At 41.1% G+C, this 72,089-nt stretch overlaps 3 protein-coding genes across 14 annotated transcripts in view; 2 read left to right on the forward strand and 1 right to left on the reverse strand.

The window, feature by feature from the left end:
- Window positions 1–20,820: 20,820 nt before the first annotated feature.
- Window positions 20,821–54,149, reverse strand: ENOPH1 (enolase-phosphatase 1). Its single transcript, XM_063425359.1, has 6 exons — window positions 53,839–54,149; window positions 50,401–50,502; window positions 46,924–47,123; window positions 24,339–24,471; window positions 21,561–21,684; window positions 20,821–21,260 (listed from the first exon to the last, which is right to left on the reverse strand). Exons 1-6 carry the CDS (start codon window positions 53,920–53,922, stop codon window positions 21,121–21,123), a joined length of 783 nt encoding a protein of 260 aa, XP_063281429.1. The 5' UTR covers window positions 53,923–54,149; the 3' UTR covers window positions 20,821–21,120.
- A 681-nt stretch (window positions 54,150–54,830) lies between these two features.
- On the forward strand, window positions 54,831–58,375 carry HNRNPDL (heterogeneous nuclear ribonucleoprotein D like). Of its 3 annotated transcripts, none has more exons than XM_063458794.1 (8): window positions 54,831–54,946; window positions 55,386–55,554; window positions 55,670–55,831; window positions 55,933–56,064; window positions 56,175–56,292; window positions 56,553–56,726; window positions 57,028–57,118; window positions 57,463–58,375. In XM_063458794.1, exons 1-7 carry the CDS (start codon window positions 54,870–54,872, stop codon window positions 57,093–57,095), a joined length of 900 nt encoding a protein of 299 aa, XP_063314864.1. In that variant the 5' UTR covers window positions 54,831–54,869; the 3' UTR covers window positions 57,096–57,118; window positions 57,463–58,375. The 3 variants fall into 3 exon arrangements, with proteins under 3 accessions (XP_063314864.1, XP_063314865.1, XP_063314863.1); XM_063458795.1 differs by having other exon boundaries at window positions 58,144–58,375; XM_063458793.1 differs by having other exon boundaries at window positions 57,028–58,375.
- A 3,594-nt stretch (window positions 58,376–61,969) lies between these two features.
- The window catches only part of LOC134614712 (heterogeneous nuclear ribonucleoprotein D0-like), a 27,309-nt gene continuing 17,189 nt past the window's right edge, over window positions 61,970–72,089 (forward strand). For all 10 annotated transcript variants that reach the window (XR_010091268.1, XR_010091266.1, XR_010091267.1 and 7 more), the window contains exon 1: window positions 61,970–62,212. Coding sequence is in view for 7 of the 10 variants with exons in the window: in XM_063458796.1 (XP_063314866.1) it covers window positions 62,091–62,212 (122 nt within the window). In the remaining 3 variants the exon portion in view is untranslated. The remainder of the gene's footprint in view (window positions 62,213–72,089) is intronic.

Genomic DNA, 72,089 nt, shown 5'->3' on the forward strand with positions numbered 1-72,089 from the left:
ATCTACGTGAGGAGTAAAAGCTAATGATAGGCTATTAACATTAATATGATTAAAAAACTCTTGCAATAAAATAGGTGGCCCTTTCCATATAATTAAAATGTCATCTATATACCTCCGCCATAGTACCAAATTCGCGCCAAAGGGGTTGTTGTTCCAAATATTGGAAGTTTCCCAACAATCCATAAAAATATTAGCGTAACTTGGCGCGAATTTGGTACCCATCGCTGTACCTTTAGTCTGTAAATAAAAATTCCCATTAAAACCAAAAAAATTATGTGTCAAAAAACCAAAGCGATGGGTACCAAATTCGCGCCAAGTTACGCTAATATTTTTATGGATTGTTGGGAAACTTCCAATATTTGGAACAACAACCCCTTTGGCGCGAATTTGGTACTATGGCGGAGGTATATAGATGACATTTTAATTATATGGAAAGGGCCACCTATTTTATTGCAAGAGTTTTTTAATCATATTAATGTTAATAGCCTATCATTAGCTTTTACTCCTCACGTAGATTCCCTGAGCATCAACTTTTTAGATCTTACCCTATACATAGAAGATTTGACTATTAAAACAAAAACCTTTTTTAAACCCACTGACTCAAATTCTTTTATAAACACTAAAAGTGCACATCACCCAAATTGGCTCAGAGGAGTCCCAAGGAGCCAATTCACTAGAATCAAAAGAAACTGTACAGAAGAAAGGTGTTTTTTAAATCAATCCAAATTACTAAAAAAGAAATTTATGGAAAAAGGATATTCCTCTAAATTTTTGGATGAAGAAATATTGAGATGCAAAAATACAGTCAGAAATGATCTTCTAATAGATAAAGTTAAAAATAAGGATTCTAATAATGATTTTACTTTGTCATTTGTCACTCAATATAATGCCCAAGCTTTTAAAATTAAAAAGATTTTACAGAGACACTGGCCTCTCCTTTTAGAAGATGATCTCCTAAAGAAACAAATTCCACCAATACCCAAAATAATTTTTAAAAAAGGAAAAAATTTCAAAAACACACTAGCACCTAGCACTTTTAGAGCCAAAGAAATTGATAAAATAATCTCTAAAGGCTTCTATAAATGCGGGAGATGTAAAGGGTGTAAATTTCTCCCCCAAAAAACATTATCTTTTAATAGTCATATAACAGGAGAATCTTTTCAAATAAAAGGACATATTGATTGTAATACCACAAATGTAATTTATCTTTTAACATGTGGATGTGGTATGCAATATGTAGGAAGAACAAGCAGGGCCCTGAAGGTTAGATTCATGGAACATTGTAACAATATTAAGAAAAAATTGATCACCCACTCAGTACCGGTCCACTGTAACAATTGTCCTGATTTTAAATTAGAAACTTTTTTATGCACGGGTTTGGAAAAGGTGATTTTGGATGACAGGGGAGGAGATTTAATTAAGAAATTAAGGCAAAGGGAAGGCTATTGGATTTTTAACTTAAAGACCCTCAGCCCGAAAGGATTGAATGTCGATTTTGACATGATATGCTTTTTATGAATACATATTTCACCTATTTATTTATTTATTTATTTAAATGTACATTAATAGATATAAATACCCCCTTATGTCATCCAACCTTGTCCCCTTTTCTACTATGTACCATCTATGAATTACATATATGTACTTTACTGTTAATTATTTATAATGGATTCTTAATATATGTTTGGAATGTTAATAAGGCGAATCTGCACTTTATTTTTGTGATTGATCACTTTTAATGAATTTTATATTTGAAAAAAACTATTTTCTATTAAGAACTTACTGCCTCTTTTCTTATTTTACTTTATTCCTTTGCTCCGTTTACAATTTTTGGACACTTCCTGGTTTTTCGATCGTGGAACGCATTTTTGCGTTCCACGCAATACCGGAAATGCTTGCATACATAACGGACATGAGAAAGAGGCTTGAAACTCATAAATGGAACGCAAATGACATGACGCAACGTGATTGGAGGTGATTGGCTACCCAGAAAGCGGGAACTACAAAATTTGGTTTAAAAGACGGACGAAGAACACTGCAACTATAGACCTTCATTTTTTGCCCCTGAGGAAGTTCGGTTTCGGACGAAACGCGTAGGGCGGAGGGACCACAACAGCACTTTATTGAACTTTATTGTTTATCTTTTATTTCATGTAATTTTATTGTTTTTATGGTTTTTTATCCGGCTCTCGTTTTACATCATACTTTGGGAAGAAGGATGTCGACACTGTGACTCCCTAAGTGACTGATATGCTGGATTTCAACCGATTTTGTGTGAGTGCAATCTAATAAAACCACTTAACTTTATATTTGACTGGTGCACTATGGTTTGTGTGTCTCTCCTTTTCTAATAAGGTCCAAAAGAAGTTTGCAGTTATCCGTCAAGCCTGAGAGATTACTTATACGCCCATATTTCATTTTAATCCTGTGAGTGCAATCTTATCAAGCGCATTTATGGTGTTTTAATTTTACTACACTATATTTTTCTATATTCCTTCCTGTAGATTGTATTTTGTATATTTGTATTAAGAAGATTGAAGGTTCTTCTTACAATCTAACATTTGGTAATTTTATTTTATATATTTTTTACCTACTGGGGAGCACGTGTGTTGTGTGTATACATATATTTCTGTTTATCAATTTTTTCCCTCTGCTTCTCCTCTGCCCCATGCTCTCCCTGCACCTCCTCTGCCCCAGGCTCTCCCTGCTTCTCACTGTGCAGATACAGACACGTACACTGATACAGATACAGACACGTACACTGATACAGATAGACACACAAACACGCAAAGGCACTGATACACCGACACAAATCCAAGATATGACACACTCACAGAGATACAGATACACACACTGACACACATGCAAATACATATACAAAAAATCACACAAAGACACAGATACAAACAATTATACTGATGGACAGATACATAGATACACACTGACACACATGCAGATGCACAGACACACTGATACACATACTGACAAACATGCAGGTACACAGGTACAAACACTGATACACACACTGACATATGTGCAGATACAAATACAAACACTGCCACACATATAGTTGCACAGTCACACTGATACATATCCTGACACACATACAGATACAGACACAAACGTTAACACATATGCATATAATTTCCATTTTACAAACATACACATACACACACTGACTCACATGACACATGTAGAGATATACACACACATGCAACTACAGATACACATACTGACACATGCAGATGTACCGACACAGATACACACACAATCTCACACTATGACAGACGTACACTCACACTGACAGACATATTTTCCCACATTATTGCTTGATTTAGTACCTGGAGTCCAGTGGGTGGCATGCTGGGGGATCGTGGATGATGGCGGCATGCTGAGTGGGCATGGTCGCGCGTATTGTTGCTGGCAGCGAGGGAGCTGTGATGTCCCTGCTCTGACGTCATATTCCTGCCCTGGTCTCATTAAGCGGCCCCAAGGGGAGCAGAGCAGGGACATCACAGCTCCCTTGTTGCCCTCCTTCTATTCGCGCAGCTAGCCGCCCACCTCCACGACCACTCAGCATGCCGCCCGCCTCCACGACCACTCTGCATGCCGCCGGCCGTCTGCCCGCCTCGGAGGTAAGTAGCTCGCATATACCAGGAGCCAAGGAAAAAATCATAGGCGCCATGACGACCTGGGATTTGTTGAGCCCTGAGATACACACACACACACATGCACACAGACATACAAGTCACAATTCTAGCCACCCTCCAGTTACTTACCTTGTAGGTGCTGGAGTTTGGCTTCCATGGCTGGGGCTGATGGGTGTGAGGGTCTTGCTGCTCCTCCCTCTGATGGCTCACGGCTCCAGCACGGCAGGTTCTCTTTGAGCTGGGAGGACGTTACCGCATCACTCACTTCCTCCCAGCTCTCGAGACAGGTTAGAAGGGGCCCAATGGACCTGTACCTTTGCGGTTCCTAACCCATGCGGCGGCCTGCACCGCCGCCATTGCCTTTTTTTTTCTTTTTTCATACCCTCATGGTCACTGGATCGTACCCCTTGGGGTACACGGACCACGGGTTAGGAACCCCTGCCATATACCATATAGACACCACAGTGAATAAATAGAAAGAAGGAAAAAGTAAAGCAATCCCCTTGCAATATAAACCAGACTAAAGGAATGTGGATACACTCAGCACTGCAGGATTCAATATACTTGGTGTACATGTTCACTATTATGGCTGCTCCCTAATCATCCCTAATTGCAGAGAAAGGAAAAACTGCATATCCCTACTGATTTGTCTGCTTTATAGCACAAGATAGTTGGTGTTCCAAAATGTAGAGACATATAAACAATTAAATCAGACCGGGATAATTGACAGTCAACCTCAGTCGAAGTAAAAGTATATAAATAAATAAAGTAAATCAATCCTCTTAAAATTTTAACTAGACTAAAGGAATGTGGATACATTCAGTAATCTTGTATGCCAGCTATATTGCGTCCTGGAGTGCTATTATAGCTATTACCTAATCCTCTCTAAATGCAAAGAAAGGAAAAAACTCCATGTCCCTACCTATTTGCCAGTCACTAGATAGTGGGTGTACCAAAATGTGGAAAAATATAAATAATTAAATCAAACAGGGGAAATGGCTACCAAGTAATAAAAAAATAAAAATAAAAAAAAAATTTTAAAGGAAAGAAAAATCATAGCACTTGACTCTCATTTCACTCACTATGCCAGGATCGTTAGAAGTACCAAAGAAAGTGCCTTTGCACTGATTTTTTTTTTCTACTTTATTATGTGTCCATGCTGTGTGTCAAGGGGCATGTCTGTTATGAGAAATCTTAGGTGACTTACTAATAAGAAATTATGCAACTCAGGGCCATCTTAAAAATATTGATTTGACTCTGGGCAAACTTTTGCTTAGGACTCCTGGACCCCGCCCTCCCACTCCCTAGCATGCAATCACATCATCCACCTCAACACACACAAAAAAAAACATATACACATGGCACACAAAACCTCTTCCCAGAATTCCAAGTGTGCCCCATCACACTTGCCAAAAGATCACATTGAAGCAGACTCCATTCCCTTGTTTTCAGTTGTCCGTACTCCCTTGTTCGTCCTGAATGACTGGTGTGTGGTCTCCCATGTTATGCCGACCTTTGTTATGCAAATGCCGACCTCCCCTGGCTGTTAACCACAAATGAACAACTTGACACATTAGCAGGAGTGCTTTCCCTGGGTGGCCATTCGTATAACCGAACGCATGTGGTCCAGTGCATGGTGGTCATTTTGTCTCCCAAACATAGGCAGTGGTACATGGTCATTGAACGCCTTGAACTATTTTTGGTCACGTGACTCCGCGAACCCGGGCGGAGTTTGTACCGCTACCCGTTCAACTTCCCGACCATCTATACGAACGATGTTCGGGAAATATGATCTACCGACTAGGGGGAGCGTTTGTCAGTATTCGCACAGGAACCCCTGAAAGCTGACAAACCATCCTGCCCAATTCTCTGGAACTGTTTTGGGCTATCACCTCGTGGCCGGTCGGTCAAAACTTTTTTCGAACAGCAATTTCGTTCTACCGAACCGATCTGAGCACTTTTTGGATGTGTTGTGCGCTCAGATCAGGGATATTCGGGGATATGATTTTTGTGGGGTTCCTGTATTGTTTTCTTGTATTTTTGGGTTATTTAAAATATGTATGTATGTTTCTGTAATTGAGAGGTAATTGAGTTATCCTAATTTGAGCTCAATTATCTCTCAAACACAAAGGCTCTTGGGAAGAAACCCCCCGTGTTCTTGATGTGAAACCCCCATGCTATGGGCCAGTGCATAAAAGCAGTGTGTGGCAGAATAAGGTCAGTTGTATTTCCAGAACTGTGTGTCGTCCATTAACTGGGGAGGAGGTGGGTGATTCACTTGGCAGTATCTTGTTTCTGATTTCTACTCTTGGTGATCCAGAAGGGTAAAATTCTGGTCAGGACTTGGGCTCCACTACACACACTGCCCCTACAGCACTTGCAAAAGGGTCAGACTGCACCACAGTACTTGCCATTGTGTCACATTAACTTATGTCAATTTCCACATTGCTCCAGAGCACTTGGCACAGTTGGCAATTTAACAATACATAAAACGTGCCTGTTGCCAGTGTAACTTTGCTCACAGAACATGTCACAGCCAGTTTTCTCATAAAATTATACCACATATGCAAAGCCAGGTGTCACTGTCGGTGTGCCCACTGATAAATTCAGACACACACTGACAAATGCAGACATGCAGTCACAATGTGTTTTGGGCTGCGTGTACTTGAGTATGTCTGGCATTGTCTACCTGAGTAGGTGCTTGAGTGTGTGTCTGTTAGTTAGTATCTCGTGTTTGAATGTACATCTCTGTGATCGTGTGTGTGTATGTTTGTGTCTGGGGCCGTATGTGTGTGGGGTAACTGCTTGCAATCTGTTGTGTGCATGCTGGAGCTGCCTGTGGACTTTGTGCATTGTGTTTATTGTGAAGCTATGTTCATAACTGTGTATGAATGATAACTGTCTTCAGGGGGTGAGTGTGACATGGTTGAAAAAGGGAGTGTGACATGACTGGAGGCGTTAATGTGAGTGTGGCAGGGTGAAGGGGGTGACAGTTTATGAGTGCCAGGGTTACAGATACAGACACACAGTTGCACACACTACAACACAGATACAAATACACACAAGGACATACATGCAAATACACAGACACACAGATAAACAGACCCACAGATACATATACACATATACTTTCACACATACAGATAAGTACAGATACACCTATACACATGCAGACATACACATACAGAAAAACAGATATATACAGACACGCATGCAAAATGTACATTGTTTAGCCACTCTACTGTTTCCTACCTTTTGGGTGCAGGAGGGTGACTTCCCTGGCGTCCAGTGGCTGGCTGAGGCTCATATGAATCAGAGCTTCCTACACTCCCACTCTGCCCGCTCCTCTCCTCCTCCTGCTCGATGTTTTGGCTAGTTTGACCTTACTGTTCTCTGGTTCCCTGAACTTCTCTTGTATTGTGGTTCAACTAGTAAGATAGAACCTGGTGGGAGGCCGAGCTAGCAGTCGAACGTATTGGACGTGTTACAAAGGTGCTCCGAGACAGTGCTTGTTTTAGCTTACTATTTCTCACAATATTGGGGAAGAATGGTTACTTACAAGAATGGAGAAGAAGTCCAGATGCCAAGGACCCATAAAGCTATCAGTTGCCCAGGTTTTAGATCTTTTGCTCCGACCTACCAAAGCCCCTGGAGCCTCCGCGCCAAAAGAAAATGGTGATCAAATTTAAATACCCTTTCTGTTCATTTAGCACCTCAAATCACTAATCCCGAGCCTCATAGGGAAGAAGGACAATTAGGGGTTACATGCTTCAATGATGCTGGAAATCCACATTAAAGGCAAGAGGGACTATGTATGTACAGTGGCAAAAAGGGTTACCTGGTAAAAACTTGACCTATAAGGCTGAAAAACACCAGCACCTAAATATTATTAGGGGACGTACTCTTGGTGTGACTTATGTCCCCAAATAAAATCCAGTTTTAATGTGCCAATCACCTAGGTTTGGCCTTCTGGTACAGAACCCCAAGTCTTATTAATTTTTGGACTGCTAGTGATTTTGTGGATAGTCTTTGTCAACCAACATAAAATAGCCACATGTCTTAAAGATCATCCTTTGGGTATTGTGGCCAGATGGTCGGCCTCTCATATTAGCTATCATGAGCACCGAAACGAATGAGTTAGAATTGTCGGTGTGAAGTCTCCACCAAGAGGAAATTCTATTGTAAATCACCTCTTTTCCTTCTTGTCCAGTAGTGCTAGGGTATCCTTGGTTAAACATTCATAAACTTGTAATTGATTGGAATTCTGCACAAATAAAGGCTTAATGTCCATTGTGTTCCTTCATATATCACCTGTCCTCCATTTCCTTTATTCCCAGTACTATGCTACCAATGTAGAGTTTATCCCTTCTCCTGAAACTGCAGCTATTGAGGAGTATATTGAAGTAAATTTGAGAAAAGGTATAAGAAGATCCACTTCCCAAATTGGAGTTGGATTTTTATTTGTGCAGAAAAAAGGTAATTTAAGATGGCCAGAAACTCATCAGTCTATTCTCATTCTGAGAAATAAAGGCTATTCCATGAGAGTAATTGCCAAGAAACTAAAGATCTGATATAACAGTGTACTACACCCTTCACTGAACAGCACAAAGTTGCTCTAAACAGAATAGAAAGAGGAGTGGTAGCCTCAGGTGCACAATTGTACATCAGAGAGTCTAGTCTGAGAATCAGATGCCTCACAGATCCTCAAATGGCAGTTTCATTAAATAGTACCCGCAAAACACAACCGTAAAGAGGCGACTCTAGGGCGGGGGTGGGGGGCTAGCTGGGAAATTAAACAGACATGCTATTGTGGAGCTCCTTGTACCCACACAGATTCAACTGCTAAAAAGCCATGATTCTGCTACACTTGGCGTCATCAGCAGCAGTCTACCTACTCCTGAACTGCCAACAGAGAGATGGGGAGAAGAAATTGGAAAATAACCCATCTGGAAGACTCCAAACTGCTTGATATCCAGCAATAATTTGACAGGCAGCACCAGCCAACACAGAGTAAGATGGCACCTGTCAGGCCACAGAGTTCTAGTGACTCGGAGGCATCAAGAGACCTACGGTTTCCAGAACCACTGATAAGGTGTACCGGAGGATGGAGTCCGACTCTGACGACTCCCTGTCCACCAAGGGGGACATTAAAAGATTATTGCTTGACCGACGGGAGGTCTGGAAAACTGATCAGGATGACGTGCGATGTGACATGAATGACCTTGTGGTACGTGTCAGTGCAGTGGAAGATCGAGAGGGAAATAAAGAGTCTACACTTACAGAAACCTGCTTCCAAGTAGAGTCGATATCCCAGTGGCTTTAACAACTTACCCTTATGGTGGCCTCACTGGAGGCAAAACACTGTAAGAGGAATATATGCATCCGCGGTGCACCCAAAGATGTGGGTCCTGAGGCCTTGCTAGAGTTCTCTAATAAAGTGGCAATGGTGCTGGGAGCCAAGTTAACCGGAGAAGTGCTGCCTAATATAAGGGTGTTTCGCATCAGGAAGGCCCCAACTGCTCCTGTGGACGCACCCAGAGACATTATCGCTGTCACCCAGAAAGCTTCTGTAAAAGCGGCCATCCTGGCCCGTTCAAGAAATATGCCTACCACCACAGTGGACAACTCCCAAATCAAAGTCTATAACGACCAACCCTTTTTTGTGCTACTTGAGAGGAGAAAATTCCTAATGGTCACCAGGCAACTGCAGGATCACAGCATTTAATAACATTGGGGGATGTCGGGCACTCCTGGTTGTGTCACATGGAGACAAGGTACACTCGTTGTCAGCGTCCAAAGAACCCTCAAAGTTCCTGCAAACCCTTTAACCATCTCAGAGGGAGAGCATAACACCAACCAATGCAAATACCAGCCGGTGGTGGGTGAAGAGCTCTAACACAGACGCAGGGGAGAGGAAGCCGCACCTGCGGAACTGCTCACCCATGATAAAGTTGAACACTTGCTCTGGGCCCACTATTGATCCTGAATAACTTTTGTTTTGCTTTTTTCTTTGTTTTTCTCTGTGTTCTTTCACGGTTTTATATTATGTTTCACAATATGCTTACTTTAACCTAACTTGAGCATTCACCGACAGTGACCCACCTCCTGGCCCATGGGAGACTAGTCCCCTGCAATACAGGGATAGGAATGACCTAGCAGCAACATCTGAAATGAGGGGTGTGAAGAAAAGGGACTTTATCCAACCTTTTCTTCTATTTTTATGTATTTCGTTTCATTTTTCCTGCCTACAATGGATTGTTAGTTCGGCAGTTTGCAACTACCGAACCCCGACCTCCCTCCTGGCTTGTGTTCAAAAGCACCGTCAATTATGTGTTCCCTGGGTTGCCGCTGTTCGTATAGCCGAACGCCACGTGAAAAAGAAAACGGCGGCCATCTTGTTCGCACGAGGAGAGTCAGCGGGACTTGGTCGTTGAGTGTCTGGAATTAAAATCGGACACTCGACCGCACGAACCACCGCTGAAAACTACCGAACTCCCGCTTCTCCTACTTACCGAACAGCCAGAAGAACGGCATTCGGTAGTTATGTTCGTACAGACCAGGGGAACAATCGCTACTATGAGCCAGGAGGGTATATTCGGTATTTTGGCCGCTTTTCGCCTTTTTCCCCATTGACCGACCACACACGCTGAATTCGTGGAACTATTTTGGGCAGGAGCCTTGTGTGTGGTCGGTAACACAGGACTTCCACACTTTTCAAGAACCCCTGAACCGATCTGGGTGAAATTTGGATATGTCTGCCTCCCAGATCGGGGCTATCAGGGGATATGTATTTGTGGGGATACCTTGTGGGGAAAGGGGTGTTCTAACTTTTGGGGAAAATGTGTGCCCTTTGCCTGGAGATATTTGATTTACTCCTTAACTTATCTCAATATCTCCCAGGCAGAGGGAGGGCGTGTATTAGTAAAATACTGTACAGTGATTGGTGAATGTATTTGTTTGTTCTGGGACGTCCTCTTGCATGAGGATCCCCCATAAAAGCCAGCCTGTTTCAATAAAGCTTTAGTTCTGTTACACCCTTCATGAAGTCTTGGCTCATGTTTGGGGAAGGAATATTCTATCTACTGGGAAGGATTGTCTGGGAAGCTGTATTCCTCTCTACCCCCTGCTGGAGCTATGATCACTAATACTCAGCAGCTGGGGAAGGAACAGGAGACCGCAGCACCATCACCACTGCAGGTCTTAACAACTGGTGGCAAGCGACGGGATTGAATGGAACACGGAGAGACAACTGGTGAATGGCCCAGCAGTACGAGAAACTAAAAGGGACCACGCTAAAAGATCTACTGGAAGCCCGAGGTCAGGTGGCAAGCAACAAAAAGAAAGCTACCCTCATAGCAGAACTGATGGAGGGCGACCAAGCCAGCAGCATGGCGAATGTCAGCCGGGAGGAAGCAGAATTCCAACAGAAGGTGATGTGGAGGCTAAATTTATATGGGCCAAATCCCCCACCTGAGGCGATAACGCAAGTCCTGGCACAAGTGAACGCAGAACACAGTGCCCTGCAGGCAAGCTTGAACCAAGTAGACAACGCTTCCCTAACAGGATCTATAAATGGAGGGCAGTGGAGAAAAATTAACTATGCTGCATTTAAAAGCTTTGCAGACGGAGAAATGGAAATTGACGCATATTTACAGGATTTTGAACGTCAATGCGCTTTCGAGGGTCTGGAATCGGAGCAGTGGGCAGCGATTTTAAGCAGCAAGCTCACAGGCCGAGCAGCCGAGGCCTACAGAGCAGTTCCTGACACAGCCATACATGACTATGCCAAGGTAAAGGAAATTCTGCTGGCCAGGTATGCCGTGACCCCAGAGACTTACAGAAATAAATTTCGGGCATTGCGGAAAGGGGGCCGAGACTCCTACACGGAATGGGCCTTTAGGCTGTATAGGGCAGCCCAGAACTGGATACAAGGCTGCCTAGCCACCACACTGGAAGAGGTACTACAACTCTTCTTACTCGAACATTTTTTTGAGCACACCCCGGTAGACACCAGGGATTGGGTCGGAGACAGAAAGCCGGCTACAATCGAAGCCGCAGCCAAGCTGGCAGATGAGCATCATGAGGGCCGAAAAGGGGAAGCTAGTGGGAACCGTCCTCTGGTAAGGTCCAGTGCTCCACCACCAGGACCTGTGACCAACCCCAGACCACCCACGGTGCCCCCCACAGCCCAGCCTGGTTTTAGCCGGAGACCCCCACTGGTATGTCACTAGTGCAATCAGCCCGGGCATTACAAAATCCATTGCCCTCAGCGGAGCAGAACCAGCTGGGAGCGGCCACCACAAACCCCGAGGGCCGCCGCTCACCACTATCAGCATACCGCTGTGGACGAGCCCACTCCCGACTCAGAACAGTGGGCCGTGCTACATGAGGTGGATCTAGCCCAAGCCGAAGTCGACAACCGGGTCCACCACCGACAGTTGGTCTCCATAGACGGTAAAGAAGCAGAGGCGCTACGAGACACTGGCGCTACCCTTACATTGGTACAGCCCCACACCGTAGCTGCCAAGGCCCGCACCAACAGGACTGTAGCAGTACGAGTGGCCAGGGGTGCCATTCACAAGATACCCACAGCCCGGGTACAGTTAAATTGGGGCAGTGGCGCAAAGCCGATGGAAGTGGGCATTATGGCTGGACTAGCGGCGGAAGTTTTGTTGGGGAATGGTTTGGGGTGCCTGACTTCACAGCTGGTGCAAGCCTGCTGGAGCCTGCGCAGTGACTACCAGGGCGCAAGCTCGCCGAGCTGGACCGACACACTCCGAGGAACCACAGGTAGGAACTGAAAACCCCGTAACCAACCCTAACCCTATCCCCTTCTGGGGCACCCCCCAAGACTTTGGCCAAACCCAGCAAGCAGACCCAACCTTAGCAGGCTACAGGAAGGCAGTAGAGACCCCTAGGGAAGGTAAGGCCCACAAGGAATTCCAATGGGACAAGGGGTTGCTGTACAGGGTCACAGGGGGAGTGGGGAATGGGGCAGCGCAAGTTATAAAGAGGCAGCTGGTAGTACCCCGGAAATACAGGGCAGAGCTTCTAAGGCTCAGCCATGATATCCCGCTAGCCGGACATCTGGGTATCAAGAAAACTAAGGACCGCCTAACCCAGACGTTCTTCTGGCAAGGGATATCCAAAGATTTGCAGTCCTACTGCAGGACCTGTGACACCTGTCAAAGGATAGGGAAAAGGGGGGGATCACCCTAGGGCCAAGTTACGATCCCTACCTATAATAGAGGAGCCATTCTACAGGGTGGCAGTAGATCTGGTAGGGCCTCTCAGCAAGCCCAGCTCCTCCGGGAAGCGCTACATCCTCAGCTGTGGCGCTCTCCAACATTGAGGCGGACACGGTAGCAGAGGCTCTGGTTAAGATCTTTTCCCGAGTAGGGTTTCCCAGGGAAATACTTTCCGACCAAGGGACCCAGTTCACGGCAACTGTAACTCAACAGTTGTGGCAGAGCTGCAGGGTCAAACCATTGTTTAGCTCCCCCTACCACCCCCAGACTAACGGTCTCTGTGAACGATTTAACGGCACGCTTAAACAAATGCTCACAGCGTTCACAGAGTCCTACGGTCAATGGGAGAAGTTTCTACCGCATCTCCTGTTTGCTTACCGGGAAGTGCCTCAGGCGTCCACTGGGTTCTCCCCCTTCGAACTCCTTACGGGAGAAACTCCTTTACTGGACCTCATACGGGAGCACTGGGAGGGCAACACAGGGGAGGAGGGAATCCCAGTTCTGCCATACGTACTGGAGTTTCGGGACCACTTGCAGGCCCTAACCGAGTCAGTCCGGGAGAACCTGCAAGCAGCCCAGAAGCGCCAGAAGCAATGGTATGACCGAGGGGCAAGAGATAGGAACCTGGAAGTAGGGCAGAAGGTACTAGCCCTCAGACCTTCCAAAAAGGACAAGCTCCAGGCAGCGGCTATTCAAAGTGGTAGAAAAGATTAGCGACACCACTTATATCGTGGCCAAATGTTCAGATGAAAGGATCCGACGAGCCTTTCATGTGAACATGTTGAAGCCATATCACGAGCGCTCTGAGGACGTGGCTGCCATATGCGCCCCATCCACAGATGATAGTGAGGGACTCACCTTACCCGACCTGCTAGCAGCTAACCCCGGGACCTTGGAACAGGTCAGGTTGGGGGAAAAACTAGATCCTACTCAGCAGGCAGACGCTAAGCACCTGCTGCAGGAATACGGTGGGCTATTCTCAGCTCTACCCGGATACACCTCCGCCGCAGTGCACCGGGTAGAGACACAGGGGGAGACCCCCTTGAGGCAGCAGCCATATCGTATACCGGCAGCAGTACGAACTAGCATGTGGAAGGAACTCCAAGAAATGTTAGATTTGGGGGTTATTGAGGGTTCCCAAAGTCCCTGGGCGTCCTCGGTGGCGCTAGTACCGAAGCGAGACGGTACGACTCGCTTCTGTATTGACTACCGGAAACTGAACGACCGGACCATTACGGATGCCTACCCTATGCCAAGGATCGACAAATTGCTCGATCGCATGGCCAGCGGGCACTTCCTGACTACCCTGGACTTGTGTAAAGGTTATTGGCAAATTCCACTAGACCCGGCCGCCATCCCTAAGTCGGCATTCGTCACCCCATTCGGGCTATACCAATTTAGGGTTATGCCGTTTGGGATGAAGAATGCCCCGGCTACGTTTCAAAGGATGGCGGACTGACTTCTGGAAGGGATGCAGGACTTCGCATGTGCCTACTTGGATGACATCGCCATCTACAGCGGCACATGGGAAACCCACCTGGTACACTTGGCTTTGGTATTTAGCAAGTTACAGGAAGCCGGCCTCACCCTGAAACCCGATAAATGCCATGTGGGTATGGCAGAGGTCCAGTACTTAGGGCATAGGGTAGGGTCTGGTAAGCAGCACCCCGAACCCGCCAAAGTAGAGGCCATAGCGAATTGGCCCCAGCCCCGCACTAAGACCCAGGTATTAGCCTTTTTAGGCACAGCAGGGTATTACCGCAAGTTTGTCCCTGAGTATAGCACCCTAGCAAAACCCCTCACCGACCTAACCAAAAAAGCCCTACCCAAGCAGGTAATGTGGTGCCCGGAGTGTGCAACAGCGTTCCAGAGCCTTAAGATGGCTTTAAGCGAAGCTCCAGTATTGGCGGCCCCAGACCCTAATAAGACCTTTCTCGTTCACACAGATGCCTCTATGTTTGGGCAGGGAGCCGTGCTGAGCCAAGTGGGGGAAGATGGCATGGAACACCCGGTGGCATACCTCAGCCGTAAGTTACTACCTCGGGAGGTCAGCTATGCCACCGTGGAAAAAGAATGTCTGGCACTAGTATGGGCCTTAAAGAAACTCCAACCGTACCTCTATGGCCGTGCTTTTACCCTACTTACTGACCACAACCCCCTTATTTGGCTCAACAGAGTCTCTGGAGACAACCCCCGGTTGCTACGCTGGAGCGTCCGGGCAAACAGAACGGTAATGCTGATGGGCTTTCCCGTCAGACAGACTTGGACACTTAATGATACCACCCGGACATCTCCTAGCCAACCCGGCAGGGTCTAGGCGGGTATGCCGACCCATGGAACTAAGGGGGAGTAATGTGAAGAAAAGGGACTTTATCCGACCTTTTCTTCTATTTTTATGTATTTTGTTTCATTTTTCCTGCTTACAATGGATTGTTCGTTCGTCAGTTTGCAACTACCGAACCCCGACCTCCCTCCTGGCTTGTTATATTCAAAAGCACCGTCAATTAAGTGTTCCCTGGGTGGCCGCTGTTCGTATAGCCGAACGCCACGTGGAAAAGAAAACGGCGGCCATCTTGTTTGCACGAGGAGAGTCAGCGGGACTTGGTCGTCGAGTGTCTGGAACTAAAATCGGACACTCGACCGCACAAACCACCGCTGAAAACTACCGAACTCCCGCTTCTCCTACTTACCGAACAGCCAGAAGAACAGCATTCGGTAGTTATGTTCGTACAGACCAGGGGAACAATCGCTACTATGAGCCAGGAGGGTATATTCGGTATTTTGGCCGATTTTCGCCTTTTTCCCCATTGACCGACCACACACGCTGAATTCGTGGAACTATTTTGGGCAGGAGCCTTGTGTGTGGTCGGTAAAACAGGACTTCCACACTTTTCAAGAACCCCTGAACCGATCTGGGTGAAATTTGGATATGTTTGCCTCCCAGATTGGGGCTGTCAGGGGATATGTATTTTGTGGGGATACCTTGTGGGGAAAGGGGTGTTCTAACTTTTGGGGAAAATGTGTGCCCTTTGCCTGGAGATAATTGATTTACTCCTTAACTTATCTCAATATCTCCCAGGCAGAGGGAGGGCGTGTATTAGTAAAATACTGTACAGTGATTGGTGAATGTATTTGTTTGTTCTTGGACGTCCTCTTGCATGAGGATCCCCCATAAAAGCCAGCCTGTTTCAATAAAGCTTTAGTTCTGTTACACCCTTCATGAAGTCTTGGCTCATGTTTGGGGAAGGAATATTCTATCTACTGGGAAGGATTGTCTGGGAAGCTGTATTCCTCTCTACCCTCTGCTGGAGCTATAATCACTAATACTCAGCAGCTGGGGAAGGAACAGGAGACCGCAGCACCATCACCACTGCAGGTCTTAACAAGGGGTATAAATAGGAAGACAAGGAAAAGTTAGTAGTAGTATAAGTGAATGATACGGGCGACACACCCAGGTACAGACCCCTTATTGACCAGGGTCCTTCCATATGTTTGAGGTAAATGCAGCAACACCCATACCTAATACTGTAATATATAGTATGGGATTATGTTATAGGCTATACCCCAATGAATGAAGAGAGTTGCCTGGCAAACAGAGGTGGGACAGTAAGCGACCCAGAGTTAATGAGATCTAGCACAAGATAGTGGTAAAGGGGTGTGTGACAAAAGCACCTTCGTCACTGGGATTTGGAGAGGCCTGCTTGCCAGCCTCTTGCCCCAAGACTAGTGGCCCTGCAAAAAGACAGGCTAAAAATGACTTCCATGGGAAAATGTGCCTCTTCCCCTCCCCCTTTTTCCTGTCCTATTGTTTCTCCAGCAGGGCGTTGTCTCAGGGACACTGCCAGACCAGTTTAAACTGGCTGCTTTGTCCCTCCTCAATCTCCCATCAGCCCTTGCTATTGTTTAACCCCATGGCGATCCAACTGTATTTGTGAGATCTGAGCGCTTTTTGGACATATTGAGCACTCAGATCCAAACTATCTGGGGATATGTTGGATATATAGGTTAAACATTGTATTATAAGAGTTATGTATTTTTATGTGGTTTTTGTAACAGTTTTTGACTTAGCGATATTACCTGTACCTGAAGATAATTACGTTACCACAGCCACTTAAGCCAATAATCTCCAGGATAGAGGAGAAGATAGACCGGCCGCACAGCCTAAATCTGTGAAACTATTTATGGGGATATGTTGTTGTTTTGGTGTGTTTCTGGACTTTGGGTAAAAATGGATATTTTCTGCCTGTGGTAATTGAGTTAGTCCATTGTGTTTGGTAATTGTACACAGGCAGAGGGGAGGGTTTGTGTACATTAGCTGGGAGTGTCAAACTGTACAATACTGTGTTGATTGGTTTGTGTCCTGTGCTCCACAAGGTCCACGTGGGTGGCAACCTTGTGGAGAAAATGTGTATAAAAGAAATGCCTTTGTGCTCATTAAACAGACTTGTTCTACCCTTCATGAAGTTTCGGCTGTTTGGGGGATTGGAGAACTACCTACACTCTGGGGATTGCTATAATCACTATACTCCCCAGAGTAAGCTCTTGTAAGAGCTTGTTCCTGTTCTCTGGATTTAGGAGTGGTCTGCCTACTGGAAGCTGGTCCCTGGTCTTGGGCCCAGAGTAGGATGAAGACGGCAAGACCCCAACCAAGCTGCGGCGGTTCGTGGGATCTGCGGTGGTTATGGCGTCTAGTGGAGTGCTTGGAGCCCTCGGGAAGCACTAGGAGCATCCGTCAATGGAAGGTACCCAGTCGGGGTGCCAGGCGTTCCGTCACAGGGTGGATCAGCACAAGCTAGGAAAGGAATCAGACAAAGGAAAAGAGTGTCTCCTCACAGAGTCTTAGTCTGAAAAGCTATTCTGTGTGTTCTATATTCCTTTGTTATATATATATATATATATATATATATATATATATATATATATATATATATATATATATATAGAAAAAGAAAAGATAATATTATATATATATATATATATATATATATATATATATATAAAAACAAAGGAATATAGAACACACAGAATAGCTTATAAATATATCTTATCGATGGAAAATGTGACATTGTCTTTAACTAACTACGTGGTTAAACCACCACATCAAAATTAAAGAATAAAAAAAAAAAAGCGCCATCTCAGATTGTCCTATAAAAAGAAAAGATTAACAGGGTTATTCACTAATGTGAGAATTGCTCAGCCATTTCTGTATTCAGTTTGGGTATTTTTACCTTCAATTTTGAAATTCACTTTGATTTCACTATCCGTTACCACCAATTCTCACTTTAGTGAAAAACACTGTAAGATGTCAAAAGAACACAGACATGGGATAGAGGAAGTTTAGAAAAAAAAAGTGTTATGGGCTGACATATTAAGTTTGAGGTGTTTGGATCACAAAGAAGAACATTCGTGAAATGCACACCAGTGCCATCTCTTAAAGGACCACTATAGTGCCAGGAAAACATACTCTTTTTCCTGGCACTATAGGGTCTCAAGGTCCCCCCCACCCTCTGGGCACCCCTCCTGCCGGGCTCTAGCGGGTGGAAGGGGTTACATTTTACCTGTTTTCCCCCGCCGGGCTCCCTTGGTGCGAGGAACTCTCCTTCTTTTCGCCGTCATTGGCTGAATGCGCATGCGCGGCAAAAACCGCATGCGCATTCAGCCAGTCTATAGAAAAGTATTCTCAATGCTTTCCTATGGACGCTGGCGTCTTCTCACTGTGAAAATCACAGTGAGAAGCGCCTCTAGTGGCTGTCAATGAGACAGCCACTAGAGGCTGGATTAACCCATTTGTAAACATAGCAGTTTCTCTAAAACTGCTATGTTTACAGTAAAAAGGGTTAAACCTAGATGGACCTGGCACCCAGACCACTTCATTAAGCTGAAGTGGTCTGGGTGCCTATAGTGGTCCTTTAAGCATGGTGGAAGCAACGTGATGTTCTGTGGGTACTTTGGTGGTGGTATTTTTTGTGGATTTATGCCAGAAAAAGGGGACTGTGAAAAAGTAAGGCTATCACTCCATTTTGCATCATCATGCCATACCCTGTGGACGGTGCTTAATTAGAGCCAATTTCCTCTTACAACTGAACAATGGCCCAAAGCACAGCTCCAAACTATGCAAGAACTATTTAGGGAAGAAGAAGTCAGCTGGTATTCTGTCTTTAACAGAGTCACCAGATCTCAAACCTATAGAACTGTTATGGGAGCAGCTTGACTGTATGGTATGTGAGAAGTGTCCATTAAGCTAATCCAAAATGTGGAAGATGGGGTAAACATTTTTTTATCATAACTTCTACACATCTAGTGCATCTAAAGAAAACAAAAATAGAATCACTTAGTTCAAATTGTGAAAATACCTTTATGTCTAGGATTTCAATTAATTTTTGGAAACTATGGGACCAATATGGTAAGCATTTTGTAAAACTAAATCTTACCCAAACCGGGCATGCTGACAATTTAACTTTAATAGCAGACACAGAATCCAAAATCACTACTTAAAAAGTATATGTATGTAGAAAGTAAACCCATCAGGGTATTTGTCTATAAGTATTTTTACAGTTTTCAATGCATTATTTTATCACAAACCCAAACAATATGCTGAATACATTTATTACTTTGTCCTTTTCCTAGTTAAATTCATAGAGCACATATGCCCCACTACTATAAAGACCCCTGATTTCCATTTTGTTACAGCTGCCAAGTATAGCAATTCCCCACATGTATGTATGTATGTATGTATGTATATAGCCAGTGCCTGGTTTGGGGGCAATATATAGCATCACATTAGAGATGTGCCCTAATTTTGACATGCCTCTTTACTTTCTTCCCAGATACACTATTTTGTATTTGCACTGTCAGCATACTAATCAGTATGACTTTGACACTATTTATAACCCTCCCTTAAGGGACTCTCCAGTGCCAGGAAAACAAACCAGTTTCCCTGCACTGCAGGATTCTGCAGTGCCTCTCACCCCCATCCCATGTTGCTGAATGGGGTTAGAACCCCTTCAGTGACTTACCTGAATTCAGCGCCAATGTCCCTCAGCGCTGGATCAGGCTCCACCCACACTCCTCCCCCGCCGACATCAGTGAAGACCTAATGCCCATGCGTGGCAATGGCCGCGTGCGCGCATTAGACCTCCCCATAGGAAAGCATTTTTCAATGCTTTCCTATGGGGATTCTGGTGACGCTGGAGGTCCTCATCCAGAGCGTGAGGATGTCTAGCGTTGTTTATGCGACCAAAAGGTCGCTTAAGAACCTGGAAGTCCCTCTAGTGGCTGTCTGAAAAACTAAAATAATTACACTTGCAGGGTTAAGGGTGATGGGAGTTGGCACCCAGACCGCTCCAATGGGCAGAAGTGGTCTGGGTGCCTGTAGTGTATCTTTAACCCAATAGTAACTCTATCCCTAATTGACAGTTAAGGCAAGTAATTAATTTGACTAGATCCCAGGGTGACTGGACAGCCTGGGGGCCAATCAGGGCCTACTGCTGGACTGTCTTATTTGTGAGGAAGTTCAGAAGTAGACAATTGACAGCTGATTGCAGCATGCACTGCAGCACCCGAGGATCAGTCAATCGTGCCATAGGACTGGTGTGAAAGGCTGTCACAGCGGTCTTATGGTTGTGATTTCCAGTAGCACTATGTACACACCTCAGTCACTGAGATTGCATTGTGTAAAACCCTGCAATGGAGGTCTCGTGGCTGTCTAAGAATGATTGTCATGGCAGTCTCCATATAGTTATTTCTGTGTTGCCTCACCAGTGAAGCTTCCAGAAATAGCAATATTACTGCAATAGTAGTCATTTATCTCCTTGACACATCTCTCGTGAGGCATCAGTGCACATTTTACTGATGACATGTGAGATATCAAGTCACCAAGGGGTTAATATGAGATTTCAACAAATCCAAATACAGATGCCTCCAGTGGATTGCACACTGCATGTTTTAATTGCAGAATAAACTGTAAAAATGTTTTTCAATTTGGCATTCAAATTCTTTGCCATATCATTTCTATTGGAAACCAATAAATCAAACCTTTTCTTTTATTAAAGCTTTGCTACTGTATACATGCTGGTACCCGTGAGCCAATGAAAATGTATTAGTTTATATTTTATTTTTCTATGTTATGAAGCATACTGAACTATTGATTTGTCTCATACAACTTTTTCAATGCAAATCTCTTTTTTTAATATATTTCTTTAGTTGTGATGGGCTTCCAGGTGTTATTGTGTGGTGGGAAGGGCAATCTCACTGAACGACGCAATAATGTGGTATTTAGATTTTTCCTCATCCGTTAATGCAGCATTGCCAGGCCTAGTCACTACTGCCACATGCGCTCCTGCCTCCTCTGCAGCTTTTGCCTCTGTAAAAATGAAAGTAAAAAACTATTACACATACTCAAAACTGCAAAAGTATCTCCCCCCCCATTACCTAATTGTAATGCATTATAGAGTTTAATGAATTAAGAAAAAAGGGAAAAAATAGAACTATAAATGCCTATGTTTTTAGCAATTACACAAGTACTCTTTAACCAAAGAAATACTACACCTGTTTTACTTGAGCCACAAAAATCGGTTAATATTATTTTGCACTTGTCCCTTAAAGAAAAGATTGCATGCAGCTTCAGAAATTTAGGAACACAAGCAGGAAGAATGTTACCTACCTTTGATAATGTCAGTCAGAAAAAGAATGTTCTCTGGTGAGCACTTGATACATTTTGCAATATTTCTGTAACTTTCACTCTCTACTTTATGTCCAATAGTAGTATCAAAATGTCCATCAAACAACTGAAAAGCCGAGTGGAGATAATTACTATAAACCAAATAAATTTTAAAATTGAACACACATGAAAATAACAGCAAATGTAAGTGTGTTTATCTATATTACAGGTTAAATGAGTAAATATTCGGATTAAGAGGAACTCAAACTGAGATGATGCACTGAAAGACTATCTATGCTATAAACATTTATTGTTACAAAACCCATTAAAAGGAACAATCTATGAACCATAAGAACTACAGCCAACTGTAGCAGTTATGGTACCAGGGGTGACCTGATGCATTTACACTGTAAGTAGCCAAACCATATAAAGTGGCTCTGCCACCAATGCAGTACGGTGGTCACGGGGTGCAGGGAAAGGTGCGTTTTACTTATCTGATTGCCCCTCACAGCCGCTATCTTCTTCCTCTGGCTCCTCTTCAGCTCCTAGAAGCCAACTATAGCCTTGCATGAGAATACAACACTGATGTCTATGGTGGTTCCAGTGAGACCACAGGAGCCTCCACAAACCCTTTTCCATTTAGCCGTCACAAAGTTTGATAGCAGTTATTATTGGCTATCATTGCACAGTGTAAGCAGAAAACCTCCTTATACCCCACCTCCTATAGACTGTAAGCTCGTTTGAGCAGGGTCCTCTTCAACCTATTGTTCCTGTAAGTTTTTGTAATTCTCATTTATTGTTAAATCTCCCCCTCTGATTATATTGCTGGCGCTATATAAATACCAGTAATAATAATAATAATATACAAGCAGATGTAGTGATTATGGCATTTAAAGTGTAAAACTGATATTTTCTCTACCTGCCTGTTTTATATATTGTTGTAATACCAATACAGGCAGATGTATTGGGTTGCATCGTAGCCGATATCCATTTTTTGGATACATTCACTCAAACAGAAACTACCTTTCTCAACAACGTTTAGTGTGTTCAATATAAAATTGGACACTGACCCCCTAGTGGCTATACTTAAAGGGACACTCCAGGCACCCAGACCACTTCTGCTTATTGGAGTGGTCTGGGTGGCAACTCCCACTACTCCTAACCCTGCAAGTGTAATTATTGCAGTTTTTTATAAACTGCAATAATTACATTGCAGGGTTAACTCCACCTCTAGTGGCTGTCTACTAGACAGCCACTAGAGGTCACTTCCTGATTTCTAGCAAGGATTTTCCTTGCTAGAGCGTCGCTGGACGTCCTCACGCTGTGTGAGGACCTCCAGCGTCGCTCATTTCCCCATAGGAAAGCATTGAAATTAGTTTTCAATTCTTTCCTATGGGGAGCGCTAAGGTCTCCTCGGCCGGTCTCCTCGGCCGGTGGGCGGGATCAGTCCCGCCCGCCGGCCGACGGAGTCAGAGGGAGGAGCGGCGCGGAGGAGGAGACAGCGACGAGGGACATCGTCGCTGCCTCAGGTAAGTGACTGAAGGTTTTTTACCCCTTCAGTAACTGGATTTGTTTTCCTGGCACTGGAGTTTCCCTTTAAAAGAAAAATGTATTCGTACATAATAATTTTCTGGACACAGGCCATGGCAACACAACTATAGGTTCCCCAAACAGACAGACACAAAATTAAGAGATTACAAATAACCCTTCCTGTCACTTTACTCTCCGTAACCAAGTAGCACTCTTGCATCATCTCTAAAGGAATTTTAGTAGCCACTGCCCAAGAGGAGAAGATTGATATTTCAGAATGAGCTCACAGATCTTGGGAGACAGGAACATGCATATTACACAGATAGTTGAATTATGGCTGCCACACTCAAGCAACAATAGAGTTAGAAGCAACATGAACTCTTTTGGCCCATTTTAGAGTATAGATATATAGCATATAAAACTCTAACAAGGTCAAGCTTACCTTCCTCTATTTGGGAATGAATCTAAATAATTTCCTCAATGTGAAATTAAAATGGAACATTTGGGGATGACAAGGACTTTAAGCATGTATCAACTGGTACATTTAAACTATAGGTTTAGGTACACAAACATGATTCCTAATCCTATAGTATTACTTACCTGTAAAACAAAACTTGCTGTAAAACAATGGGGATATTCTACTTGTTTTTGACCATAATTCAGAAGCGGATTTTGGAATGCATCCAAAAGAATTTAAGGACAGACTACCTGTGCACTGAGAATTCAGTAGGCATCTTGGAGTACAAGTTCAACGGGTAATTTGAACAGTACACATAATACAAATTAAACCTGCTATCCAGAAGTTTTGCATATGACAAGTCCTGTGTATAAATATATTACATGGTATAAATAGGTTCTTATTAAAATGGTGGTAAAATAATACTGTTGGGGTTGAACAATCACATTAGAAAACATAACCACATCCATTTCTATTTCTGTAAACAGAATATTATCCAACTTCTAGAAATGTACTCAATAGCAGAATTGATTTGCATAGCAAGATATTGCCCTGATCCAATTGTAAGGAATTTAGATAAATATAAAAAGAAATATAAAACGTGTAATCTAAATTATATAAAATTAGCTTTTCTTGTTGTGATAGCAGAATTGGATGCTGTAGAAAAACCTAGCCAATCTATATTTTTCTTCTTAGCCAAATAAGCTAATGACAGGCACAAATAATAATCTGCTCGATGACTGTTTGTTCTCTGTTTTCACACAAAATAGGCTTTGTGACTATAATACATTTACCTTAAGCAGATCACCTTCAATTGAGTATCCAAATAAAAGTTTCTGTGCCTCTATACTTCCCGAAGAATAAATATAGACTTTCATTCCAGCTTCTCTCCATTTCCTAATTGCTGGTACTACATCTTCATAGACCCTAAAGGAAAATAGAGCATGTTATTACACACTACTGCATAATCTTCAATAGTTCTCAGAACCAGTTATTTTGAGACACATTAATTAACAAGTTTATTTTCTATTCCTTACATGCTGCTAATATGAGCAGTTACATGTATTGTATTGATCCAAAATTACACATATTGGTTTTATTTTAAGGGTGGTCCATAACTGAAGCAATTTGGTATATTTCTCACATGAATGGGGAAGTTAATTTTTTTTTTTTTCCTAAACAGAAATTGTATTTCTTACTTTGCAAACCCTTTGGATCAGATTCTGTAGGCTTTCACCATACAGTGTTGTTAATAATTTGTGGCTGTATATAACACTGATGAATTAACATTCAGAATTCTATTGGTCTCTGAAATCAAATCAGGCATTCGGCCCAGTTATGAATATAATTAGGCAGTAGATCAGTACGACATTGACAAACCGACCAAGTAAGAAAGAAAGAAACAAAAAAACAAAAAACAGATACAGTCTCCCTTCTGGTACATGTATGTTAGTATACTGAACAAAGAAGAGGTATAGAGATATTACGTAATTTTGAAAAATGGCCAAATAGCCTTATCAGAATAATAGCTGAGCTGGAAATTAAGTTTGCAATTGACCACAGTAATAGAACATTTCCTTAAGCTCCTTGAGAAATCTCCTAATCTGCATCATCCCAAGGAATCTGCAGCCGATCCAGCTCCAAACACCATCTAGCTTGTATACACAACCCGAGCTGCATCAATGGATGCCATTCTTTATTGCCCCAAAACAGCCTAAGAGGCGGAGCAAATCTACCTCACAATGAAGTTCCCAGGCCTCGAGAAGTTCCTCGGCGGACCTGCGGTGGAAAGAGCCGGTGTAGCTTTACCTCCAACGCAAGACCCAAGGCTGAACATGGGGCGCAGATTGCAAAAACTCATTTCCATGACAGATGGCAGAGACATAGGGGCCATTTTGCAGAGGCCGGCCCAGCACAAACCAGCTCCAGCGGAAGACCCTCCAGGGACTGATCACAGCGGCACGTGAGGAGCAAAATACATTACCAAAGTATTGGGACCCACACATCCCACCTGCCGAACCCTCGGATGATTCAGCTCCAACCACCAAACGAGATCTGAGAATTCTACTAGCGGACATCCATAAGCTCTTAGCGGTGGATTCCACCTTTCTTAAAAACAAAATGCATGCCGTCATGGAACGGGTGAGGGCCTCAAAAGAGGATATTGGAGACATTCATAATAACCTGACCATGCTTTGTGACTCAGTAAACCAACTTCAGACCCAACAAAGGGCACGGTTGGCCAAAGTCACGGACACGGCGGAGAAACTGCCACACTACATCACACACCTTATGGCCACCATCTCGCCCCATGCTGAAAGCTAGGAAACTACCTATCGACGGAGTGTACCGAGTCTCCAGCGCTAACTACTCAAAGTCAAACATGATCAGAGATGTCATACTCCATTTTATCACAGTACAGGATAAAATACATGTAATGTAATGAAAGGCAAGAAACCTCATTCATTTGAGGACTCTACACTCAACTTTTTCAAGGATTTCACCAGGGCCTCTCTGTTATGGCGCAAATCCTATGCTCCTGTCACAACTCAACTGTGATCAGCTAGATTGGGCTATAGATGGGTAACTGACAGGTTTTTGGTCGTAACTCACTCAGGGACTATACACAAACACACACACACACTCGATTCAATGGAAGAGGCATCAACCTTCCTCAAGAAATTGGGACTGACCCTCCCGAATGCACCCACGACCGAACCACGTATGGGAGCTTCTTGGGACCCTGTCAATATCACCCCCTTTTCCCTCAGAGCCAGAGGATCACAAGCACCGGTACTTTGAACTGTACTGTAGTCTGCCCATATGGTCCCTAACTAACAGACCTATGTAATCCAAAATTGTGCATGTTTTAGTTTGGTTTGTTTGAGTTAACATGTTATTTTACATTGTTTTGCTTCACCTGATACATACCACACACTTACAGATCCTTCCGAGGAGCACACAGTCTAGTTCAGTTCTAATACATGGTGTAACACCTCCCTTCATTAGGGGTCACTAACCTGAATGCACGCTCTCATTCTCACCATCACTTGGTGGAGAACTTCTTGCATATAAACACCCAGCAATGGCCCTGTAGACAACCCACCCATTTTACTTGCACGCATACAGCATCCTAGGTAATTAACTTGACACGGCATGACCCTGCATTTATAAATACACTATTAAGCATTTCATTCACTTAAGTACAATTCAGGGATTAGAACCACGGCTTATATACCTTCCCTCAACAGGGGATCATCAGTACATGATAACCCACTTAAACTACCTACCGACTATCACAAGCTGATATCCTTGATGTACATAGTCACATAGTTACATAGCTACATAGCTGAAAAGAGACTTCCGTCCATCAAGTTCCGCCTTCCTCACATATGTTTTTGCTGTTGATCCAAAAGAAGGCAAAAAACCCAGTCTGAAACACTTCCAATTTTGCAACAAACAAGGAAAAAATTCCTTCTTGACCCCAAAATAGCAGTCAGATGTCTCCTTGGATCAAGCAGCTATTACTCCACTAATTAGAAATTATATCCCTGTATGTTATGTTTTTGCAAGTATTTATCCAATTGCAGTTTAAACATCTGTATAGACTCTGACAAAACCACCTCTTCAGGCAAAGAATTCCATATCCTTATTGCTCTTACTGTAAAAAAAACTTTTCTTTGCCTTAGATTAAATCTCATTTCTTCCAGCCTAAATGTGTGACCTTGTGTCCTATGTATAGCCCTGTTTATGAATAGATTTCCAGATAATGGTTTGTACTGGCCCCGAATATATTTGTATAATGTTATCATATCACCTCTCAGGCACCGTTTTTCCAAACTAAAGAGATTTAAATTTTTTAACCTTTCTTCATAACTAAAATGCTCCATTCCTTTTATCAATTTTGTAGCTCGTCTCTGCACTTTTTCTGGTGCCATGATATCTTTCTTTAGAACAGGTGCCCAAAATTGCACAGCATATTCAAGGTGTGGTCTTACCAGCGATTTATAAAGAGGCAAAATTATATTTTCATCTCGATAATTTATGCCCCTATTTATACATGACAAAACCTTACTGGCCTTAGCAACGGCAGATTGACATTGCATATTGCTGCCTAATTTGTTGTCTATAACAATTCCCAAATCCTTCTTGTGTGTGGTTATCCCTAGTTCACTACCATTTAGGGTGTAAATTGCTTGTGCATTCTTAACCCCGAAGTACATAACTTTGCATTTCTCTACATTAAATTTCATCTGCCATTTTAGTGCCAAGTTCCCCAATCTATCCAAATCCCTCTGCAGCAAGGCAATATCCTGCTCACATTTTATTACTTTACAAAGTTTTGTGTCATCTGCAAACACTGATACATGGCTTTCAATGCCCATTTCAAGATCATTTATAAATATGCTAAATAGAAGCGGTCCCAAAACCCTGAGGGACACCACTTACCACTTTTGTCCAGCTTGAAAATTTACCATTAATGACAACTCGTTGTACTCTATCCTTAAGCCAATGTTCTACCCAAGAACAAGAATATTCATCTAGATCAATTTCTTTTAGTTTGAAGACTAACCTATTGTGAGGAACCGTATCAAATGCCTTGGCAAAATCCAAGTAAATCACATCCACTGCAACACCCTGATCTAATACTTCTACTTACTTCTTCGTAGAATGCAATTAGGTTAGTTTGACAAGACCTATGTTTCATAAAACCATGCTGATTATTGCTAATAACACAGTTCTTCCCAATGAATTCCTGAATATTATCCCTTAATAGCCGTTCAAATAATTTCCCAGTCACAGAAGTTAAGCTCACAGGTCTATAATTTCCAGGCAAGGATTTTGAACCCTTTTTAAATATAGGAACAACATCTGCCTTTCTCCAATACTCCGGTACAATACCTGAAACAAAAGAATCTTGAAAAATTAAATACAGAGGTTCACTTATTTCCCCACTTAGCTCCTTAAGTACTCATGGGTGGATACCGTCAGGCCCGGGAGCTTCAGTTAAATTAATTTTCTTTAATAGCTGTAGCACCTTGTCTCGAATTATCCATTCACACGTTTGTTGCAGCAATCATTTGCTTATCTCTTGCCATAGGATCCTCATTAATATATACTGAAGAAAAATAGTTATTTAAAATTTCTGCCCTTTCTTGGTCTTCATTAACTAACAGACCCATCTCTGTTTTCAGTGTAACTACACTTTCATTTTTTTGTGTTTTTAGAAGTGATGTACTTGAAAAAAAAAAAATGTGGGGTTGGTTTTGCATTCTTTGGCTATCAATTTCTCATTTTCTAGTTTAGCCACTTTAATTGCCTTTTTGCAAGTATTATTGGCTTCCTTATATCTTATATAGGATGCCTCTGATTTTTCTTATTTAAATGCTTTAAATGCCCTTTTCTTATTTTTAATCTCTTGTTTTACTTCTCTACTAAGCCACATTGGTTTTTAATTTATTTCTTTTACATTTATTACCCAATGGTACATACTGTGAAATGTACCTTTCTAATATTTGTTTGAATAGTTTCCAGTTTTCCTCAGTGTTTTTATCACTAAGGAGTTTATGTCAGTCGATATGTTGTAGAGCTGCCCTAATCTTATTAAAATTGGCTTTTTTAAAATTATACGTTTTTAAGGGACACTCCAGGCACCCAGACCACTTCTGCCCACTGGAGTGGTCTGGGTGCCAACTCCCACTACTCTTAACCCTGCAAGTTTAATTATTGCAGTTTTTTATAAACTGCAATAATTACCTTACAGGGTTAACTCCACCTCTAGTGGCTGTCTATTAGACAGCCACTAGAGGTCACTTCCTGGTTCCTAGCACAGGAAACCTGTGCTAGAGTGTAGCTGGACGTACTCACGCTGTATGAGGACCTCCAGCGTCGCTCATTTCCCCATAGGAAAGCATTTTCAATGCTTTCCTATGGGGAGCGCTAATGCGCATGCGCGGCAATGCCGCACATTTATTTATTTATTTATTATTGCCATTTATATAGCGCCATGCGCATTAGGTCTCCCCGGCCGGTGGGCGGGATCAGTCTCGCCCATCGGCCGATGCAGTCAGAAGGAGGAGCGGCGCCGTGGGAGAAGCAGCGACGTGGGACATCGTCGCTGCCACAGGTAAGTCACTGAAGGGGTTTTCACCCCTTCAGCAACCGGGGATTGGGTGTGGGAGGTAAACCTGCAGTGCCAGGAAAACGGATTGTTTTCCTGGCACTGGAGTTTCCCTTTAATATACCTCACGTGCTTTTGCTTTTTTGAGTTTATTTCAAAAGTTACCATATTGTGTTCACTATTTCCCAAATGCTCCCCTACTTGAATGTTGGTTAAAAGATCAACATTGTTTGTTATAACGAGATCCAGACAAGCATCCTTTCTAGTTGGTGCTTGTACCAGTTGTGACATAAAGGTGTCATTTAACACATTCAAAAACCGGATTCCACTTGCTGAAGTACTAGTCCCTCTATCCCAATTTATGTCCGGGTAATTAAAATCTCCAATAATTAATGTGTTACTCCGATTTGCAGTTTTCCCCATTTGCTCTAACAGCAGTTCTTCCTCATTAATATTTACATTAGGTGGTTTATAACATATCCCAACCAATAATGTATTTTGCTTTGTTTGCCCCAAGCAGATATCTACCCATAAAGCTTCCACATTTTCCTCGTCACACTCCACTTGCCTAAGATTTGACTTTAACTCATGGCTGACATGCAAACATACCCCACCACCCTTCTTGTTTTTCCTATCCTTCCTAAATAACGTGTACCCATTTAAGTTAACTGCCCAGTCATGTGTCTCACCCCACCATGTTTCTGTTATGCCTATTATATCCTATTGTTTAGTGTATGCTATTGCCTCTAGTTCCCCCATTTTGTACAATAATTACAATAATTTTGTTTAATGAAAAAATTGTTAGGGATCGAACGATTATCGGTTTTACCGATATTCGGTAATTTTGGCAATATCGGTATCGGCCAAAAGTACAAGCACCGGTACTTTGAACTGTACTGTAGTCTGCCCATATGGTCCCTAACTAACAGACCTATGTAATCCAAAATTGTGCATGTTTTAGTTTGGTTTGTTTGAGTTAACATAAGTTATTTTATATTGTTTTGCTTCACCTGATACATACCACACACTTACAGATCCTTCCGAGGAGCACACAGTCTATATTGCCGATAATACATCCTAGGACCGCCAGGCTCATTACAAGCCCGGCAGTCCTGGGGGGGCCCGCAGGAAGCTGTTTCTTACCTTTCTTGCTGCTCCTCCAGCTCCCTAGTGCAAATCTTGCAGCACTGGGGAACTGCAAGAAAGGTAAGAAACAGGTTCCTGCGGGCTATCGGCCTTAAAGTTCACAGGTTATCGGTATCGGCTCTTAAAAATCAATATCGGTCGATCCCTAAAAATTGTGCATATTTTCTGCTTTGACAAACATATCTCTATACTTGTCTGTATTACTTACAATGATAAATGACTATGTTCACAATGCACTGCAAAAATAAAGAATTATATAATTTAGTTACCGTAATTTACAGACGTTTGTGCTTGCACCATGCATAAAAAGTGCAATGATAAAATCATCCACTAGAGGGCATGATTATTTCTTTTTGCTTCAGCGATATCTCAGAAGCTTGATTTCTGCATAATTATTAACATTCATATAGCGCTAACATATTCCACAGCACTTTACTTTTATATATAGGCCATAATTAATGGTGCAGTAGGCCCAACTCAAACAAGCTTACAATCTATGAGGATATGAGGTAGGTGGATATAGATCGTTAAGTAGCTCGCCTAGTGAAACTTACTGGTGAGGTGGACTGGAATTCAAACCTGGGTTCTGATGTTAACACTGACTAGACAATATAATATGTACATACAGGTTTAAATTTGTATTGCAGTGCTAAGACTATGCGCATTGGTATATAATTAGCATGAACAAAATGGAGAGATAAGCATTAACATTACAGAGGGTACAAAATATATATAAAATTAAATTCTGAAATTAATTGGTAATTTCAACTAATATCTTTAGCACAGTTATTTATAGCATGAAACATTTACCATGCTTTTAATGTAATGTATTTAGAATGAAAAGATAACTCAACAACACAGGACTCCATTGGCTCATTTCGGTCACATCCAATATAGAACAATATCTGGTTTAAAAACAAAAAGGTGCTTTTTACTTCCAGGGAGAGGCACATTCACACAATAAATTAACCTGGCCACTAATCAAGCAACAAGCTAGTGGGCAGATCATTATGAAATATATGAAACAAATAATGGGGGCTGCTAATAAGATGGATCTAGATTTGTGGCAAATAAGCTTTAGGTGGCCAGAGAAATAGCGTATACAATATATGGCATGTCAAGATTGTTACACTTAAAATAGTAAAGAGATAATCATGCTATGTAAAATAACAAATGCTGCAGAACAAGGTAAAGTAGCATATATAAAAAAAGACCACTAGGACCTGACCCTCAGTCATAGAACATCACTGCACAATACAAAATGATAAGTAATACAAAAAAAGAAATAAGATTACTGCAAACAACAAAAATGAAGGGCAGAAGGTTGTACAAAAATACAAGGTGGTGTCGACTGCTTTGAAATGGGCACCGAATCTGAGCAGGCCATGTGCCTTAATTAGGAAGTCCAGTGTCAGCCAATCCTCCTGATCGGGAGCTTAGGATGGTTGTTGGGAAGCACGGTACGATAGGAGCCAGCCCCAGGCCTCGCGTGGTGAATTTACTATTTAAGGCTAATATAGATAAACTGCAAGCATTGCGGAGTTGGAGAATTTTTCTAATTCAGCTATTTGGCCTTACATTTAAGATTCAGTTTGAGTTCCCAACAATTCTCATTTTCGTAAGTATCCTAGAAAGTGTTAAAAGCTGCATGTGAAATCCTTAAATAAAACACAAATAAAGGGGACTGCACCCCATTCAAAAGATTCATGTTATAAACGTAATGCAAAAGGCATGGTGCTAAATACATAGGAGGTGGCCTCACTTAAATTCACGTTAAGTACAGTGACTTTTAATGAAACAGCTCACATATATGCAATGCTTCAGTCACATAAGGCTTGCTAAAGGTCAAATTACATGACCGAAACATTGCCTATATTTGAGCTGTTTCATGACAAGTTTGTCAAACAAAACAAAACAGAATGACTGTACATCTTCCTTTACAGTACATACGTGACTTTAGAGCTGCGTGTAGGACTTCAGGAAAGTTACGCAAGGCTGCCAACAGAGGGAAAGAAAAATAGCCTAACAATTTGAAAAAAAGCTGTTTTTAACACTAGAGGCAAAGATGCCTTTTGATAACCACCCCTAAAAAAACAAAAAAAAAAACAATGATATTGCAAGCACTGTTCTGAGAGTTATCATAAGAAAACACATTTAATTTCTACTTCTGTCCATGATAAAGAATCCCTCTTCCCTCCAAAAAAATATTAATCAAAAATTTTTTAGACCTAACCCTCACAAAGCAAGGTAACAAACTCCTTAGCGGCCTCTAAACTAAGCCTTTTGGTACTACAACATACAGGGTAAAGTGCAACACTGAAAACCATACATATACATAATGCAAGTATAAAAATATAATAAAAGAAAATAAAAATAAACAAAAACAAACAATGAGCAGTCATTAAAACTCCCTACTACTCGAGAAATGCCTGGTGAGATTGTGTGGCTATCCCTAGCAACCCACATCAACTGATGAGCTTTTCTCTTGATGGTGAGAACTGGTAAGAGAATGGGAGGGCTCCTCGTTACCACCATCTTCATATTTCCTCCTGGTATGCCAGAAGCTGCATTTTGTATTCTCACACACTACAAGAGAGTACAAATTATAGCTAGGACATCTATTGCACTGTGAGCAGCATCTCCTCAAAGCCTAATGGGGGAAAGGCAAGATGCTCACAAACAACATTGATATTCTGTTTTTGAATTTTTCCACTGAGGTATATAAGACATTTTTTTTATTTATCTTTTAAATTAAATTACACCAAAGATATTTCGATTATTTTCAAAAGTTTCTTTTTTTTAAGTAGAAAGATACTAAATTGCCAGGTAAAATTGCAACAATTACTTATGGAAAAAGTATGACGGTCTCCATAACCAGATGTGCCTGAAAAGATGTCCATATTATGTAGACAGAATCAGAGTTGCCCGTGTTAATAGTAACTCATAAATATGCTTACTAAAATGTGACAGAACTGTTTTAAAAAGCTTTTCCGCCCTGACAAAACCAATGCTGACTACTATGGTATTTTAAGCAGGAGGAATCTATACGCAAAAAAGTTTTTAAAAACATTTTTATGTTGCTATGGCTACAAAAATTTCTATCCACATCCATTCTGTCACTTGCCATGGGCTAGAATTAATCAGCTCTGGAAAAATATCAATGGGAATATGTGACGTGATGGATAATTTCTGAGTATGGTTTGGACGCTGAAGTGCATTAGAGATGAAGTTCAAATTTCAGATTCAGATTTTATAATCTAAATGTGTAGGTGGAAGCACGCAATCCAAAAGTTTTACCCTACAGGAGAAATAGTTCAGGAACACAATCCTTGAATAACTGCATGTTTTTGCAAGCCTTTTTCAGTCTCAACATTTAAGAGGATTCTTTACAATTTGAATTCTGAGTTAGAGAGATACTTTCATGTACAGATACATTAAGTGCAACTCTAACCAGCCAATATTACAAATTAAACTGGCACTGTCACCTATGAGTTTTCCATAAAGTGAAGGTGTATGTAAAAATAATTCATACTGTGCTGAAAAATTACTGAAATGCCAAAACATTTAAAAGATATTATAAGGCAAGTAAGAACTACTTTCCCTTGCAGATAGGTTGATTTCTTAGCAAAATATGGCAAACAGCAGAGCTTCAGCATTCCCATCTTGCCATTGACATTCACATGAGTACACCCGTAATGTAGCTAAGCAGCTTCAGCTGCCCTGATATGAAGACAGAGGTTTAAAAGATGGAAATAAGGAAGGGGCATAATGCAAGTACATTTCTCATCCACCCAGGGCCGGCCTAAGGCCTGTGCGAAAAATCTCCCCCATCCCCCCCCCCCCCCCCCCCCCGTCATTCCTTTTATAGTGTGTGTGAATAGGAGTGTAGTGATTGTATAGAGAATTTATTAAATTAATAATGATTTAAAAACAAATATTAATTCCTCCTTTCCTGTTGCTACCTAGTTAGGAGAGGGGCATGCTGATCTGAATCTGGTCTGCCCCTCTACTGGGTGCAGACCAGGCGTAACTGTCTCGCAAGCTCAGGGACTTGCAGTGTCCTGTGGTAATCTGCGGCAGTCCTCTGATTGGCCTGAGCTAGGAAGACAGCTACTTATGGTCTGCAGCCAACAGAAGTGCCAGATGTGTCAGACTTATACATATACGCTGTCAAATACACAGGATCAGGCAGAAACACACAGATACAGGCAGTTACACACATAAACAGTTACAGGCAGATAAACACACTCACACAGTTACAGCCAGACAGTAACACACAGTTACATACAGTCACACACACAGTTACAGGCAGACAGTCACACGCACACACAATTACAATCAGACAGTAACACACACATACACACACAAAATTACAGGCAGACAATGACAAACACACACAGGTACAGACAGACAGTCACACACACAGGCACACAGGGACACACACACAGGCAGACAGTCAAACATAGACACACGCACATTTACTCTCACACACAAAGGCAGACAGCCACACAGACAGCCACACAAACACACACACACACACACAGGTACTAACACACATAGAGGCAGACAGCCACACACACACAGTTACTCTCACACACAGAGGCAGACAGCCACACACACACACACACACACACACACACACAGGAAGACAGCCACACACACACAGAGGCAGACAGCCACGCACACACACAGGCAGAAAGTCACACAGGCAGCCAGCCACACACGCACACAGGGACTCACACACACAGAGGTAGACAGTTGCACATACTCACACACACTCACAAACAGACAGTCATATACGATTACTGCTGTCCTTTATGGTCTGGGAGGAGTGAAGGCAGTGCAGCTCCTGAGGTCTGGTTGTTGGGGAAGCAGGGACTCCTTCCTGCTTCCCAAGCAGCCGGCACCTGCTGTCATGTAGCCCCACCCACCATAATTTAGCCCCACCCCTGCCACAAGGTAAACCCTGCCCCCACCGCAATGCTGGAAGGTTTTTTTTCTAATCCCGGGTGGAGAATAATGATATCCTCCACCCAGTAGCCGGCCATGTACGAGTTGGGGAGGCAGCATGGCGCCCTCTGCTCCATGGTGCCCTGTGCGGCCGCACAGCTCGCACACCCCTAAGGCCAACCCTGCATCCATCCTTTTCCCTAGGGACAACCATGCTAGTGGATAGTTCACACTGCTTGTTTGTTCTGTAAACAATGTTCCAATAAATAAAAAGGTACTCTATGGATTTTAAATTGCACTCCAAAGCTGAACCACATCAGGAAATAAATGGATAAGTATCTTTAAGAGTTAATTAAAAAACACTTGTCACCCTCATCACCTGGATATACAGGTCACAACCAGTGTCATCTTAACAGCATTACAGGCCCCTGGGCAAAGCAGTGAACTGGGGCCCTGCCTACACAACTCACAGGAATAAAAATGTAAATTATCAATAAAATTAAGCTTATATTTATAGGTATCTCTAACAAATGCAATACATACATACACACAGACTGCTGAGCACACACAGTCTGTCGAGTACACATAGACTGCTGAACACACACACAGACTGTGTGTGTATTCAGCAGTATTTGTGTATTCAGCAGTCTGTCTGTATTCAGCAGCCTGTGTGTGCATTCAGCAGTCTGTATGTATTCAGCTTCTTTTCTTTGTGTGAGGGGTGCTGTGTGTGTGGGGTGCAGGGAGCAAATTATTTTTTTTTTTTTTAATAATAATAAATATTCATTAATAAAAGCTTCATGTCCTGGTGGTCAGGTGGTGAGTTCTCTATAGCCTGCAGCCAGAGGAGCTGCAGGCTATAGAGCACTTACCACCAGACCACCAGGACATTAAGATTTTACTAATGAATATGTATTATTTAAAAAAAAAAAAAAAAAAAAAAGACTAAACTACTCCTGAGCTGAACTGTGTTGGAGCATTGCCATGGTAATGCGTGGCAACGCTTCACACAGCCTGCTCGTGGGAGGAGCAATTTGTCTCCCAGGTCCTCCCTCTTTCACCACTGCCGAAGGGCCTTTGAGTTGGTGAGAGAGATCTTTGATCTGCACACTAGCCCGAGAGGGCACAAAGCAAGCGAGCAGAGACGGCTACCCATGGGCTGGCAGGAGAGATCAAAAGGATCTCCCCTGTCAGCAAGGGCACGTAGGCAACGTACTGGGAAAGACGGCCTGGTCACAACACACTTAGATATGTGACCAGCACTGAGAAACATAATGACATTCACGAAGGAAGATAGGATTTTCTAAGTTATACAATGAAGATTGTCAATACATACACATTTTATAGACTTATTTTTTCAATGTACATGATGTGTCACATAACTTTGTTGAAGAGCACACATTTGCAGATTGTGTAATAGTCATATTTCCTTTTTTTTAGATCAATATGCAGGACCCAGTCATAACCACACTATGTCATCTATCTGTCCTAACTGCTGCTGTCATACAGTAATGCAGTTTGAGCTGTGCAGGGAGGCTAAAGAGTCCTTGAGTAGTAATTCCACTTTTAAAATAAAATTAACAATTTGGCTCCAGCTCCAGGGCTAGCGCTACAATATTGATCTGTACTTCTCTAGCTATGGGCACTTCAACAACAGTGTATCGATGGCATCAAGGTCATATAAGCAGCCAAAACTAAACAAATATGTCCAGCATCTATTCAGACTGGAGCTGTATGCAGAGATCCCCATTTAAACCAATCAAGAAGAAGGAATATCTGGGTTAGCAACTACCAATGTTCTGTATCTAGTAACAGTGGATGCAGAGACATTATTTAAAGAAGAAGAGTATGTGGCACACACATATTATCGGTTTAGACATTTTCTAAGGAATACAATGTTTATATATATTTATTTTAAATACAAATACACAAAAATAAGTCCTGCAAACTATTTGTATTTACCTTTTGTATCACACAGCCATGTTATAATGCTGCCGCCCAGCCCATGTGTTCCTTATTAAGGGTTAATGAATATGTAGAGGTTAAAAAAAAAATACCCCTCTCTGTCTCAGAGATTTTCTTTTGCCTCGAGCTGAAGCAAGGTGAATTGTTAGTGTAGGATTTACTTTGTATCACACAGCCTTGTTACAATGCTGCCGCCCATCCCATGTGTTTCCCATTAAGGGTTAATAAGTATAAAGGGGTGTATATAAAAAATACCCCTCTGTCTTATTAGAGCTATCTTTGCCAGAAGCTTAAGGAAGCAGGCTGAAGGGTCAGTGTAGGACCTGCTTTAGGGGGGTCTGCCTTGACGTTGGCAGGCGGGCATTCCCTCCAATGCCCATTGGAGCAACTAAATGACCTCCATTTGTCTAAATATACATAGGGAGTAAGGACAGAGCGCAGGTAACTTTTTTTCTTTTCTATATATTACTAAATATTGGGGCTGATGTGTACTGCAGTCATTGCTGCCGGCCCAGTAGTGATGGGAGTGAGCGCAGGACTTATCTTTTTGTATCCACCTAAGAGGTTTGCCTTGACATGGCAGATGGGCTTACATCTAATGGCCATTAGAGTGGAAATAAATAATAAATAATAAGAGGTGGAGCAGGCAGCAGCACTGAGGGAATCTCGGCACTGGAAAAAAATGCAAGTAAAAAACTATAGTGCTAGTTTGAATTCTGATTTAAGGTTTATGTGATGGGTACACTGACGTAGAGAAGAGAAAGCAATTCATATATACTAGAAAATGTGTATATTTTAGCATTGAAAGACTGCACATACAGAGTTATTTGCACTTTTGTGCTTGGAGCTAGTTACACCCCTGGCAAACATGACTTTGTCAGAACCGAACTCTGTTCTTAACTGCCTTATGTCAATCCTGTGCAAATTTTACATCTGTAAATCTGCACGCACTGCATTTTGGCAACAATATGGCAAGTCAGAGCGCCTGCAATTTGAATACCTCTCAGCCCCCTCCCATTTATAAGCCTTTCCCCGCCCTGTGGAACTCAGTCTGTGCGGTGCCCTCGCTGGGTGAAGTTGGATTCTTTTTTTAACGACGGGTATTATACATTTTTATTTGGCCTTTTTTGGGGCTGCAAAAAGAAGAGTTTAGAAAAAAGAAGACATCAAATGCTGTTATTTTTTATTTACAGGTATTTAGTTTTATTGTTCTAACCTCACTATTTTTAGGGTTGGTAGGTCTTTATTAAAATAAAATTGGGGTTGGGGGGGTGACTAGGGGCCCCCTAGTCACTGGGGGGGGGGGGAGGGGGGTTACATTTAACCCTCACCCGTCGCAGGGGGACAATAGGTTTCCCCCTTCATTTTCATTTAGGACCCCCACCAACCACTCATGGGTGGGGGCCGGGACGCTAGGTCTTCCCTTCAGTTTAATAGCCCCCATTTGCGCGGCACAGGTGAGGGCTCGGAGGGAGGACACTAGGGTTTATTTTATTTATTTTTTTTAACAGTGAGCAGCCACTGGCTAATCACTGTTTAGTAGACATGCCCCTACTTGCGGCATAGCGAGTAGGGGCATTTGGGATAATTAATCTCTCTTATGCTATTAAGTGTTTAATTGGGCATGCGCCGGAATTTCACAGTGCTATCTAGTGTGGGCAGATGATGTGTCCCACAGGGACTTCATCTACCCACACAAAGATGGCAGCGCCCATGACATAGGTCCGGGCACGAATAAAGATGAAAAAAAATAGGCAATATGGGGGGCTTGGGGGACAATTAGATGTAGTGCAGTCGGGAGGGGGGTTAAAAAAAAATGGATTTGGCCACGACAGTGCCGCTTTTATAAATTCTCCTTCACAGAGGGCTTTTCTATGCTAGGCTATGGACTGAGCAATGCAGAAACTTGCTGATGTTAAATTTGTAGAGCCTCTTACAAATTTAACAATGGAATTTGATTGACTCTTATAGAGGTGTAGCTGCCTAGAAATGTATTCCTTCATTTCATCCTCACTTTTTTTTTCCAAGAGCTGGCAATGATTAGTTTCAAAATGTCTATTTATATTCCACGTTCTGCTTACTACCGTTTCATTGCACAGCTTGCACAATGATCTGTTGTTTCTGTCGATAATGCCATGCATCTTGGTCCATATGTCTTGAAAGAGGCAGCTACTGCTACTACCACTTCCTTTATTATTCTTGCTTTTTTTAATTTTTAGGTTCTCCATCACAGGGTTTTGACAATAAATAAATAAATAAATAAATAAAAGGTTAACAGGTTTCTTACATCGGTAATGGTGTTGTTGGACTGACTCCTGGTACAAAATAATTCAAAGCACTACACTATGTACAAACAACAAATATATAGGGATAGTGGTGCTGTAAAACAAATGCCTGACTCGCATAATGTCCCGTCAAGCACTGTCTCTGTCTCTTCTACCCTTTCCTCTCCTCTCTCCCAACGGAAACGGAAGGCAATCGAGGTCAGGGTTGCCAGAAAGGGCGGAATATTATATCATATAATAAGGTGGAAGTTTATTACTTTTTTTTATTATTATATAAAATAATATCTGTTAAATTTTCATATAATACTTATTAGCTAAATTCAAATTTACCGCTCCTATATTCTAAAAAAGAACATCTGCAATATTTGGGTGGAATCACTGCCATCTAACGACAAACATTTTCTGGCAACCCGATCGAGTGCGTCCGTCTGCCACAAACGCACCCGATCACACGCAAGGATGCAAGCAAGAAACAACCGAAGCGCGTACAAAGTAAGCGCAGCGAGTGTTGACTGTTCTTGGGCTTTGACCGTCCGTAAACAATGCGTCACCCAAAATGTCTTGGCTGTCACCTTTGACATGCGTGTCATAGGTTCGCCATCACTGATTTATAGCATACTCTTACCCACTGTGCAGCCTCCCTCACCTACAATAATGTTGACACTCTGAGCTATCCCTCCCCTATCAATTCTCTGCTCTTGCAGCCCTTCCTCCTTTTTGATTGGATCGTGAAGCCTTAAAGGATGATATGTGGTGACGACAGTAGAAGTGGAATGGATCTCTGAGAAATTGGCCTGGTACTGGACGCAACGCAAGTTTAACTACTTTTCTGTTTAATAAAACGCAGAGGGAGCAAGTAAAAATACCGGGCACTATAAAACCAAAAATATAGTAATAAGATAAGAGTTGAACCCTTTATATTCTACTTAGATAATATTTGCTATGCTTATGGCTAATGGGGAAGATTGCAATTAAAGTGAACCTGCAGTGATTACATAAATAAACAACCCCCTTCCTTACTCAAGCTTCTGTGTTTGTATTGCCTCTGGAGTCTTAAACAGAGTCATAAAATAAAATCTAGCTCTTTAACCCCTTAAGGACCAAACTTCTGGAATAAAAGGGAATCATGACATGTCACACATGTCATGTGTCCTTAAGGGGTTAAGTTAGTTATACTAAATGAGAAGCTTAATGTAAAATAGACCAGCTGTATTATTATAGCAATCACAAATTTCTATTAAATAAAAAGCCAGCAAGTGGGGCAATGGCATTTCTAAATCAATCTAGGCACATTGTGTGTGGGGGTGGGGGAGGACAGATGTGCTGAAACAAATGTTCAATCTGTTAGGCCCTCTACAGACCAGCTAACCTTTTTAGAGAATTGGCTAAATGCAGAAAAAGGGCAGCAGTTACATTAAGGTTTTATTTGAGGCTTCCTGAAAATGGGACTTTGTGTCAATTCTGCATGTGGTGTCTGTGTTTTATGAATGTTTGTGAGGTAATGTGAATAATTTATTTAAATGATATATGTAGCCTAAGAAAGACAGAGTATTGTATTAAGGAGAAATACACAGAAATTATGATATCCTATCTAACTGTCCATTAGGACAATATATTGTGGAGGTGGAATTGGGCTCTAAAGAGCTTCTATCTTTCCTTCTGTTTAACGTTTGAAAGAGGAAAATGTTCTCTTTTGAATGAACAAGCTGTCACGGTGCATTACCCCAACACGCAGAGTTTATGATAGCAAGGGACAAGACAAGGATATAACGTATTACTGGGCCTTAGAATGGCCGGACTAAACGTCAGACAGAGATAAAGCATAGTCAGAGACAGCCACTGTGGACAGACTTAGTGCTGCCATGTAAACATTGCAGTTTCTCTGGAACACTGCAGCACTAGGTGCAAAAGGGGCACTGCGCCCAGACCACTTCAATTAGATAAGTGGTCTGGGTGCTTACAGCATCCCTTTAAAAATAAAAAAAACACAATCACAACTAGGGAAAAGCATATCTCGTCACCCCAGGGAAAGTGAGCAAGAGCTATGTGCAGTAAACCCTGTGCAGTAAACCCTGTGTACCAGACTGTGTTTAAAGTAAAAGTCACCATGATATCACTGCTATCAGATTATTGAGCAGTTCCACTCATTCTATGTGATAACTGTGAATGATAATATAAATATCACAAACACTTGGAATGGTGATTATTGAAAAAAAAAAAAAATACTGGCCAAAATGGAAGGTACCTGATTGGTGGAGCATGTACCACAGCTGTAGGAACTTTAAAAGGCAAGTATTTTTTGTCCTCTTTATTTTACTTTCACTTTCTTTTTGCAGAATTTATTTTAATAAATAAAAAATGGGGCCCATTACTATTGTGTCTCGTTTAATGGTTTGCTCATGAATGATGTGTTTAAAATTTCCCTCTGTCCTTTTCTTAGAGGTGTGGGTCAGTTAATAGCTTTATACAGCAGGCACGAAGAAAAAAGCTGGCAAATGAACTATAAACACCCATAAACCCTTGTTGTGCTCATAGCACAACCTTTGGAAAAAGCACAACATTAAATAGAAAATGAAAAGAAAAGAGGCACTTCCTTGTTTGGTGAGAGCCTGGAGAGTAGTAGAAAATACTCAAACCTCAAATTCAAATATCTCTTATTTTTTAATAATTGTTGAAAATGTTATTAAAATCATATTTAAATATGATTTATTAACATTTTAAAATATAACATTTTAACTAACCTATATTCTAAAAAATCTAATTAGCCTAACATGACCATTTCTGATCAGTTCAGAATGTTATATTTGTAAGGTAGTCTCATGCATTTGCTAGGAACATTTGCATACTTTTAACACATAGCTTGGCATGTCATATGCATCAATATATGAATGTACAGTAGCACTCTGATACTAAACTTCTCAGGCAGCCTTGTCTGTTCTAGAAAAACAAATTCACTAAAATTGCACTGTGTGATTGCATGGTGCCCGCTGGATCCGCTCCTGTCAGATCAGTTTGGGACACGGCGGGCGCATCTCGTTGCGGCGGCGTTCCCACAAGGCTATTGAAAGGCAGTCAATTTACACTTGCCTCCTACCACGGCGCCCGCTGGCCTCATTCCGAGCACAGTCTCGAAGCTGACAGCACGCCCCTTACCTCACACAGCGCCCGGGTCTGAAATCATTAGAGACACCAGCCGCTGCAAGTCAGAAACTTTTAAGGTTCTTCGTTAGCCCCTAAGTTCCTAACCACCGGGAACATGCGTGTGACATCACACACACACCTTTCTAAAACATTTCTCGCAATGGGCATGTAGTTAAATACTGTTCCCAGAAGCAAAGCTTTCATAGTGGTGCCAGGGACAGAGACAGAGGCAAAGGCCAGACGTGTGCTGGTAGGAAAATTTGCTCTTAAAAACACTTAAAAATTGGTTTAAACTCACAAAGAAAGACGGATCCCAGGTCATCCGTGAGATGAAGATTTTATGGGGCCGGAGTTTTCCTTTAACACTGCACAATTCTTTTGTTGACACAGTGTCCACTGTCTATTTGAAATTATGTTAAATGACAACACTACGTAACCACTACTACTTTATAAATTATTATTCGCATTTATGCAGCATATTGTCTACTGCACAATTATACAGTGAGACTACAAACAACAAGTAAATGGTAGATGAAATTGTGTAGACAGACGTGAAGAAGACTCTGCTCAAAAATGGGAAAACAAAGTCGTTTTAAAAATGAAAACAGAAATTTTACTTACCGTAAATTATTTTTTTCTTAGTATAGTGGCAGTATCAAAGGATTGTTCTCTGCTATGGTGGACGAGTAAACCTGTCAATAAAGAGAAAAAATAAAACAGGCCCCTCCCTCTCAAACCTTTAAAAGTTTGTCCCAGGCAGAAACACCCCAGTCATATAAAGAAATCACATGTAGGGCATACACTGCAAATTATCAAAATTATTAACACAAAGGGAGGCATATAAGTACTGCCACTATACTAAGGAAAAAATAATTTATGGTAAGTAAAATTTCTGTTTTTTCCTCATGTCTAGTGGCAGTATCTGAGGGATATGGCAAGATCACAATTTCTTGGGGAAACTAAAGCCTGTAGCATCTTACCCCATAAGCAGCTTCTGAGGAAGAAAAGATGTCTAGCCTGTAGTGTCTTATAAACATATGAAATGATGATTAGGTAGCTGCTTTGCAAATATCTTCTGGAGAAGTAGAAGATGTAGGAGGCCAAATCCCAGGCTGGAAAAATTAATTTGCAAGAAGAATGTCTGATTAAAATGGCTTTAAAACATCTCCTGATGAAGATATTGGAAGCCTAATCCATAACCAGGAAATTACCTGCCGAAACTTAAACCTTCAGAGTAGACACTAAGCCCAAAACAAAACCCCTCTTGAATGAAATGAAGGATGGGTGGAATAGATGGACTGCTGTTAAAACAGTTATGCTCCCTACACCATACAAGAAACTTCTTCCAAATCCTGAGATAAATCTTATATGTTGACCTTCTGGTTGAAATCCATCATATGTTCTTGAATCTCTTTATTTTAGAGAATTAGCCATGGAATAACAAGCTGTCAACTTGAACATTTGCAGAGTATTGTATGGCAGGTCTCTGTTTACTAGCAGTTAACCTGAAAGAGGCAGCTCCCAAGATGTTTGGGTCAGTTGTTTCATTACTGAAAACCAACTACGATTTGGCCAATAACTAATTATTGGCAACCCGGTCACCGTGTCTGCTCTGATCTTTTGAAAGATACAAACTGGAGGAATGAAAGAGGAACTGGAAGGAATACATATACCATCCTGACGTTCGAGAGGATTGTCTGTCCGATATAGGGAAACAAAAACTTCTCTCATTGCCATAGGATCTATATCGAGAATTCCAAACTTACTTACCAGGGTGGCAAACCATTCTGGACTTGTCTGCTTGTGACCACTGTCTTCTTCTTAGGTTGTCTACAATCGCATTGTCCATGCCAAAATTTCCTTTTTGCCCAAGACATGATCTGGGAGCAAAGAAAATGTACAGCTCCGACTTTTGTTCCACCTTGTTTGTTTATATAAATAACTGCTGTCCTATTGTCTGATTGAATCCTGACTGCCTTGTGTATGATCCATGGCGGATTGAATCCTGACTGCTTTGTGTATAATCCATGGCTTAAATACTAGAAGAGCAATGAAAAACTAATTCATCTCTCGAAAATTGAAGTACTCTTCAAGAAAAAAAAAAATGTACATGCTGATCTAAAGAGTTAAACAAATGCATATCTTTAAAAGGAAACTATAGTGCCAGAAAACAAACTTGTTTCCCTGGCACTATAGCTTCCCCCTCTGTCAAGGCCCACTCCCTCGGCACTGAAGGGGTTAAATACCTCTTCAGTCACTTACCTGGGTCCAGCGACGATGTCCCTCGGCGCTGGCTCAGCTCCGCCCACACTCATTATTATATCCTTATTAAATGTTTTCCTTTGGGTAAAATCTGACACTGGAGGTCCTCATGCAGAGCGTGAGGACATCCAGCGTCAGATAACGGACCAAAAGTCAGTTTCAATTCCGGAAGTTCCTCTAGTAGCTGTCTGGTAGACAGCCACTAATGGAGGAGTTAACCCTTTAGAGGTAATTATTGTAGTTTATACAAACTGCAATAATTATCACTGCAGGGTTAAAGGACCACTATAGTGCCAGGAAAACATACTCGTTTTCCTGGCACTATAGTGCCCTGTGGGTGCCCCCACCCTCAGGGTCCCACTCCCGCCGGGCTCTGGAGAGAGGAAGGGGTTAAAATCTTACCTTTCTCCAGTGCCGGGCGGGGAGCTTTCCTCCTCCTCTCCTTCTTCCTAGCGACGTCATCGGCTGAATGCGCATGCGCGGCAGGAGCCGCGCGTGCATTCAACTGGTCTCATAGGAAAGCATTTACAATGCTTTCCCATGGACGCTGGCGTCTTCTCACTGGGATTTTCACAGTGAGAAACACGCAAGCGCCTCTGGCGGCTGTCAATGAGACATCCACTAGAGGCTGGATTAACCCTCATTGTAAACATAGCAGTTTCTCTGAAACTGCTATGTTTATAAAAAAAAAAAAAAAAGGGTTAACCCTAGCTGGACCAGGCACCCAGACCAATTCATTAAGCTGAAGTGGTCTGGGTGCCTATAGTGGTCCTTTAAGGGTGATGGGAGTTTGCACCCAGACCACTTTAATGAGCTGAAGTGGTCTGGGTGCCTACAGTGTCCCTTTAAAGATTATAGTGAGGGGGCTGGTGACACGGTTCCTTTGTTCTGACGGATACCATTGCGGTCAGACAGACCAGCACAGAATAAACATCCTAAGCGCAATCCAAATTTTGACTGAGAAATAAAATTATAATTGTACATGAGCAATAAGGCAATTGGAATTGCCATGGAACACAAGGATGACTTGGCTTGCGTTCCACTGCTGTGCGCAGACTCCAGAGCTGCAATGTGATTGATGCACCACCTGGGACTGCCACTAAATCTAAAACATTGGTAATCCATACGAATGAGGACTACTTCTGGTGCTCTGTGTTGTCGGATGACATGCAGCTCATCACCTGGGGAGCTATCAGGCCGCATAACCCCAAGCATCAACCTATGGGCTTCTCCAAATCGAATCCACAAAATACCGCTAGCGAGACAAGTAAGAGGGTGTTCTGCCCGGGACTTTTTAAAGGCTAATATTGTAAAGAGCTGTGGAATTAGTTGGCGCTATATAAATACAAATAATAATAATAAAGGTATGAGAAGGAGGAGCTTGTTTTATTAATTAACTTTATGGCTAGGTTTACTCGTCCACCATAGAACATCCCTCAGGTACTGCCACCATACGTGAGGAACAATACACTACAATAAAGTAATCTTCAATTCCTAGAATATACTTACTCTCCCTTCACTTGTGCAGAGACATACGCAGATTTCCACATGTGACCCTGTAGTTGTTTGAGTGCAGTTGTCTTCCGATCAAGAGACATCTGCCAATGAACATTATCAACCACTGCTTGGACAACAGTTTGCAAATCTGCAGTACCATCAGAAAATGAAGGAATTGGCACAAATCCATCAAGATGGGCATCAATCTCAGCCTTCAGATTGATCAATAAAACAAAAACCAAATTGTTAATCAGAATGTAAAATACGTCCGAATAATATAAAGCAAACATTGCATTTAAAGGTATATTGTTGTATAGTGGTTTAATAAAACAGTAACAAGTGTATTTACTTTGTTTTCTACTTAAAATGAACACTAAGCATCATAAACCATTACAGCGAGCCTGTATAACCTGGCATGCACACACTGTAAGTAGTCAAATGGTCTGACTTCTTACCTGAGGGCTGCCAGGAGGGTTTTTGTTTTTCTAAACAATGCTTATATTTAAAGTTATAGATACTGACTTTTTTCATTGCTGTTTCTCTAAAACAGCAACGTTTTACATTGCAAGACTAGGGACAATAGGGACACTGTACCCAGACCACTTTAATGAGCTGAAGTGGTCTGGGTGCCTATAGTGTCCCTTTTAAATGCACAATTTAGGCAAACATGCTTATTTGGAAGTATTCACTAACTCTACTATTATCACAGCTTGGCTATTTTATTCTAAATCCGTAAATTTAGTTTTCAGTTCCCTAAAATTTGGAATGTATTATATAAACCACTATGCTGCCAATACTGATTTTTGGGTTCAGTCCTAATCAGAGTGAATTTGAGTTAAATCACTAGTCAGATTTAAATCATGAATTTTAAACATAATGACTCATTCTTGCTGATTATTATACTTTTTGTAAACAGAATGAAGATTTCATATTTAGAATGGCTGAGATTGGCATTGTAGTTGGTGGGAGGAAAGACTATGTTTTATGGGACCGAGCCAGTAAATCTACAAAAAGAAAAAGGGAAAGGAGAAAGAAAAAGGAAAAAATGGGTAGACTAAAGAATGGGATGTAAGCAAATAGAGAAAGAAAAAATAACATGATGCAAATCTAACTTTTACATTTCAGTTTAAAATCTAATAATAATTCATTCTTTTTTTGATTTTTATTTGTCGGTGTGTTTTTTTATTTTGATTTGGTTTTGATTCTGATTTAAAAGTTGAACTAGGATGAACATGATGACAAACTGTATATTATGTATTTGAAAACTTCAATAAAAAATATATGTTATACAGCATATATTTGTACAGCGCTATAGAATTTGCTGGTGCTATATAAATAATAAAATAATAATAAAAAAAAAAAAATGATTTAGAATAACTTTCAGATTTGTTTAAACAGACACTATAGTTACCAGAACAATTACAGCTTAATATAGTTGTTCTGGTACGTATAGTTAGTCCCTGCAGGCTTTTTGCTGTAAACACTGCCTTTCAAGAGAAAAGGCATTGTTTACATTACTCCCTAGGGGCACCTCCAGTGGCCATCACTCAGATGGCCACTAGAGGTGCATCCTGGGTCAGTGCTGCATGGAGACACTGAACATTCCTCATAGAGATGCATTGAATCAAGGAGATGCTGATGCCAGCGCACCGTCTGGCTCCGCCCCTGCCCCATCTCCTTGGCAGAGATCATATGAATTGACTATCTCAACCATTTCAATCCTTTCCCAAAGGAACGCATTAGATTGGTTGAGATTGTCAATTCTGATGACCTCAGCCAAGAATGGGGAGCCAGCGTAGGTGGACCCACACGGCGCAGGAATCAAGGTAAGATTTAACTGTATTTAATGGAGGGGCAAGGAGGGGGGGCTGGGAACCTAAATAGTGCGTTTTAACAGTACATGGTCAGGAATACATTTATAACGTATATAACAATTATATCGGAGCTAATTTTGTTATGCTACATTAGAAATACACAGATAATGATGACATCATTTCAAGGGGCACTGTTTAATCGGTTAGCCACTCAGATCTTGAAAACAATTTAAATTGTTTTCTTTAACTAAAATAACGTTATAGAACATACATATTCTTGTATTTGCTCAAACATCAATGTATGTTAAGTGAAGTGGTTACACAATATATCTTTAAGAAAAAAGAACTTTAACTGCAGTGGATAGCCCTCTTACTTGGGTCCCGGCACCAAGCCTTCTCTAATGCTAATTGATGCGGATCGGCCATTCAATGACTGAAGGCGTCAGCTCTGCACTCTCAACCAAGGACCCACTGTGCACCGAATATGCACAGAGCTGACATTAGCCAGCCTGGAACTCTTTTACTGGACATTAGCCAGCCTGGAACTATTTTACTGGACATTAGCCAGCCTGGAACTATTTTACTGGACATTAGCCAGCCAGGAACTCTTTTAGATTTACAGAATAACAATAGGATTAAGTTAATTTTCTGCATGCTATCTCTGCAGACACAAGTTTAATTAACTTAATGGATTAATGGAATTAATATGCCTAAAATGTAAATATTGCATGAATATACAGCCTTATGCTACATAACTAATCCACATTTCATGCTGAATAACCTTTCAACTATAATGTATCTTAAATAGAAAACTATATTTGGATAGATGTTTCATTCAAAAGCATTTTATTAAAATAAATCACATACAAAAAAAACAAAACATTGATTTTTTTAATTGCTTATATGGCTTCAAAAAATTGGGAGCCAGAAGTTGTATATTACTTATGTAAGTGCTCTGCGCAAAAGTCCTATATAAGAACAGTTAAATAAATGTATGCAAATATGAGATTTTTGGTGGGTGATTTTTCTTTATAGTAATATGAATGGAATAAATACGACAGCATGATTGCATTAACTAATTGAACATGATTACAATATTAGAATGCTAGCTCTTGGGAACAGAGATAACCTCTTCAAATCTTATCAATTTGTTGATAAAACTCACCTTTGGTATTTTTATTTTGCTAGTCTATACTCTGATATAATACAGTTACTCAAAAAGGAACAATATATACACTACACTGATATAACATTATCACATTGAGCAAGATAGTGCTTATTATTTATATGTATATATTGTAAATAGAGCAGTCCTGCTTCTGAGATATAATTATATATATTTATTTATGAAGAAGCAAACCATGATTGTAAAGAGCTTTAAAATTGCCTTTCAAGGTAGCAGCTGGTTTGAGGAAGGGGGTAGGGAAAAGAATAGTGGAGGGGGATGGTCGAGATAATGATATGGAGGAGGGATGAGAGGTGCAATTGCATTGGGACTGATACAGGAAGAGAGGACACACAAGAAGTAATGGAAATGTTTAAGAACAATATATTTAGAAGAGATATTACTGGAAGAAATTAGATTATAAAACTCTAAAGTATTTCTAGCGTATTAATATGGACAGTTTACTAGATTTGATGATCAATATAAATGTTAAACTCTGCATATGCCAACCTGTTTTTGAAGCTGGGAAACATCCTCCTGACACTGTTCTTCTTCCCAATGTTTGTGAAGATATTCTTTAACATTGTCTTTAATATAGGGGAATAACACATCCTATGGAGAAAACAGATAAAGTACACATGCAATGCACAATCACTGAGGCCTCTGTACACACAAAAAAAAAACTTTGATAAAATTAAAGTTATTTCTTATTAAATTGTATTTCCCATTGTTTTGGTCAGTGTGGATGATAGGGTTAATTTGCAAAACGTGTAATGTTGGAAGACAAAGGGATTATGTAACAAAAGAGACAATGGGCAACAATTATATTTATCCTAAATGGATACTTTGGACTTTAAAATGTGCAATTTGCTTGACAATTATTCACTATTTAGCATGTAAACTCCAACATCCTGCATATAGGGAGTGGGTGGTGTGCAGCTAAAAGCAAAAGATCAACAGAAACATTTGTGCTGTAATTATAATTAGAATGGAACCAATGGAAAGTATGCATTGTATCTGTTTCTGTAATCATGGTATTTTGCATGTGTCCCTTACAATAGTGTCTCTGCTCAGACAATTGATGTGGCCCTTTGTCTGAGAAATCAGAATGAAAAAGACACTTTTTTAACTACCAAAATTCAACACACACACACACACACACACACACACACATATATATATATATATATATATATATATACACACACACACACAAACATATTAATATATATATATATATATATATATATATACACACACACAAACATATTAATATATATATATATATATATATATATATATATACATACACACACACACACATACACTTTTGTTCGGATGACGGAAGAACAAGAAAAAATTGTGATCAAAGTCCATAATTTGTGGTCTTTATATTTTGTTTTGTGATCAGCTACCATGTTTCCATGCCAGTATCTGTTGATCATATTACTCTTTAAAGGGCTCCATATGTCATATTGGAAACTGCTTCAATGTTAAAATAGAGTGTGCACAAAGGGGAGTGAACCAGAGTCTCGTGAGACTTTAAAAATTACATGTTAAGCAATGTTAACATACAGTAGATTACATTGTTGTTTATCAACACTACAACAATGATTACAGGTTAAAATATTGGTGCACAACTGGGAAATAATTAAAGAGAATACCTATGAATAAAAAGACAGCAGGCAGGCCTACATAAAACCCACAGAGGTTTGTGTTGTGCACTTAATGCGGTTAATGAAAGTCTTACTACAAACAACCAGTGTCACACTCAGCCATTTGAACTGTAATGGGTAGGGGATATGAAGACACACACAATCAAAGGTACACTGATGCATGATCCTAAATAAGAGGCACAGGAAAGTATATATGCCTAGCAGATATCACATAAATACAAGCGTAACATCATGAGTTCCCACACATTGTTCCTATAAAAAAAAAAAAAAATAGTATAGAGCAGATTGAAGAGTATAGGATGCTTAATAGTGAGATTTGGAGTGCAAACCAGCGGAAGGCTGGCAATGGGAAAAATTATCACAGGACACGTCTTTTGGCCTGCAGTCGCCATTCACATATTTGTAAATTAGATAACTGTAAGACACGTTAATGATAGAATTAACATATGTCGTTTGGTTATATATTGTGATATATTTTGAAAATGTAAATTGTAATTGGATGCATACTGGGCATGTCCCTGTTAATATGTTTAGATCCTCTAGAATGTAAGCTCATGGAGCAGGGCCCTCCACCCCTCTGTTCCTGTACGTCCAGTTGTCTGGTTACAATTACATGTATGTTAGTCCACCCATCGTACAGCGCTACGGAATTTGATGGCGCTATATAAATAATAATAATGCACATCAATTTTGATATGCACCATCTAAATATATAAGTATGCCTAATGTATTGACTTAATGCTTTATATGTTTTAAAAATAATTATCTAATAAAGATTATATAAAAACAAATTACCGGTAACTTTGAAAACTTGTGTCACACTAAGTCACCTGAATCCCTATGTACCTCCATCTCTGTTGGCTTTCTGTAGAAAGCAGTTAGTCATGTAGACAGACACCACCAAATGTATATTAATATATGATGGTAATAAAGACTTGTCACAATCTATGCAAGCGTGCCATGCAGACATCACACAAATATCATGTACAATATAAAGAGTTCCCAAACATTTTATCTATATGAATTATCTTATCACTTAATCCTCTCCTCCTTCCTTCCTCACAAAATGTTTACTCTGGTCACTTTGAGTTTGTTGTCGGCTTATAACAAGTAATAAGTTACTTGTGAGCCAAAGAAACCTAGGAGTTTTTGAATAGTGCGACTTCTTATCTGGGGTTAGAGGAACACTCTGTTCACCATAACAACTTTATCTAAGAGCCTTAAAGCGGCACGGACACTGTCTGGCCTGGGGCCTTTGCATAATTTGCAGACCTCCGATGGTGACATCGCTGCTGGGGATCCGGTAGGCAGATGTGAGTTCAACATATCTAAACGTGTCCCTAGTGGGCGTTAAAACCGTTAACTAACTTTTTAACTACATAGGATGCCTCCAGCGCCATTATGGGGTCCAAACGGTTTCTTTACAACGAAAACCGAAAAGCCATCAAGTGCAGCTCATTGGCCAAGAGTGTTAGATTATCAAAAATGGTTTGACTATCTACAAAGGACTAGGGATGTTAGGGCACGATAAACACTACAGTGAGTTGTAATGGCTATGGTGCTTGGAGTCTTCCTTTAATTACCATACAGACAAGATGGGAAAAAAAAACTAATCAACTTTTGATGTACCAACTCCTGTGATCTTGTGAGGGTTAATATTTACTAAATTAAGTTTAAAAAATTGTTACGCAATTACAACAACAAAAACACTGGCAAACAGAGAAATCCACTGGAAATCAATCCCTGAAAATCCATTCAATCACACTTCCTACAATCTTAGTGTGACTCAAATTTGCAACCTTAGGGAATCGCACTGTTTGGGGACATCTGATAAGGATGCCAAATCATATGTTTAATGGTAGTAAACACAAAAGTATCTGGGCACAGGAAGTACCCCTCTGTTAAGTGTGTGTACCATCCAATCCAATTACAAACACATCTTGTTTTTAATAATTGCAAGATGTTGTGGCAATAATACAGCCACAGTCCAGTATCTAAATAATAATAATAACTATAACAAACACATGTATTTCCAGCTGACTGTATGACACGTGTTACAAACAGAAATGAATGGCCAGTACACTCCTTACATAGAATCCTGCAGCGGCCTTCTTTCCACATTGCTAATAAAGGGAACACACCGCCAGGAACATAACATTTATAAAGGTTTAATACTATTAAACATTTATAATTCATCACTATATAGGAAAATAAAATGATAATGATTAAATATGAAAATTGTCATGTTATGTAGGATCTGATCACGGCTCACCTTCACAAATGTGATGGGGGTGGTGGTGCCCTCGATATCTAACAGGAAGGCAGTGACTGTGGGGGGCACAGCGAGCCGCCCCATGTTCTCAATGCACGGCCGCAGCGGACACACCGGGGAGCAGCGAGAGAGAGCGAGACACGCTACCACGCGGCCAGCGTCACCGCCTGAGCCAGCCTACGGTGCGGCCCTCACTGCACACTGTGTGATGCGGGAAAGGCGGGATAGAGCCCCGGGGCAGGCAGGCAGCGCGCACACGGGCTCGGCCATTCACTAAACCGCGAACTGAGAGGCGGAATGCTGGAAATGCAAACATTATCCGGGTCAGCTACGGCCACTGCCCGCCGGGGACACCCTGCACCCGATTATAATTCGGACTGTAGTGAATATGCGTAAAAAAAATAACAAATAATAAACACGTGTAACATTATAATCCACCGCATAGATAGAGCGATTTAATGGGAATACTCTGAGCACGCGGCAATATTCATTCATTGGGTTTATAGGACACAGTAAGCATGTATCACGGGGGATTTTAAGGTGAACCCTTTATTATTTATTATTATAGTGCAGCTAGTAGCAGAGGCTGCCGTCTGTAGTGATATTATGTGCAGTAGAGATGTTCAGGCTGCCTGCAGTCGTTTAATTAATGTCATTGTAGTCACAGAACACACACAGCGCCCGGCCGCCGCCATCTTGATCTCCCTCCAGTTCCCATGACACCATTGTCTCCCCCTTTCTTCTAAATGTGGCGCAAGAAGCAGCCGGACAGCTTCCGCCGATATCACTCCCCCACCCAACCCCCCCCTCACTCGACAGCTCCACCCCTAGGTAGCCCCTCCCCATTTTTGCGCGGCAGCCAATAGCGAGCTGCAGCGGGCCGGTGACGTCACGGGGAGCACGGCGTGGGATTGGGCCAAGCGCTCGCTATATATAGGGAGGGCGGCGGCTTTTGGAGAATCTTTCCCTCGCTCTGTGCGGCTGTTGCGTGTGTGTGGTTTCTGCTTTGCGCTTGTCATCATCCCCTCGCTATGAGCGGTTACGGAAACATGGAAGACTTCTCCGAAGGCTCCAAGATCAATGCTAGCAAGAACCAGCAGGATGAGGGGTGAGTGAGGGGACCGGGGGGAGCGCGTGCACGGCTTACATGGCGCACTTCGCGCCTCTCGCGGCCGCCATCAGCCGATCACCAGTGTGGGTAAAGCGGATACTGAGACCCTCATCATTTACTGAGCTGCATACACTTGTTAACGGTTAATGTTATATCGGGCCGGCCGTGTGATACGGCGCCTGGATTAATGGCTGCACCTCCATGAGATCGGGCCGAGCGGTTGCTGCCTGGGAGCTAACTCCGTCACCGTCAGCCAATCAGAGCAGGGGGTGGGGGAGTGGCCGCGCTTCTTCTGGCTCACGCTGTGATAGGCGGGCCTTACTTTCGTCATGGTGGGCGGGGCCTCCACGAATTCCGTTGTGTGAATAGGTGTTCAATGTAACTTTACTTGCAGTGGCAAGCATTCTTAATGATTTTTTTTTTTTTTCTTATTCAGGAAAATGTTTATTGGAGGTTTGAGTTGGGACACAAGCAAAAAAGATCTCACAGAATATCTCTCTCGGTTTGGTGAGGTGGTTGACTGTACAATTAAAACAGATCCAATTACTGGAAGGTCCAGAGGCTTTGGTTTCGTACTCTTTAAGGAAGCAATAAGTGTGGATAAAGTGAGTAATTTTATTAGAGGCATTTGTAGGCTCTTACAAGAAGATGGAGAAACTGATCGTAAGGCCCTGCGAATGGTTCTTTGGTAATGATGCTTTAAATGTTTTTGTCTGTTAGGTGCTGGAAATGAAAGAACACAAGCTTGATGGTAAACTCATTGATCCTAAACGGGCAAAGGCATTGAAGGGCAAAGAGGCTCCCAAAAAAGTATTTGTTGGTGGCCTTAGTCCAGACACCACAGAAGAGCAGATAAAAGAATTTTTTGGAAAATTTGGAGAGGTAACTTGTTGGTGGTTTTTTTTTTTTTTTTTTTTTTTTTTTGGAGCTCTGAAACATTTCCTAAACATTTTGAAAGCTCTAACTATTTTCTCTTCATGCAGATTGAAAATATTGAGCTGCCAATGGACACAAAGACAAATGAAAGGAGGGGATTCTGCTTTATTACTTTCACTGGTGAAGAGCCTGTTAAGAAACTCCTGGAAAGCAGGTTTCATCAGATTGGATCAGGAAAGGTAAGGGTTTTTGTTTGTGGTTTTTCATGTTATCTAGTACTTGTGTCAAAGTAATTAAATTATAAATGCATATATATATATATATTTTTTTTTTTCTCTTGTATACTTAGTGTGAGATAAAAGTTGCACAGCCCAAGGAAGTTTACCGACAGCAGCAGCAGCAACAGAAGGGAGGAAGAGGTGGAGGACCAACATCTGGTAGAGGAGGCTCTCGAGGGAGAGGCAGAGGTATGTCTTTCTCTTATATGCTTAAAGTGGCATGGATCTGATTTATTGCTTAATCCTGCAGGGCTTTAATACATCACAGTAAAATTGTTTAACCACAAGCCCACTCAAACTATTCCATCAATGTTAGAATGGGATTCAGCCAGGTTAATTTCCACCTTGTTGTCTAGTGGGTTAGATTTATCCTTTGATGCTTAATACATTCTGACTTTCTAGATAGTTTGGCTAAACAAAACTCTTGTCTGTCAACTAACTTCTCACAGGCGGTCAAGGTCAAAGCTGGAATCAGGGTTACAATAACTACTATGATCAAGGGTATGGTGGCTATGGAAACAACTACAGTGAACAAGGTTACAACAATTACAGTGGCTATGACTATCCCAGTTACAACTACAGCAACTATGGTGGATACAATCAAGGATATACAGACTACAGTGGTAAGATTGTGCTTTCTATGACTTTTTAACTTAAAATATCTACTTCAGTTTGACCATGTGAAGGGAAACGGCCTACATATTTTTTCCAAACTGTAAAATTCGAGATGACTAATGATGTGCAGCTTTTAAAAATGCTATGTATAGACTATAGGCATCATACCTACTTCAAATCAGAATAGTAATTATGCTTTTCTTGAGTGCATAGACAATTGGTTGTGGTTTGGACTGAACTTATTTGTCAATATGTATGAAAATGTCTGATACACTGCTTGACCTGTCTAAGATCTCCCTTCTGATGCAGGTCAACAGAGCACATACGGCAAGGCATCACGAGGTGGAAACCATCAAAACAACTATCAACCTTACTAATGGATTGTGCAATGTAAAAAAAGGTGTGTATGAGCAGACCTGATTAACTATTAAATTTTTTTTTAAAGTATTTTATTTGAATAAAGATAACTTAAACTTTGTGTGGACTCAGTTTTTTTTAAAACAAATTTACAATTAACTTTCTGCATCCCTTTTTGTAAAATTGTTTTTAGAGCTCTAACTTTAAAGACGTGGTCTTAAATCGTTTTCCCTTAAATACTGCAGAATTTTTAAACTGGGGTTCTCTGGAATTTATAAGCAATTTTTTTTTAAAAGTAATACCAGGTAAAGTACTGAAATGGGTACAACGTAAGGTAAAGAATGTTGTCTTCTAACTCTGACATTATACCTTGTTTGTACCCGCCAGCGGGAACTTCATTGCAGGCCGTGTGTCACCCTGACCACGTCTATCTCTGGGGTCGCACGTTGTGGGCCGAGCGCAAGGCGTACACCAGAAAACGCTGTCCTGTGGTATGGTCTCTTACAACTTCATGTACCAGCGTAAAGATTAAACTGGGAAAACTACAGACTTCTTTAATCTTTGTGGAAAGTCTTTTGTTAACACTGTATAAATTGTTTTTTGCAGGCGTTTTTGTTTAAAATAAAATAGTTGCATTTTACAGTTTTAATAATTTTGCTCTTTAATGTTTCCCCTATTTTGTGCATTTTAAATTTTTAGGATTTAATGCTTGCTTCTTTTCTTTATAGCCAGTAAGTGAAGTCTACAGACAAATTAACTTTTTACTTTGTTTTTTTTAAAGAGGGGTGGAGTGTCTGAAAAATTCATACGCACATTCACTAGTTCCCTTATGTGGACTGTACAAATAAATACATTATGGATTGTAAACAAATCCCTATTCATTTGTGGAATATACTGACTGGATAAAGCTCATGAAATGACTGGCAGTTTGATGCCTAAAAGGCAATGTGCATATGAGTTTTTTGGCTCTTAAGGAATTAACTATTTTGTAATAAGCCATTTCAAGTCTTATTTTTCTATATTTTCCCCTGACAGTCTGCAGTAACTACTGTTTTTCCTTTCTTGTAGATGGATATGATATGGCAAAGGATTGCAAAGAATGTTTTCACACGGGGAGGGTCCCCTCAACTATACTCCCTTGAGAGGACACTTGATTTAAGACACATTGGTGTCTTGCTGTATATAGGAACTGGATTGTTTTTATTTTAAACATTTTTTTTTTTTTAAATTAGGTTTGTTTTCAAGTCTGTAAACAATGCATTTTATGTTAATTTTTATTTGGTAAATCCTGTACCTTGTGCTTGTGACTTTCAGTGCATTCTTGATGTAAGTTTGTAATAAAAAGATTTGTAAAAAAAAACCTTCTCTCTAATTTGCATTGTACAATGGTTGTAAAGACCTCCTAGTAGAGAGCTGTCTAATCTCTTCTGTATGAGCAACATATACACATACTATCTGGAATTTAAGGTGTCTGACCAAATAGATTAATCTTTTGTGCCGGCTATATCTGTCTATTCACCCTCTGCCACACTTAAATCTTTGTCCTCACATTCAAGTATTTTCTGCATTTCCATCTGTTTTTGCTTTTCCTCCAGTTAGGACATATGTATTTTTCTTATTCAGTCTAAAAGAACACTAGTGTCATGAATACAAACATGCATTCCTGACTCTAAAGTCCTTGGTATTGCTACCAAATTTACTCGTGTTACTCGTTTTTAGGCCTTCCCAATGGGAAAGCAATGCTTTAACGTGGGGTTTGTTATGCTTGGTGTCATCATGCAAAGCGTGCTAATGTAGTGTCTTGCAGAGTAAAACTCTAAAATAGGGAATGTCTCTAGTGATCTGGTTGACCGGCAGTAGAAAACTCCCTTTAATCATGCAATTTCAATAACCTTGTTTTAAGTTGCAGGTTTAAGGGAACAGTGGCAGTGCACCAATACCACTTCTGGGTGGGTACCTATCGTGCTCCTTTAAAGGACCACTATAGTGCCAGGGAAAACTCATTCCTAGCACTATGGGGTCTTTAGGTCTCACTCACCCTCAGGGTTCCACTCCTGCTGGGCTGAAGGGGTTTAAACCCTTAAGCAACTTGCCTTTCTCTCCTCCCGATGTCAGCACTGCATATGCGGCAAGAGCCGCGCGCATTTAAACCGCATTACTATATAAACTGAGAATAACTCAATGCTTTCCTATGGACGTCCTGTGTCTGGATTAACCCTCAGTGAAACATAGCAGTTTTTCCTGAAACTACGGTTTTCAGCTGCAGGGTTGACACCAGAGGGACATGGCACCCAGACCACTTCATTGAGCTGAAGTGGTCTGGGTGCCTAAGTGTTCAAATTTCCACTCACATTTGGCATGTCTTCATCACTTTCCTGATGAATAAAATTAAATCCTCAGATTTGTCATTACCAATTTGGTATTAACACTTGCATGGTTGCGTTAAATCATGTAAGATGCCAGGTTCCAACCCCCATAAGGAGAGTAGGATGAAGTGCAAGTTTCCTCTTGCTGGTGCTCTGCTATGGGTAGACTTGAAACACTTCCCATTGTGGTGACATTGGGACATATGCAGAATGTTTCTCTTTTGAAAGCAAACTAATGCTCTTCAAAGTGAAGTAAATTAGCAAGCCCTTCTAACTGCCTGTGGTGGTTATGCACTTCATAAAAGTGCCAATTGCTCTTTAAGTGCCCTGCTTTTATACTGGTTTGGGTAGCTTTTGGTCCCTGAAGAAGTCCAATATTGGGATGCCTCCCTGACCTAATTTAAGATCTTAAATGCGTACCAATAAAACCACTTGGAAATTATTACAGAAGCTTGCTAACATAAACCTCTGGAGAACTATTGCTAAGTGATGTCCTAGTTCCAAAAAACAGGGGAAGGAGTCTTAAGAGTCCATATATTGCTACCATCTTGTGGGTGTAGCTGAGGCTTACTTGGAATTTGTTTTTAAATAACCATTTTTATTTTTTTGTGCTTTTGAAATATACAGACACAGCTTTAAAAGCACAAAAAAATAAAAATGGTTGTTTAAAAACAAATTCCAAGTAAGCCTCAGCTACACCCACAAGATGGTAGCAATATATGGTAGCAAAATTGATGAATTTTGGCAAAGCAAGCTGATCTGGCAAAATATTTTTCAAAACTATTTGATATTGAGCAAATCAAACACTTTTTCTTCTATGTAGCTTTTAATAGTGATGGGTTTTCATTAGAGACACCAAAACAACTTGCACTTAAAGGGAAACTCCAGTGCCAGGAAAACAATCCGTTTTCCTGGCAATGGAGGTACCCTCTACCTCCCACCAATCCCCGGTTACTGAAGGGGTGAAAACCCCTACAGTCACTTACCTGAAGCACTGACGATGTCCCTCGTCACTATCTCCTGATTCCGTCGGCCGGTGGGCGAGAGTGATCCCGCCCACTGGCCGAGGAGACCTAATGCACCGCGCATGCGCGCTCCCCATAGGAAAGCATTGAAAAAGATTTTCAGTGCTTTCCTATGGGGAAATGAGCGACGCTGGAGGTCCTCACAGCATGAGGATGTCCAGCGACGTTCTAGCAAAGAACATCTTTGCTAGAAATCAGGAAGTTCCCTCTAGTGGCTGTCTAGTAGACAGCCACTAGAGGAGGAGTTAACCCTGCAATGTAATTATTGCAGTTTATAAAAAAACTGCAATAATTACAGTTGCAGAGTTAGGAGTAGTGGGAGTTGGCACCCAGACCACTCCAATGGGCAGAAGTGGTCTGGGTGCCTGGAGTGTCCCTTTAATGAAGCAGGTTTAGTGTATTGGTCATGCTCCTGAAGTTTCACTGCTCAATTCTCTGCCGTTTAGGAGATAAATAACTTTTGTTTCTGTTTATGCAGCCCTAGCCACACCTCCCCTATCTGACTGACACAGCCTGCATGAAAACCAAATGGTTTCACTTTCAATCACATTTTGCTTAACATGTTTTTATCTCCTGCTCTGTAAATTAAACTGTAACTACATACACAAGGCTCCTGGGTCTTGTTAGCTATTAATAGAGCAGGAGATAATAAATTCTGAATTAAACAGAATTTGCAATAAAGGAAGAGTTAGATGACTCTTTACAGGAAGTGATTAGGAAGGCTGTGTAAATCACATGCAGGGAGGGAGGTGTGACTAGGCTACATAAACAAGGAATCTAACTCCTAGATGGCAGAGACTTAAACAGTGAGACAGCAGCGGCATGAGCTACACACCAATACTGCTTTATTAAGCTAAAGTTGTTTTGTTTACTATAGTGTCCTTTTAAGTGTCCAGTGCCATATAGGTAGCTTTTCATAGGTGGAATTGGATTAGTTAGGACAAAGTAGCTGAGCTCACTAGTTTTTCAAATGTTCGAATTTAGTATATAAACAGAAATTTGTAGTATTTGTCTAAAATGTCAAAGTTGTGCCTGTCTAATTTGGATTTTTTTTTTCCAGATCTGCTATTTTGTTGCCTTAACGTTACTGTAAGGATCGCAATTCACTGATTGCTGAATACCTATTCGTCAGCAATCACTGCCATGCCGTACTTTATTATTGGCATTTATTCACACAATTATTGGCCGCAACTTACAACGCAGCGCTTTATATTAGTATAAACAGTGAAATTGAACAATAAATGATAGTTACAAAATGTTACGGGAACAATAGGTTGATGAAAGAGCTTATATAACTTATAAATGAAACATATGAAATGATTATTAGGTGGTGATTATAAGTTTATATTTGTGTTAGATGGCTATTTAAGTAGAGTCCATATGACTTTAAGAAAGCCGTAGTTTTCAGAGTAGAGCCACCGCGTATTGAAGTCACAGGCAGCCATTTCAGGCAAAAAGATGTGCGGCCGCCATTACTAGGAGGGAAGGGGAAGGAGGAGGAGGGAAGGGGTGAGAGAGGCGGTGACTCAGGCAGTGCGAGCCGCCATTATCCGCTGCTGTCTCTCTTTCTCGCGCGCGCTCTCTCTCTCTCCCTTTCCACCATTGTTAAGATCCTGCAGCAACCATGTTGGCCGAGGAGGACGTGCAGGAAGAGTCCATGATGGAGGCATCCGCTTGTGAGCAAGAGGGTACCGGGCGCAGCGAAGGGGTGAAGATTGATGCCAGCAAGACGGAGGAAGACGAGGGGTGAGCGCAGAGAGCAGTCAGGCTGTGTCCATTCCACACAGCAGGGCAGGGGACTCTGTTCATGGAACATTGTAGCAGTAGGATTCCACATCCTACCATGTCATTCCACCATGGAATTTCCAGACATATTACAATTCGATGTACTCTGTACTGAACAGTAGCCCATAAAGTGTTGTCATGTTGTTAGTATGTAGTATTCATGTGCTGGAGGAGGGGACTCCTGAAATGAGTTGATTCTGTTTTCATCTTTAATTACTCTTATAGATTTTATTTTATAAGCATGCACATTTTTGCATACTGAAAGGGAGAACTTTTCATGTGCTGCCCTATCAGAATGCAGACTGCATACACTAGCCCAGGGTATAGATCTGGCAGGGTTATGTACTTTAATGTGAATTTCAAAATGTAGGCCAAAGTAGCTGAACTGAAAACATAGCTCTGGGTCAATCACTAAATTACAAATTATAGTGGCTAAAAATAGCAAAACTGTCAATAGCTAAATTGAAGAATATTTCCAAGTCATCAATGTTGGTCTCCATTTTTCTTTTTGTATGATTAGTGGTTTTGTGAATAAATCAGAGCTAACCTTTCCAGTTTGATTATTTTGTACTAAAATGTTAGTGCTATATTTGCCCAGTTGCACAATTGTGAGTTCAATGAGCTGCTTCAATAAGTGCTCATGGTCCAAGTAACTTTTACTATGGCTCTAAAAGGAAAATGTCCACCATGGGGTTCAGACTGAACAGGATGTCCAGTATTCTCTAGACAGACATACACATTTTAATGAAGCTGTATATGTGAAAAAAATTAAATGCTTACTAATGAAGGAAGAATCTCAAGTACTTTTTAATCTTTTTATCTGATGGTCATTCTGCACAATATTTTATAAACCGCAAAAGAGCACATTTCATGCTGTAACACACCATGTGAAGAAACATTAGTCTGAAATTTGTTGGATTTGGAGACCATCTCCTGTCTGTCCTCCCTCGACTTCTCCTGAAGTCTTTTTTGACTTGCCCTACTTGGGACGCATCCCCAAACAGGACAAATGTCTGCATGCTGGCTTCATTGCCAGTGTGCCGGCATTGGAACGTAGTGACGTCATGTCACTCCATTCCTATACCATGTAGCCAGCACTAGAAACGCTGGCTATGGAGTTTCCATAGCAAGCACAGAGCATGCACTGTGCTTGCTATGGGAGGAGAGCAGATGGACCTCCTGTGGGAGATCATATCTGCTCTCCTTTGTCAGTCAGTGCCTTGGCACACAGAGCTATTGACTGACAGCTGGGAGAAAAATACAACTTTTTTTAAATCAGTTTTTCTCCTAATCTATAAATTTGGTAGCAAAACCGGCACAATGTATAGATAAAAATGTTATGCCCAATCTAACTAGAATACGTTGTTTGGCGCATTACAGTTGCATATTGAATACCCTAGACATATTGATTACTTATGCATTTAACAATCTGGATAACTTTATTTGCCTAGTTTAATATGCATGCAAAAAGGTATTTGTTTGCATTCAAATTATTAATTGAGCTTCCTAGACAATGTCTTTCACATGTTTGCACATGATTACTGAAAATCTGCATGTTCAGTGTATCACAGACATTAAAAGTGTGTGTATATATATTTTAAAAATTTTATTTTGCTGGTGGCTTTCATCCATTTAAGCACAGACAAGCAACAACAGCAGAGAGAGCCCTTCAGACCACAAAGAGGGGTGCTCCTTCTGGTTTTTAAAGTCTCATCCTTTTTCTATAAACTCCTATCCAGCAGCGGTTTATGGGGTAAGTCATTCTCCCATGGAGCAGTTCACAGCCCTACCCACGTGAGGATTTAAAGGAACACTATAGTCACCTAAATTACTTTAGCTAAATAAAGCAGTTTTAGTGTATAGGTCATTCCCCTGAAATTTCACTGCTCAATTCACTGCCATTTAGGAGTTAAATCACTTTGTTTCTGTTTATGCAGCCCTAGCCACACCTCCCCTGGCTATGATTGACAGAGCCTGCATGAAAAAAAAACTGGTTTCACTTTCAAACAGATGCAATTTACCTTAAATAATTGTATCTCAATTTCTAAATTGAACTTTAATCACATACAGGAGGCTCTTGCAGGGTCTAGCAAGCTATTAACATAGCAGGGGATAAGAAAATCTTAATTAAACAGAACTTTCAATAAAGAAAGCCTAAATTGGGCTCTCTTTACAGGAAGTGTTTATGGAAGGCTGTGCAAGTCACATGCAGGGAGGTGTGACTAGGGTTCATAAACAAAGTGATTTAACTCCTAAATGGCAGAGGATTGAGCAGTGAGGCTGCAGGGGCCTGTTCTGTACACTAAAACTGCTTCATTAAGCTAAAGTTGTTCAGGTGACTATAGTGTCCCTTTAAAACTGAGATTTGCTTACCTTATATCCCGCAGCCTGCTGGTCTCCCGGCAAGCTCCGCCTCCTTGTCTGAAATTTGTTTTGATGATTTCAGCCAAATCATGGCTTTCCTGTGGCGCTGCACTGTGCCAATCAGACGGTCTCTGTGAGACCATCTTATTGTAATAGCGGAGTTTCACTAGTCTATTTCGGTGGAAGCCTCTCTATTGGCTGTCAGAGTGACAGCCTCTAGAGGCATTTAAACCATGCAATGTAGAACAGCAATATTTTAACTTGCATAAATAAAATGGCAGGGTCCTGGCACCCAGACAACTTCTTTGAGATTAAATGCTCTGGGTGCCTATCTACAAAGGAAGTAATATGGATCGCACAGTGGTTTTGTTTTGTTTCATTTTTTACTACTGAAAATTATTACATGTATTTAAAATATTAAGTTGCTATTTTAATGCGTGCCTCCAGACCCTTGCTCTGTAGAAGTGGCCATCTCTAGTCCTCTTTGGTCTGAAGTAACATTCGCTTATACCAGTGATTCCTCAACCCAGCCTTTTAAGTACCCCCTAACTGTCCAGGATTTAGAAAAAGGAGAAAGAGAGAAAAAAAAAAACCACTTTAGACACAACAGGGTAATCCCTACATCCTGAGCTGGTAGAGGTACTTAAGGACTGGGTTGGGAACCCCTGGCTTAGACCATGCACACATTCAAAGGTCTGAAATTGTACCATAGATATCCTGCAATTTCTTATGTTGTCATAATTCATAAATTCACACTAGCGCTTCATTACCTGCATGATCTTAAAGTATAAATGCTGATTATGACCAAAGAGTGTTTAACGATTACTGTATGCCAGGGGGCACACTTAAAAGAGGTTTAATATGTATGCATTTCAAAATATTACACATTTTCTTATCTAGTTACTTTCATTTCAAGAATAGGTAGGAAATGGGAGAAGCAAGAAATGCAAAAGTAGGTCCCTGGCTCTTTAAGTAAGGGAGCAGGAAAGTTACATAGAAACTGAGTTTCATGGCCAAGCCTTTTGTCAACATTTGCAATCCTACCAAATGATCCCTATATCATAACACAATAACATAGTTACCATGCAACTATATGTAGAAAAAAAAAATGATCCAACATTTAAATAAAGATTAGATAAGATATATTCTTCCCTGTATATAAATGGGTGTTCTAAGCATCGTGGGTTAGTAGTAGTAAATCCAGTATTTATTAATAAACTTAAAAATTCAGCCATAGCAATAAAAATAAGGGGAGGAGGAGAATTGATCATGTCACACGGCACAAAAAGTGTGTCTCTCCTTCTTTTTATAATGTTATCATGGCTAAAATCTGAAATTATCAATATATGATTTACTACAACCCTTTTGATTGCAGCTCCTTGAGCAAATGTATTGTCCTATTTGGAAATGGAGCTAGCAACCATTTGTTCCTAGTTCCACACCCCCTTCCCTCCACATATGTGGCTGTTGCCCAAATTCAATATATTTAATTAATTAAGAAGACTACAATTGTTTTTAAAACACATTTTAATTGTATTATTGCTTGCTATCTTTCATTGTTGGCAAGCTTATTGGTTTCAAGTAATTTATATAATTGCAGAAATATTCCCGAAGCATATTAAACCACCTAGTTAATACCCTATGGGGTTAAGAATAAAGAACAATTGTGGAACACAGGTCTGTGTTTGGAGCAATTAGATGTAATATTTCAACCTCCTGGTGATTGCTCAACTTACCTTTTCCCCAATCGATTCCTCTACTCTCACTCTGTCACGATCTGTTCTTCATTTCTTCCTGTCTGCTCTAGTTTTCTTAAAAACATAAGACAAAGTAGGGACTATTTTGTCTTATTGAGGGTTCCTACGTCTGAACATCTATGAGCAGCGGAGGAGCAAAGTGTGCTCCGTTTTCTGTGGTCAGAGAAATTTCCCCACAATTCTTACCATTCCTCTGTGATCTCGCGATGCTTCCTGTCAATATTCCCAAACATCCTGTCATTTAGACAGAACGCCGGCTAAACTACCGAAATGCGTCCTAAGAGAATGAGAACAGTTTCTCCATTCGTGTTAGGGCGCAATTCAGGACTTTATTCGCATAGGAATTTCATTCGAATAAATGAAATTCCAATCTGATTCGTGCTGCATCTTGCATCCTACTAGTAGATAACTCCCTAATTCCCATGGTATTAGGGAGCTATCTACCAGAAGGTCAAATTTAGTAAAACTAAGTAAAGATTACTTGGTATTAGTAAATTGTGCCCCTATATTTGAAAAGCAATAAATAAGTGTTCCAAAGAACTTTCCCACGCTGTGTAAAATGACAGAGCACTCTGGTTGAATTTCAAGCCAACCAATCAGAATGCTGTGACCGGTAAATGTAGAGACTTGCCTGTTAGTCTCTTCATTTACCTGTCCGAGCACTCTAGTTTGGCTTGAAGTCTACCAATCAGAGTGCTCTAAGTCAAATTACAGGGCGTGGGAAGGCTTTATAAGCCCCCCCCCCTTCCCATAATCCTTTACGGCCCCCACCCGCTGCTTATGGTTGGGGGGGGGGGGGGGGGGGAAGGGATGCTAGGTCCCCCCCTTCAGTGAATAGCCTTCACACATGGTGGGGGAGGGGGGGGGGGCACTATGGGGCTTTTTTTTAAGTGAGCAGCCACTGGCTGCTTACTGTTAAGTAAACATACCTCTACTGGCAGCATGGCGAGTAGAGACATTCAGGAGACTTTAATCTCCCTTATGCTATTATGGGGGTTATATTGACCCCCCATAGAGTGAGGTAGGACATGGGTGGGCTTAGGAAGTGGCGGGAGCACAGCGTCCCTGCCGCTTCTATCTTTACATATTACAAGGAGGGAGCTGCGCGCTGGTAGCTTCCTCCTTGTAATAAACCGAACGAAGAGGTCTTCGTTCATTTGTTTGAAATTTCTATTCATTTATTTATCTTTCTGGCTGAAGAATAGGTGAAATTCCCGTTTGCATGCACAAGTGTTTAAATGGGCGTGCGCTGGAATTTCACAGAGTTATCTAGTGTGGGCAGATGACATGTTCCACAGGAACTTCATCTACCCACACAATGATGGCAGAGCCCAGGACCTAGGTCTGGGCAGTAAATAAAGATTAAAAAATAGGTAAGGTGGGGGCTTAGCGGCATTTGGGGTAACTAGGAGGATAATTAGATGTAGTTGAGTCGGAAGGGGGGTTAAAACAAAAAACAAACAAAAAAAATTGGGATTCGGCCATGACAGTGCTGCTTTAACCCCTTAAGACCGCAGCCAAATGTACAAGTTGTGATCCAAAAAAAACGTAAACAAAACCTGGCATTTGCGCTATATGTCTGTCCAACCATAATTCACCTCTTTCATATTAAATGCACCCACACTTATTATATATCATTTTATTCAGGGGAAACAGGGCTTTCGTTTAACATCAAATATTTAGGTATGGAACATAATTTAATATGAAAAAAATATTTTAAAAATGGGAGAAAATAAGAATTGTTTTACATTTTTTTTAGTTCTACGTGACATTCTAACTGTGAATGTCAAAATACTGTTTGCTTTTACTGTAATACAATACACATATTTGTATTCAGCGATGTCTCACGTGTAAAACAGTATCCCCTATGTACAGGTTTTATGGTGTTTTGGGAAGTTACAGGGTCAAATACAGCATGTTACATATTTCAGTTTTTTCACATTGAAATTCGCCAGATTGGTTACGTTGCCTTTGAGACCATATGGTAGCCCAGGAATAAGAATTACCCCCATGATGGCATACCATTTGCAAAAGTAGACAACCTAAGGTATTGCAAATGGAGTATGTCCAGTCTTTTTTAGTAGCCACTTGGTCACAAACACTGGCCAAAGTTAGTGTTAATATTTGAAAATGCAAAAAACTAATTTGAACGCAAATTTTGGCCAGTGTTTGTGACTAAGTGGCTACTAAAAAAAATAACTGAACATACCCTATTTGCAATACCCTGGGTTGTCTACTATTCCAAATGGTATGCCATCATGGGGATAATTTTCATTCCTGAGCTACCATACGGTCTCAAAGGCAACCTGGCGAATTTTAATGTGAAAAAACTGAAACGCAAACCTTATATTTGACTCTGTAACTTTTGAAAACACCATAAAACCTGTACATGAGGGGTACAGTTATACTCAGGAGACTTTGCTGAACACAAATTAGTGTTTCAAAACAGTAAAACGTATCACAACAATTATATCGTCAGTGTAAGTGCCATTTGTGTGTGAAAAATGCAAAAAATGTCACTGTCACTGACGATATCATCGTTGTAATATATTTTACTGTTTTGAAACACTAATATTTGTGTTCAGCGAAGTCTTCCGAGTAAAACAGTACCCCCCATGTACAGGTTTCATGGTGTCTTGGAAAGTTACAGGGTTAAATATAGTGCTAGAAAATGTAATTCCCTGAACTTCCGGCCTGGGTTGTCAGGCAGGTCCTGCAAATTGTAATTAATAAAATGACCTAATTATGTAAAATTATTACATAAATATATGCGTAGAATTATTATATGTGTATATGTATATGTGTGTATGTATATGTGTGTATGTATGTGTGTGTGTGTGTGTGTGTATATATGTATATAATTTTTTTTAATTATTTTTATATATAGTGATATATACGTATATACTTGTGTATATAGATATATATATATTATTTAGTTCTACATGTATTTTGATATCAATATATATATTAATTTTAAAATACAGTTAGAACGAAATTACGCATGTTTATATATTTTTTATCTATTTTATATATTTTTATTATTTTTTAACGTATTTATATATTTATTTATTTTTTATTATATATAAATATATATAATGAAAATTATATAAATATTTAATCAATATCATTGTACGTGTATTTTGATATTAATATATATATATATATATATATATATATATATAATTATGTATATATTAATATTAAAATACACGTAGACAGTGTATGTATATTTATGTGTATGTGTGTGTATATATGTGTGTATATATGTATATATACTTAGATCATATATATATTATATATGATCTAAGTATATAATCTTATTTTTACACTGTTTTAACTGATTTTATTTTCAGACAGCAGGGGGAGTACCTGTCATTACAGGCACTCCCCCTGCTGGCACTGCCTTGGACGGCTATGCCGTCCATGTGATCGCGGGGTCCTCGCAAGGACCTCGCGATCACATGGCTTTGGGCGGCCGAAGAGGACGGAGGGGGACTCCCTGGGCTCCCAGGTAAGTCCCCCCCATACCGCGATCGCCGGCGACCGGGTAAGTACATAAGATCGCAGGACGTTCTATGCCGTCCTGCGGATTTTAGACCCACTAAAATGGGGACGGCATAGAACGTCCTGCGGTCTTAAGGGGTTAACAATGCCTTACTTTTAGGTTTATTTTTGTACAGTGAGTTTTAGGACCTCAAATGACAATTTCACCTGTTACTATTTTCTGTCTTTTTATTTTTTTTTGTTCTTCCTATGTCCCTCCTACCCATTTATATTGTGTAACATGTTTTTCTTAGGGTGTTGGCCTTTGATGAAAAGCATTATCACCACCAACCTGTCGGCTTACATGCCTCCAGAAGGTCCTATCAGTGGGAACACACTTTTGCAACTTGACTAGTGCTGGCAAAAAGCATTGCATTAAGTGTTTTGTCTAGTTCAGTGTGTTTTTATTGTTTTAATGACTTGTATCTATTGTCTTTGTTGTATCCCCTTCTTTAAATCATTCACAAGTTCAAATGTGCTAGAGAGAGATAAATATATATTTTTTTAAATTCTTTATTTTTCGTGTGCAATGAAGAGTACAAGTGCAAGGCCACAATAGCCTCCATACGACAGACATTATCATAAGCATTTTGCAAGATTCTAGGCACACATTTTTCTAAGTATATGCGGTCTCAATGTTATAACGAGTGAATTGAGGTGTAGAACTGTTAGGGTTAAAGGCACCCTGGCTAAAGAGATCACCCTGAGAACTGCGGGGCCGTAGGTGGAGGGGGGTGGGTAGTGACGGCTATGTTTAATAGCTGTTCTGTTCCCCTGTCGCGTCTCACTTGCCATGGGTGTATTATGTATCTCGTGGCCTCGGTTTGAGGGGATGGGGCTTGTGTGGTGATAGTTGTGGAATCACTTTGTGTTGCCCCCTATCATGTCTAGGTCCCGTCTCGTGTCTCTTTTGATCGTGGTTATTGGTGTACTTCAGCGTGCGTGGTGTTCTGGGAGTCATAGGGTGCTATGTAGTCCTAGGAGTGGTTACGTGTTACGCTGGTCAAGTTTACTGCTTTTAAAGGTTGGGTCTAGTTGTGTGAAAGTCGCTGTGTTGCGTCTGGGTTAAACTGTGCCCATGGGGCAAGAGGCTAGAAGTGTGTGCGCTGCTATCAGTTCCCTTTAACCCCAGGGAGGGGGGGGGAGGTGGTGTCATCGTTGGAGTATGTCACAGTTGGAGTATGACAGCCTGTATGTAAAGTTATGAACAGTTGTAACATAAAACTTTTAAACTGTGTAAACTAAGGCCTATAAGGCTGTATGCAGATAGAGTTCGTTCAGGTTTTGGTGCCCCGGCTTGGTCCAGGTATCATGTGTAGATCTGCGCCTGTTGGAGAGAGATAAATATTTATATTTTAAAATTCCATTAAACTGTGTGTTGGGAGGGGGACAATGAATTGAAAGATTCTATTGTTTTCAAATCCCTGCATTTTCTGCAGGTTGCAGAAAATGCAGTTGATTTGCAGGTTCCTGCAGTGAGCAGGCACAGGTGAGAAAGGTGATAATACCTGTCTGCTAATCTTTCCAATTACATTACTATGGGGCATGTAAATGAGTTATCATTGATTCTCTCGGAGATCATTGTAAGTAGGCGCCACCATTTCACCATACTTGATGGGCAGAATTTTATAGAGCGTTTAGCATGCCCCTTTCTGATGTGTGCATTTTATTTTGTTAGCCTTGCGTGCCTATGATTCCAAGACTTTGCATAAAAGGGTAATTTACTGAATATTTGCCACATGATAGTGGTTTGTGCAATATTTGTGTGTTTGTGTATATATAATACACACACACACACACTTTGATGGAAGGGTGCACTCTGATGTCTTTTAATGATGATAGTGGTGTTTATTCAAACATTACATCACAAAAGTGTTCGATCGCTGTTTCGACCCGTTCGGGTCTTTCTCAAGATGATCTGAAGACCTCAGAGTGCACCCTTCCTTCAAACTTCTATACATAATTCAACATGGGATTGCACCAGGGCATCTATTTGGAAATTAATGCGATGAAGGAATGAGTGCCAAGGTGTGTGTGTGTGTGTGTATATTTTTTCTCTCTCCATTCTCTATTTCCCATGATATTCAGGCAGGTGTGGCGCCAGATAAAATGAACAATGACTAGATGTCAATTCGCAGTAATAAATAAAAAAAAAAAAAAAAAGTTTGTCATAT

The sequence above is a fragment of the Pelobates fuscus genome, chromosome 6, assembly GCF_036172605.1.
Source record: "Pelobates fuscus isolate aPelFus1 chromosome 6, aPelFus1.pri, whole genome shotgun sequence".
Lineage (NCBI taxonomy): Eukaryota > Metazoa > Chordata > Amphibia > Anura > Pelobatidae > Pelobates > Pelobates fuscus.

What these genes read in the sequence shown, in the direction of transcription:
- HNRNPDL (XM_063458793.1), top strand. Translation starts at nt 54,870, where the DNA reads ATGAGCGGTTACGGAAACATGGAAGACTTCTCCGAAGGCTCCAAGATC. An exon ending in AAGAACCAGCAGGATGAGGG is followed by an intron (nt 54,947 to 55,385) that starts GTGAGTGAGGGG and finishes TTTCTTATTCAG; the next exon opens with GAAAATGTTTATTGGAGGTT. An exon ending in ATCAGATTGGATCAGGAAAG is followed by an intron (nt 56,065 to 56,174) that starts GTAAGGGTTTTT and finishes TTGTATACTTAG; the next exon opens with TGTGAGATAAAAGTTGCACA.
- ENOPH1 (XM_063425359.1), bottom strand. Translation starts at nt 53,922, where the DNA reads ATGGGGCGGCTCGCTGTGCCCCCCACAGTCACTGCCTTCCTGTTAGAT. An exon ending in TTTCCCAGCTTCAAAAACAG is followed by an intron (nt 47,124 to 50,400) that starts GTTGGCATATGC and finishes ATCAATCTGAAG; the next exon opens with GCTGAGATTGATGCCCATCT. An exon ending in TCTGACTGACATTATCAAAG is followed by an intron (nt 21,261 to 21,560) that starts GTAGGTAACATT and finishes TCATTTTTACAG; the next exon opens with AGGCAAAAGCTGCAGAGGAG.